The sequence below is a fragment of the Arachis hypogaea genome, chromosome 9, assembly GCF_003086295.3.
Source record: "Arachis hypogaea cultivar Tifrunner chromosome 9, arahy.Tifrunner.gnm2.J5K5, whole genome shotgun sequence".
Lineage (NCBI taxonomy): Eukaryota > Viridiplantae > Streptophyta > Magnoliopsida > Fabales > Fabaceae > Arachis > Arachis hypogaea.
The window spans coordinates 46,206,238-46,278,326 of NC_092044.1; the positions used below are offsets into that span (position 1 = coordinate 46,206,238).

At 40.1% G+C, this 72,089-nt stretch overlaps 1 non-coding gene and 1 pseudogene across 1 annotated transcript; both read left to right on the top strand.

The window, feature by feature from the left end:
* Positions 1 to 16,279: 16,279 nt before the first annotated feature.
* LOC112709153 (guanosine deaminase-like) lies at positions 16,280 to 55,567 on the top strand (annotated as a pseudogene).
* LOC112714218 (small nucleolar RNA R71) lies at positions 30,294 to 30,401 on the top strand. Its single transcript, XR_003159173.1, has one exon. It is a non-coding gene; the product is annotated as a small nucleolar RNA R71 (small nucleolar RNA).
* Positions 55,568 to 72,089: the final 16,522 nt, after the last annotated feature.

Here is a 72,089-nt window from a genome sequence, read left to right on the forward strand (position 1 = left end):
AGTAATAAGTTTATGGACAGTTGGACACTATCGGTCTAAAAAATTTCTCTATTGCATGCCATGCTCAATTGAGATAGTTTGCTTCGATGAAAATATATGAATTTTTTGTCATTTTTCTAATTAATGTTGAATTTGTATTATTGATATTTCAAACGTGTTTATTTATTATTTTTATTTGTTCTTTGATTTTTGTGTGTCAATTCTAGGGAAGAAAAATATATGCATTAGTTAAGAAGGCTCTTGTATCTCGATTTATCAATTTGCTAAGAGAAGGAATAGTTTTGTGAGTTTAAACCAATGGAGTTTTGTGAGTTTTGACACTTTCAATACTCTTGAGTTTGATTATACCTATTTAGTTGGTAAGTTTGTTGTTTTAAAAAAATATTCAATGATAAATTTATTTAATTCATTGATAATTTCTATATATCATTTTTTTTAACAAATTTATTGACAATAAATATTTTTTATTTTAATTTATTTTAAATGTTATTGGATATCTTGTTAGAATTGAAAGTGAGAGTACTCTTAAAAAAATGGCAAATTTATCACGTACAATGTTATTGAATTAGAAGTTAATAATAGATAATTAATTATTATTTTTTGAATATAAACACTTACACATAATATAGATGAATAAATCTAAATCTAAAAATTTTAATATTAACTTCAATGTAAATTTATTTATTTGAATTTGTTTCAAAATTTTATTTTATATATTCAAATTTATTTGTTTTATTTATTATTTTATATTTAAATTGTTATTTCAATCTTATTTTATTATAAATATTTTTATAATATTAAACCTTTTTTGTGGTAGAAGGATTTCAATTTGTTAAAAAAGTTTGTATATTTTCGGTGAATAAATACTTTTTTTATTTCTTTATTTAAAATGTTATTATTGGTATATTAATATTAAAAATATAAAAATAAGCATACTTTAAAAATTGATCTTTATAAAATTAATTAATTAATTCTTAATTTTTAAATTGTAACTATTTTTTAATGAAAAATAATTTATAAATTGTGTTTAATTAAAATTTTATGAATTTGTTAATTTTTAAATCTTAAAAAATAAAATATATATGTGTAAAGTTTGGTACAATTTTTTTGTTATTATTTTTTAAATTTTAATATAAACACTTAGAAATATTAGATGAGTAAAACGAAATCTACGAATTTTAATATTGACTTCAATGTAAATTTATTTACTTGGGTTTGTTTCAAGATTTTATTCTATAAATTCAAATTTATTTGTTTTAGTATTTTAATTTTTATTTAGATTGTTATTTTAACTTTATTTTATTATAAATATTTTTGTAATATTAAACTTTTTTTGTGCCTGAAGAATTTTAATTTGTTGAAAAAAATTGTTTCTGGTGAATAGATATTTTTCTATTTTTTTATTTAAAATGTTATTATAGGTATGTTAATATTAAGAATATAAAAGATAAGCTTACTTAAAAAAACGTATTATGAGATCAAACAATTTTATAATTGCAGATATTTATCTACACAGAAAGCTATATGGAGAACTTTGGCTTATGATATTCATCGGAGATGGCCTTCAGTGATGAGATTAATCTTTTAGTTTCCTTGAAAGTAAAATATCATCTTTAAAGACGTTGGCAATCTTAAGAAAATCATAGATTAAGAGTAAGGATAAGGTACGATATTCTTAGTATGGATGGAGGCCAATAAAGAATTTGAAGTAAGTCAAACTTTAACGTATGCTGAGTTTCCAAATCAATTTGTTTATGATAGAGAAGAAAGGGAATAACATCCACGCAAAAGAGATCGAGTATTCTATGAGGAGGTTAAACTATGTTTTACCGGGTACAGATGATATCTGCTATATTATCTACTATATGAGAATTTTGTTAACTGTTCAAAAAGGTTGCACAATATATGAGTCTATTAAAACAGTTAATGGGATTATGTATCCTAACTTCCAAGATACTTTCTATTTTATGGTACTGTTGTTTGATGATAGAAAATTCATTGCAGCTATTAATGAGGTCTGGTCATCAATTGAGAAAACTGTTTGTGATGTTGTCGATGATATCTAATAGTGTTAGCAAACTAAATCGTATTTAGAATGCAACTTGGACATTGTTGGCTGACGAGATACTATATACGAGGAGAAAAACATTAAAAAATCAAGGTATTTTACTATGTGGTAAATTATTATCACATGTAGGATTTTACTTGCCAAAATTAGTGTTCACCTGTGGACAACTTTACGTTGCTTTGTCAAGAGTTAAGAGTTGTAATGGCCTGAATATTCTAATTCTAGATGAAGACAGTAATCCAAAGTCATCAACAACAAATGTCGTGCTCAAAGAAGTTTTTAATAATATTTAGGTAAGAAAAATAGTATTTTCATTTTACTAATATGTTATGATTTATACTTTTATACAAATATTTATCGTAGATATAACTAATTTATTAACTATACTTTCAGACTTGAAATAAAATGTGTAACATGGAGCATAACATCATATGCCAATTACTTTTTTAATGAGGTTAATAAAATACTAGATTGTCGATAAATTTTCATTAGCCTTATGATATAAAGTTTAGTATAAAATTGACATGCTACTATTACAGTTATATATGTTCTTATTTTTTCAGGTCTTTTTCCTTATGGTTCAAGAATATTATAAACTTTAAACTATTTTATTTGTATTTTACTTTAAATAAAGATAAAACAATATATTCAGTACGTTTATTATATAATGACGATGAAAATATTATATCTAACCTGAGAAATTTATGATTATAAAATAGTATTTTCGATTTATCATGTCAAATTAAAATGTAAACTCGTGCATTACACGAATTTAACTGTGGTATTATTTAAATAAGAAACCAATAAAAATTTATCATCTTATAAGGATTATTTATGAAATAATTAAAAATAATATAAAATTTAAATTGAACGTAATTTTAAATCACTGTTTATTAATGAAAAATATTTTAAATTAAAAAATTATAGAATTTTTAAAATCTAATATAAAAATATATTTTATTTTTAATATTTTTTAAAAATTTTAAAAATACCCGTATTGATAGAATCACCAACTATTAAAATATTAAAAATATTTTAAATTTTTTCTAAAAATATTAAAAATAAAAAATATACTTTGTCAATTGCCATAGTTTCATCGGCTTAATTTAAGGATCATTAATATTTCTCAGGCCAGGTAAGGTCAGAGGAGTTTGATCTATTTATCACATGTATTCTCGTAAAATAATTAAATTGAAATGAAAGGTTGGAGATGTTCTAATCTTTCTCCCAAGTTGCTTTTAGAGGGTGATAATACTAATCGAATTTGCGGCTTATTCTGTCTTATTCGTTCGAGGTGAGTAATTACCAATCTTGATGTGAGATGAGTTTTTTGCGAGATGAAATTTTGGATGAGACCGGATGAAGTCGGATTTAGGTAATATCTGCCCAAGTATATGTATAAAATAATTAGTAAAATGATTAATAATATTATATTATATTCAAATTTTTATCTTAACTTATGTTATCTATGTGATAATGGTTATATAAATTTTAAAATTTAATTTTATTTATTATATTTTAATACTTATAGGGGGCAGGTAGGAGAGAAGCGCGTAAGGGCGAGAGCGAGTTAGAATTTAATTTTTTTCTACCTGTGAGTAGAAATAGAGCGCATTCTATACAAATTATTGTAGGGTAGGACAGGGTCCAATAGGACAAAAACCCGCCCTTATCCCCATTGTCACACTACTTGCTTTCAACTACTGTTTTTTAAATTTTCTTATTGTTGCTTTTCATTTCATCTCATCATGGAGGAGAACGTTGTAATTACTGCCGCCATTCCTCTTTCTACGAATGGTATAGTCCATCATAATTCATGGCTTTTCGCCATATTAGAGATTTGAGGACATCGTATAATTGTATATGGAAGGAATACTGAGATTGAGAGACAGGAATCGAGATACAAAAATTAAGAGACAGGAATTAAATTAAATATTTATATATGTTTGACGTAAAATATAAATGACAGAATTATATTTTAGATCTTGTTTGACTTAAAATAAATATAAAGACTAAAACAAATATAATTATTTAAATACTCATATTAATTAAAGTTAGAATATATTAGAATCAATTAGCTTTCATTATAATTATTTATCATATCTGAAAATAGGATATTATGTTTTTATTATTTCGATTTTCTTAACACTTATAAATACTTTATTTTTTATATTGTATCATTCATATCTACACAATTTGAATAGACATAAATCTTTTCTCTATTGCTCTCTCTTACCTTTCTAACATGATACCAGAACTATGGTATCCTCCTTGAAGATAATATATAAGTTGTTTTTCTTCTGGTTAAATCATCATATTTTTCACACTTTTTCTATGTCATTTTTCTTTGTCTTTTATCACTTTTTTTTATGATTTTTCATCTCACCGATTAACCTATTCTCTCCGTCTTGTATATTTCGAGTCTAATGAATCAAATATCACTGTCATTTGCTGCTTACCTATTATCATGAAGAAACCCTATATTTTTCATCACCTTCTGGCAGTTCGTCATCCTTCGAAATTTTACCATCTCTTCACAATTTGTCACCTTTTCGGGAGTTCTCGGGCAATTTGCCATCTTATTGGCAGTTTCGTTTATGATTTTTTTAGGTAGTTTCATTTGTATTTTCGTTGCGGCAGTTTTGTCTACGCTTCCTTGCGACATTTTTGTCTACACTTTTTTTGCGGTAGTTTCATTTGCGCTTCCCCCTGTGGCAGTTTCATATGTGCTTCCTTCCGACAGTTTTATCTGCACTTTTTTTCTGTCAGTTCCGTTTGCAACCGTTTCATCAATTTATGCATTTTTTCTTTAATTTGTTATTTTAAAAAATTTCAAACTCAAGTTGTCACTTGAATTTAAGGGAGATATTAGATTGAATTAGGATCAATTAGCTTTCATTAGAATTATTTAGCATATATGAATATTTATTATAAGATATTACGTCTTTATTATTTTGATTCTTTTAATACGTATAAATATCCTTCGATGTTGTATCATTTAAAACAAGTTGAATACACACAAATCTTTTTTTATAGTTCTATTTTACCTGTCTAACAATTAAAAAAATAAAAATAAAATAACTCATAATCGCTCTCCTTCTTATCGTCATCCTCATGAGAATCAACTTCATAAACCTCTTCCTTTGTCAGGTAACACATAAACTCCCCCTTTTCAGCCAAAAGATCCACATAAAGCAACTAAACACAAAACCAGAACATAAAACATGTTAATAAAATTTAACTATATATCATGTAGATCCAAAGTTCTAGACTTAACCATAAAATACTTCCATATTCAATACCAAAAATAAATAAACAACATGTAACATAGTATGAAGAATCTTCCCTCAAAGATGAACTCAAATTCCCACCACTTTCAACTGTTTCTTCCCCATCACTATTCAGAAACTGCAAGTGCTGGATCCTTCTTTTTCTATAATCAACGCAAACTCAAACCATGTGAAACATGCACTGCACAGTAACCTTATAATCCAAAGTCTCCGAGGCATATCTAGCGCTTCTTTCTTAATTATCACTGTCATTATCACCCCCGACGAACGCAAAATTCCAAACCATATCGAAGATTACCATCGACTTTGAGTACGTCCAATCGCTCTGCCTCTCCTCCAATTGCTCCAACATCGAATCCCGCTTGGGATAGAGGGAGGCAATGCCGCGTTAGCAAGGATGTAGGAGAAGGAGGTGCGGCTGCTGGCCACAATGAGAAGATGTTTAGGCGGCGAGGATGCTCTAATATGAGTCTTTACGGTAAACTTGAAAAATTTAAAAACTAAGAAAGGCATTTGAGGAAGAAAAAGTTATTAACGTCCCTGTGTTTCCACTCTTTTAAAGGAATTAAAATTTTGTGTTTTGAGACTGAAATTTTAATTTTAGTTTCTAGCCACCAAACACTAAGTTCGAGTCTCCCAGTTTCAGACCCAGTACTCCATACCAAACGCAGCCTATGTGTTCATACCCTGGACCACTTTATATGGTCCGGGTTGGACAAAGAAAAAAATGACTGACTTCTTGTAAGGTTGGCTCGTCACTGACCTCTTCTTAAAGAGCTCGGCCAAATCGCTACAGAGGCCCAAGAAGGCCCAAAGCAAAGGGTCACAGCCCACATGAAGGCGGCTGGCCAAAAGATAAGTGATCTCACCCACAAAAGATAAGATAAGATAACTAAACTTATCTCAAGGAAGGTCACTCCATACTACTATAAATACACTGGAGCACCCAAGTATAACTCATATTGCAATTCTACAAAAAACCTGCTTAAAGGCCGTGCTAATTTAAGCTTCGGAGTCTCTTGAAGGTACCAACCCCCTCCGCTGATCAAAGATTAGCAGCATCTCAAGCTCTAACACGTCGGACACAGCAGCTCCGACCACACCAGAAGATCTCATCCGAGATCAACCTCACCGTTTCATGTAACCTTCGGAACATTGGCGCCGTTGTTGGGGAACCTGGAAGTCATTCCATTGACATGGAAAGCAACCCTGTCAATGACCATAACTCGGGATTGGAAGACGAAACGCCGTTCAAGAACACGAATGCCACACCAAACTCCCCAAAGGACACATACTAGTCCAAGGGAGACAAGCAAACTCCTAACACTTAAATTTTAGAGGCCATTCGTGAACAGCAGGATCACCTTAAACAGCTCGAACAAGAAGCCGAACGTCAACGCGAAACCGAGTAAGATCTCTGGAGGGAAACAAGACAGCGTCGAGAGCTGGAGGACAAACTCTCGAAGCCAGAAGCTGATCTCAAAGCAAGAACTACTCGGTCCAACAGTGAAGATAGCCCCCACAAGAATCAATACCCATTCATGAAAGAAATCACGAAGGCTAAAGTCCCAAAAGACTTTAAAAACCCCAGACATGACCCCATACGATGGTACGTCTGAGCTAAGTCATCACCTCAATAACTTTAGGAGCTGGATGTACCTCACAGATGCTTCAAACGTGACCCGTTGCAAAGCCTTCCCAACCACCTTGACCAAAACGGCAATAAAGTGGTTCGACAGCCTGCCGCCAAGGTCAATCACAAGCTTCGATGACCTTGCCAAGAAGTTTCTAGCCAGGTTCTCCATCTAGAAGGACAAAACCAAGCACGCCCCAAGCTTGCTAGGGATTAAACAAGAAGATCGGGAAAGCCTCCGCAGTTACATGAAAAGATTCAATAAAGCATGCCTTGACATAAAGAACCTTTCTACAGAAGCAGCGATTATAGGACTCATCAACGGTCTAAGGGAAGGACCCTTTAGCCACTCCATATCTAAAAAACATCCAACATCTTTGAATGAAGTATAAGAATGGGTGGAAAAGTACATCAACATGGAGGAGAACTCCCGATTAGGAGAAACCTCAAAGGCTAGATTCTCCTACCCACCTCGGGACAAGGATAAAGAGTCCAGGAAAAAAGAAGTCCAACCTACAGAGAAACCCAGAAAGTACCACAACTACACCCCTCTTTGGGTGTCCCTTGTGGATGTTTACCGAGAGATATGCAACACTGAGAAGATCTCACCGCCTCGCCCAATTAAACACAAGAGAGGAGGAAGTCAGACAGAGTATTGTGAGTACCACCGAATCTACGGGCATTCTACCAATGAGTGCTACGACCTAAAGAATGTCATAGAAAAATTAGCTCAGGAAGGGAGAATAGATTGGTTCTTAGCCAATAGAGTGGATGAATCAAAGAAGAGAAGAAGGGATGAAGAGGTCGGACGAGTTGAACGTCCCCCTCACACCCCTAAGAGACATATTCACATAATAAACAGAGGATTCGCCGGAGGAGGGATCTCTAAGTCATTCTGCAAAAGACACCTGAAAGAGGTGTACCATGTAGGAGAAGGGGATAGGTCACCCGACCTCCCCACTATTACCTTCACTCAAGAGGACGCCGCAGGCATCATCCCGAGGCATGATGACCCCGTAGTCATTACCATCATACTCGCCAATGCCTATCTCCGCCGAACATTGGTAGACCAAGGAAGCTCTGCGGATATCCTGTTCAAATCTGGTTTCGACAAGCTCGGCCTACATGAGAAAGAGCTCAGAGCATATCCAAGTAGTTTGTTCGGGCTCGGAGACACCCCAATCCAGCCACTTGGGTACATCCCACTGCACACAACATTTGGAAAAAGAACACGGTCTAGAACGCTGAGCATAGACTACATCATAGTCGACGTGAGGTCCGCATACAATGCCCTCATAGGTCAGACAATGCTAAATCAACTCGCCATGGTAGTCTCCACTCCACACCTATGCATGAAGTTCCCAACTACAGAAGGGATCGCTACCGTAAAGGAAGACCAAAAACTCGCACGACGCTGCTACAACGAAAGTCTGAACCTTAAAGGTGATCTTAGAGGAAAATAAACCAATACTATAGAACTTGAGGGAATCTGAGCTCGCGAAGAAATCCGCCCTCAACCGAAAATAGAGACCGAAGAAGTTCAAATCGGAGAAACTCAAGACAAAACAACAAACATAGGGGCGAATCTAAAAAGAGACTTAAAGGAGCTGCTAACTAAGCTCCTAAGGGATAACTCCGACCTCTTTGCATGGAAGGCTGTGGACATGTCTGGCATTGATCCCAGACTAATGTGCCAAAAGCTGGCAGTATACCCTGGATCTCAGCCAGTACAATAGAAGCATAGAAAGCTCGGTTCAGAGAGGTTGCAAGCTGTGGAGGAGCAGGTACAGGCCTTGCTGGAGACAGGGTTCATAAGGGAGGTAAAGTACCCATTATGGCTAGCCAATGTAGTATTGGTTAAAAAGTCAAATGGGAAGTGGCGGATGTGCACTGATTACAGCGACCTCAACAAAGCCTGCCCGAAAGTCCCCTACCCACTCCCGAATATAGACACACTAGTCGACGCTTCATCATGATACAAATACCTCTCTTTCATGGACACTTACGCGGATACAACCAAATCCCGATGTATCAACCTGACCATGAGAAAACCTCATTCCTAACCCCAAGAGCGAATTACTACTACATAGTCATCCCCTTCGAACTCAAGAATGCATGGGATACATACCAAAGATTGATGAAAAAGTCTTCACCAATCACATCGGGAAGCTGATGGAGGTTTATGTAGACGATATGCTGGTAAAGACACAAAGAGAGGAAACGTTGTTATCCGACCTCACTGAAGTGTTCAGCACCATAAGAAAGCATGTGATGAGACTTAATCCCGCAAAATGCACTTTTGCATTAGAAGTTGGCAAATTCTTGGGCTTCATGCTCACCCAAAGGGGGATCGAAGCAAACCCGGATAAATGCCAGGCTATACTTAGCATGAAAAGTCTGACCTGTGTCAAAGAGGTCCAGCAGATCAACAGAAGACTCGCAGCTTTGTCTAGATTCCTAGCTGGATTGGCCTTAAGATCTCTCCCTTTCTACGCAACATTAAGAAAAGAAAAAATATTTGAATGGACCCTAGAATGTGAACAAGCTTTCCAAGACTTCAAGACATTCTTCGTGTGACCACCTATATTAACCCGACCCAGGGAAGGTGAAGAACTAATCCTAATCCTCGCTGTAGGAGGTTAGGTGATTAGCCTCAACACTAATCAGAGAAGACAAAAATGGGCAACAACCAATCTACTTCATCAGTAAGGCCCTGCAAGGCACTGAACTAAACTATCAAAAGATAGAAAGGTTCGCCTACACCCTTATACTTACTTCTCGACGACTCCGGCCATACTTTCAGGTGCATATCATCAGAATACGGACCAACTAACCCATAAAAGGTATCTTGCAGAAAACTGACTTAGCAGGAAGAATCCTACAGTGGGCAATTGAGTTGTCCGAATATGAACCTTAAGTATGAGGCTCAAACGGCCATCAAGTCTCAATACATGGCCGATTTCGTCGCAGAGTACATCGACACCCCAGGTACCCCTATAGAATGGAACCTTTACGTTGACGGCTCCTCAAAAAAAGCTGGGAGTGGAGCAGGCGTAATCCTAGAAAGTGATCAGGGAACCCAACTCGACTGATTAAAGTTTGAGTTCCCTGCCTCAAATAACCAAGCCGAGTACGAAGCCCTACTGGCTAGTTTGAAGCTGGCAAGGGAAGTGGGAGCACAAAAGCTTACTATCTTCAGCGACTCATAAGTAGTCACCTCGCAAATAGAAGGGAGTTACTAGGCCAAAGATCTCACCATGAAGTAGTACCTAGACACGACCAAAGAACAGCTCAGACAATTCATGGGATATGAGATGTGACTTATACCTCGAGAACAAAATGCCCGAGCTGATGCACTTTCGAAACTAGCCAGTCCAAACCAGGGGGCAACAATAGAAGGCTCATCCAAAAAACACTACAAAGTCTGTCAACCTCGGAAGAAAAGAAGGTCTTAAGCATATCATACCAGGACCAAGGGTGGATGACTCCCATAATTAGTTACCTCAAGTCTGAAACACTCCCCGCAGATAAAAAGGAGGCAAAAAGGTTAGTACGAGAAGCACAATACTACACCATAGTGCATGACGTCCTATATAGGAGAGGAATCTCTACACCCCTCCTAAAATGCGTCCCAACCTCCACTACGAGGGAAGTCTTAGAGGAAGTCCACAGTGGCATGTGCGGCAACCACCTTGGGGTGCGGGATCTTTCCAAAAAGGTACTTCGAGCTGGTTTTTATTGGCCAACTTTGCAAAAGGAAGCAACAGAGTTCATCAAAACATGCCTCCCATACTAGAAGCACGCCAACTTTCATATTGCACCACCCGAGAAACTCATCTGCGTCACTTCACCCTGGCCATTTGCAAAGTGGGGGCTCGACCTCCTCAGACCATTCCCCCAGGGATGAAGCCAAGTTAAGTTCCTCATTGTAGGAATAGACTATTTCACAAAATGGATCGAGGCTGAACCTTTAGCCACTACCACCACTCAAAGTAGTCGGAAGTTCCTGTACAGAAACATTGTCATAAGGTTTGGTGTCCCATGCTCAATCACCACAGACAATGGTACTCAGTTCACCGATACGGGTTTCAGAAACCTGGTAGCCGATTTGAAAATCAAGCACCAGTTCACCTCTGTAGAACACCCACAAGCCAACGGATAGCCGGAAGCCACCAACAAAGTCATACTGACTGGGTTAAAATGGAGACTACATGATGCTAAGGAAGCTTGGGCCGAAGAGCTCCCACAAGTCCTATGGGCATACCGGATAACACCACACTCCACCACCGGCGAATCACCCTTCTGACTTGCTTATGGAATGGAAGATATGATTCCCGTAGAAGTAGAAGAAGGATCTCCCAGAGTGATCCTCTATAGCGAAGATACAAATCCCCAAGCTTAAAGGGAAGAGCTCGACCTACTTCCAGAAGTCCGAGAAAGAGTTCGGATTAGAGAGGAAGCACTAAAGCGTCGAATGGCTTTAAGGTATAATCAGAAGGTAATCCAGCGAAGCTTCGCCACCAATGATCTCATCTTAATCCGAAATGATATCGGAGTAGGTCGGTCTGGAGTAGGGAAGCTAGCAGCCAACTGGAAAGGGCCATATCGAGTTACATAAGTACTAGGGAAAGGTTACTACAGGGTGGCCGACCTCGAAGGGTGAGAGCTACCAAGGTCATGGCATGCTTGTAACCTAAGAAGGTACTATAGCTAGAAATAGTAAAGATCTTAGGTCAAGGCACACTCTTTTTCCTAGAAAGATTTTTTAATGAGGCTCTAGGCCGAGATCTAAAGAACTGCCTAACCTAGAAGGGTAAGTACTCACATGTACACACTTTTTATTCATTTTATTATTTTATTATTACTTAAATGAAAGTTATCGATTTCCTAAAAAATTTTCTACCAAGACGTATTAATCTACGCTCGTAAAACGCAAAATTCATCGCCTGATTAAAAGAGGTCGGCAAGGTGAAGCGATAAAAGCAAGTTAATGTAAGAAGTTATAAAAAGTAACCCAGAAAAGTGACCTGACAAGGTCTAACTAAAAATGGGATTACTAAAAATAACTTAAGAAGGCCCGACAGAGAAGTCGGACCAATGAAAGGATCACTAAAAAGGGACAAAAACATCTCGCGAAGGCCAAAAGTGCTCAGCTAAAAAGGTACAAGCCCTGAAAAAGATTTTACTTAAAACAAGAGCACAATCTCAAAACGGAGCTAAAAAGTCATCCAAACAAACTATATAGAAAAGGTTTCCCATCAGAACACTACCTAAAAAGTTGTTGGAATACGACTAAAAAGCCCGGATGATGTAGTCATATAGGTCGACGTCAGCTAAAGAAGGGGTGCGACCTCCAAAAAGGTCCAAAAGATTGAAAAGCCTAGGACCGAAGTGCCTAGCTAAGACGGGTACAAAACTCTTGAAAGGAGATATTACTCAAAAAGGCAAAAGCATAATCCCAAAACAAGGTTAAAAAGTCATCTAAACAAACTAAAAAGGTTCCACACGAGAAGGCTACCCAAAAAGTTGTTTGGAATTTGACTAAGAAGCGCGGACGGCAAGTCGCAAAGACGATATAGCCAGCTAAAGAAAGGGTGTCAAGGTAGCCAAAGAAAAGGCATAGTTTTAAAGGCCAAAAAGGAAAACCTGTGAGGAAAATGCCACCTCAAAGGGTGTCGAACCAAGGAAATCCAAAACACCAACATAAAGGTTAAAGAGCAACCCCCTCTAAATAAGGGTTGAAGAGCAACCCTCCTCCAAACAAAGGTTGAAAAACAACCTCCAAATACAAGCATATCGACACAAGTAAAGTAAATGCATCGTCCAACATAAATTAAAGCATTAAAGACTCAAAGGCTGCCTAAATGGCAGCCCAAGAGTTTAAAGTGTTTATTTTTCAAAATAAAGGTTGCTGGGGAGCAACCAAATGTGAAAGAGTTATCCACAGTTCGCTTCAGAAGCCACATCTTTAGGAGAAAAAGGCCTGGTCAAGATCGGGGTAGCATTGACGACTCCATCTGGCCCATTCAGAATCTCCAGGTCAGGCTCGGGATCAAGAGGGACTGCCTCGGCAGAAGGAGGACCCTCATCGTCATCATCTGGGGTAGGGACAATCTTGCCATCCTCCACCACGTTGTCCATGCTAAAAAGAGAGAGGTCGACGTTGGGAGCAAGAACCCGGACCTAGGACTTTAGATTCTCATACATATCAGTCATACTGCTCACCATATGACCTTGAAGCTCGGTGTAATTGTCCTGAGCAGATTGAAGCCTCTCCCTCATTTCCAACAGCTCGGCATAGGTCTCGGTGTAGCTCTCCTTAACTTTCTTGGCCATGTCCTCGGCCAGGTTAGCAGCCGCCTCCGCTGTAGTAGCTCAAGACTTCTCCCTCTCAACATCAATTTCTAACTTAGCAACCTTGGCATCCAGCTCATCCTTCAAAGCCTTGAACCTTTCATATTCAGACTTGGCATCCTCTAGAAAGGCCTTCGTAGCACGGATCATAGACTCCCGGACAACCCGAGATAAGGCCGCGCTAATATTGGCCATCCGAATACTACTGCTCCATATAAAATCAAGATGGTGGAGGATCGACACATCGTCCAGAGGAACTCTCCCATAAGGAGCAATCAACTCTGTGGCAACCCACACCATCAAACTCTTGGCCATTCAGATCATAAGACCCAATAGTTTTTTGCTTCTTGGGAGGAGGACCTGCCGTAATAGGAGAGGAGGTTGCACAAGAGGTTGTTTGAGGCAGATCAGAAGAAGCCACCTGAACTCGCCAGGTCAGGATGATCTTCCTCAGACCCTGAGAGTCAGCTACCGGCTTCTTCGGAGGCAACTATGCTGAAGAACCCTCCCCCAAAGTCTTTTGTGACAAATTTTGGGCAGCCACGACCTTCTTGGCTTTTCAGAAAGCCTTCATCGAATATGAGGATGCAACCATCTCTGAAAGGAAGCCAGGCAAAAGAAGAGCTCGGGCACTACCTAACTTGGAACGGAGGATAGTGGGATCCCCCAAAAACTTCTTAGTATCCAGGTGAGGAGGTTCCCCCTAGTGCTCCTCCAAAACACCCACAAAGGCCTGTTCTACTTCGTCTAAACTCTCACAATGGTATTTTAGGGCTACAGGGCCTTTTTGCCACCATAAAGGAAAGTTGACTCATTATTTTCATCCAAAAAGAAAGTGCGAACACCCTCAATAGCTCGGACTTTAAAATAGTATTTTTCAAAGTTACGAAAAGATTCATCAAACATTGAGAAAACCTTCCTCCCTTGGATAGCCCTAAAGGAGATCCAAGAAGTCTTCTTCTTGGCCACTCCAGGCTTGGTCAGCACAAACAAGTAGAGAAAAAGGGACTGAGAAGGACAGACACCTAGTTCTTGACATAACAGCTGGAAAATCTTTATAAAGGCCTAAGAGTTTGGATGAAGCTGTGAAGGGGCCACATTACAGTTCCATAAGAGTTCGGTTTCAAAGGCGGTAAAAGGAAGGATAATACCTAGCTGGCTAAAGAAATAGTCATAGGCATAAAATAAAGGTCGCTCTGTCCGAACTAAAGGAGAAAAACTAACTCTCTCCTCAGGATCAGGCAATACCAGTTCATAATTCTTCTCATCCTCCCTATGCTCACAGATCCTATGAAACTGCCTAAGTTTCTCACAATACTCCGGGTCGGCCACAGTAACACACATCAACACTATAGAGTCTAACCAATTGGCCATACCAGCAGGGATCTTTGTGGACATCTCGACAATGTTCTTATGAGAAGACATAAAGCAACTACATCTACAGCAAGAAAATAAAAAGGGTTCACTACTGAAACAACTCAGACAGAAACAGCAAAGGAAGAAACAACCAACAAGCAACAACTAGGGCAGCAAAAGGGCACCCCAAAATTCACACAAAGCAAAAGAGATCAACACCAGAAGCCCAGAAGCACCCTTTGGAGGCAACAGTATAAAAAAGAATGCAGAAAAAATAACGCAAAGCCAAATCCTTAACCCTCTCAAACAAAAGAAAAACACAAGAAAGCAAATAGAAACCCAGATATCAACAACGGAGAAGTAAAAAGGTTGCAACTTTGAAGAAACAAAGGCATACAAAATTGCTAAGAAAGATTCAACCTTTTAACCTTCAGACTCAGTAAAGATCAAAACTTTTTACAAAAGGAAAGCATGTAAGAGTAAAGCGCAAAGAATGATGACAATTAAAGCATGTAAAAATGAGAAAGGATACGAAGTAAAGCACCAACCTGCGAAAGAAGACGAATAAGCTAGCAGTAAGCCACGAACAATCTTCACCAAGAGATGGAAACTTCGAAAATCCATGAAAGGAGCAATCTTGGAGTGCTGGGGCAAGCAGAAGATGAATGAAAGGAAGTTTTTCTCATTGAGCAAATGAAACAAGAAACTGAAGACAAAGTCTAACCCTTTTTTCTTTCAATTTCAAATTAAGCGGGGAATGAAATGGCAACGGGAATTAAAAGCCCTATTAAGAGGCTTTAAAAGCGCTCGTTTTAACCCAAACTGATGCACTTGGAAAATGACGCTACATTTAAAGTGCTTCACATTTTAAAAATCATTAAAGACGCGAAACTTGCTCGAGAAAGAGATGGACCAAATACGACTAAGAAGATGCTTGAGCATGACTTCCCCAAAAGAGGTCAAAGCTCAGAAACAAGCACAACCTCACAGAAATATCGAAGCTCAAGCAGGGGCACTATTTATACCCTGGACTGAGCTATATGGTCCGGGTTGGACAAAGACAAAAATGGCCGACCTCTTGTAAGGTTGGCTCGTCACCGACCTCTTCTTAAAGAGCTTGGCCAAATCGCTACAGAGGCCCAAGAAGGCCCAAAGTAAAGGGTCACAGCCCACCTGAAGACGGCTGACCAAAAGATAAGTGATCTCAGCCACAAAAGATAAGATAAGATAACTAAACTTATCTCAAGGAAGGTCACTCCACACTACTATAAATACACTGGAGCACCCAGGTATAACTCATATTCCAATTCTACAAAAAATTTGCTTAAAGCCCGTGCTAATTTAAGGTTCGGAGTCTCTTGCAGGTACCACCCCCTCCGATAATCAAAGATTAGCAGCATCTCAAGCTCCAACATGTCAGACACGGCAGCTCCGACCACACCAGAAGATCTCATCCAAGATCGACCTCACTGTTTCAGGTAACCCTCGGAACACTATGTGTTCATTGATTACCATGTTCAAATAGCAAATCTTGGCATTCCTTTTGCTTCTCTTTATTTTTTTTCTTTTTTTTTTCTAATGGTTAATGACGACATCATTGCAAACATTAATCCTCTTCAGTTATTTGTCAACTTCAAGTCAAGTGTGCTGTGTTGGATTGTAACACTATCTCTTAGTTGGATTAGAGAGTCAAACTCAGAACAGTTCATGACTTTTTCTGTCAAGAGATACCAGAGAGGATTTAAAAATGACGTGTATTTTTTCTGTCAAGAATAGTTGCATACTGATTACCATACATTGGTGTTATTTTCTCTGTTTTACATCAACTTTACAGCATAGAGATAACAAGTTCCAAACAAAAGCAGTTGAAGAACCATATATAGCTGTTGAATGTGGCGATGGACATCCATTTGGTGCTGTTGTTAGAAATGACGCAGTAGTTGTGAGCTGTGATAACACCATTTTAAGGAACACTAATCTCATAGCTCATGCTAAAATTAATGCTATCAGTGAGGTTTAATTGATAGTTTATTCTTCCGTTCAAATCCGAGGACTATAACGTGCATCTAGAGTTATATTAACAAACAAGCCTTAAAGTTATATTAAGGAAATGTTTTTTGAACTCAGTTTTGTTTCGTACATTGAACCGACAAACGTTTGATGTGTTAGAAACAGAATTAATACTAAAATTGGTTCGTGAAGTAACACTTGCACTTCAATATGATCTTTAAAGTTTTAATTTATTTAATTTAATTTTTTAAATTTGTATCTATGACTCCTGTTAGTTAATTTTTGATCTTATTTTCATCACAGAATTGTTAATGATGTACTGAGATAGATTGACCACCATTATACACGCCAATTAAAATTTTTTACTTTAATTTGCTCTCCTTTCTAAGAAACTGACAAAACCCTTATGTGAAATTAGAATTATATTTTTAGTATTTTGTAGGGAGTAAATTAAAGTAAAAAAATATTCAATTCCTACTTCAGATAGTCATTAAAAAGTCTAACGAAGTAGCTGTCAGTCCCTCTCAGCACACCATTAATGAATTCTGTGAAAAAAACAAAATCAAGAACTAATTGAGTTATGAATGCTAAATTGACGAGACCAAATTGAGTAAATTAAAATTTTAGAGACTAAGTTGAAGAGTGACCATGACTTTAAAGACCAATTTGAATATTAACCCGTTAAAAATAACACAACTGGGTTATATGTAATCAAACATTTATGACATCTTCATTCATATAATATAACAAAATGGCATGTTAAGCATATTAAAATTGGTAGGTTTATTATTATTATTTGATCCGACCGTTATAAAACTATCATCATAACTTGGAATTATGTGTCATAACTCGGCAAAACACGCTATAAGCTCGGCATTACGCACAGACTTAACGGACCATGTACTAGAATCAAAACATCCAAACTCATTAAGACCTGTTTATTGCTCTTTAACAACCGAAGATAATACAAAAACGTAACCGATCTTCTCCACTTCACATATAAAGGTACAACGTTCTATTCTAAAGGAACACATTGATTTCTCAATACTAGCTTAAGCTTCGGAGTGCCTTTGCAGGTACACTCCCCTTTATTTTTTGCTCGCGCTTTGAATGATCGGACATCTCTCCAGGAGTGAAGCTCGAACTTTCTCAAGGCTCATAGATCGACACTGAAGATAACAACTCGGCGCCAACTCCCAGAAGCCGAGCCCCCTTCAGGCATCTACACAGGAACAATTGGCACCCACTGTGGGGCCAAAAATATAATTTTTTTCTCTATATCATTGGCCTCGAGATTATCACCTGGAGCCATGGCTGAGCAACTTTCACCCACACCATCTGAACTTCTTCAAATGGTGACCGAGTTACGGCAAGCCAACCAGCGCATGGCTGAAGAACTAAAGAATGGAAAATCAGATTGCTAATTTGAATAATACCCAGATAAAAAATAACAATGATCGACAAGAACGAACAGAAGAAGCCGAGCATCAGTCAGGGCCGACGTATGTCTCCGAAACTACTCGGCACGAAGAAGAGCAACCCGAGCACAATGAGGAAGCTCAGCCAGTAGACGAGGATGACAACCTAGAAAGCTCCCCTGGGCCATTCACGGCCAAGGTAATGAATTTCGTGTTGCCCAGGAGGTTCATTCTGCTGACCACACTAACCCCCTATGATAGGTTAGGTGATCCGAAGAAATACATCAAAAAGTTCACCTCTATAATGATAGTAAATAGTGCATCTAATAAAGTTTTATGTCATTTTCTAGATGGTCCTGCACTTGATTGGTTTTGCTCTTTGCCTGTAGGTTTGATGAGCGGATAATTTATACGCTTTTTGGCATTGTTTTTATATAGTTTTTAGTGAGTTTGAGCTACTTTTAGGGATGTTTTCATTAGTTTTTATGTTAAATTCACATTTCTGGACTTTAATATGAGTTTGTGTGTTTTTCTGTGATTTCAGGTAAATTCTGGCTGAAATTGAGGGACTTGAGCAAAACTCTGAAGAAGGCTGACAAAAGGACTGCTGATGCTGTTGGAATCTGACCTCCCTGCACTCGAAATGGATTTTCTGGAGCTACAGAACTCCAAATGGCGCGCTCTCAACGGCGTTGGAAAGTACACATCCAGAGCTTTCCAGCAATATATAATAGTCCATACTTTATTCGGAGATTGACGACGTAACTTGGCGTTGAACGCCAAGTACATGTTGTTGTCTGGAGTTAAACGCCAGAAAAACGTCATGATCCGGAGTTGAACGCCCAAAACACGTCATAACTCGAAGTTCAACTCCAAGAGGAGCCTCAGCTCGTGGATTGATCAAGCTCAGCCCAAACATACACCAAGTGGGCCCCGGAAGTGAATTTATGCATCAATTACCTACTCATGTAAACCCTAGGAGCTAATTTATTATAAATAGAACATTTAACTATTGTATTAGATGTCTTTTGACCACGTTTCATCTTTGGTCTCAGTTTTGTATTATTCTTCATCTTAGGAGGCCATTGAGCACGTTTTGGGGGCTGGCCATTCGGCCATGCCTGAACCTTTTACTTATGTATTTTCAACGGTGGAGTTTCTGCACACCATAGATTAAGGGTGTGGAGCTCTGCTGTACCTCAAGTATTAATGCAATTCTATTGTCTTTTATTCAAATCTCTCTTATTCTTATTCCAAGATATTCATTCGTACCCAAGAACATGATGAATGTGATGATAAGTAACCCTCATTATCATTCTCACTTATGAACGCACGTGATTGACAACCACTTCCGTTCTAAATGCAACAGAGCTTGAATGTGTATCTCTTGGATTCCCCAACAGAATCTTCGTGGTATAAGTTAGATAGATGGCAGCATTCATGAGGATCCGGAAAGTCTAAACCTTGTCTGTGGTATTCCGAGTAGGATCCTGGGATTGAATGACTGTGACGAGCTTCAAACTCCTGAAGGCTGGGTGTGATGACAAGCGCAAAAGAATCAAGGGATTCTATTCCAACCTGATTGAGAACCGACAGATGATTAGCCGTGCTGTGACAGAGCATAGGAACGTTTTCACTGAGAGGATGGGATGTAGCCATTGACAACGGTGATGCCCTACATACAGCTTGCCATGGAAAGGAGTAAGAAGGATTGAGTCAAAGCAGTGGGAGAGCAGGCGTCCTTGAGCCATACAGTATCTTCATTCGCTTATCTGAAATTCCCACCAATGAAGCTGCATGAGTACTCTATCCCTTTTATTATTTATTTTCTTATTTCTATTTTCGAAAACCCATAAACCAATTTAATCTGCCTAACTGAGATTTACAAGGAGACCATAGCTTGCTTCATACCAACAATCTCTGTGGGATCGACCCTTACTCACGTAAGGTTTATTACTTGGACGACCCAGTACACTTGCTGGTTAGTTGAATGGAGTTGTGAGCTTCTCTAACAGTGCCTGAAATTCTTTTATCACAATTTCGTCCACCAAGGTTCTATTTCTCTATTTCGAGACCTATCAAAGCCCTTCGAGGAGAATTTCGCTAGATCGACCATCTATCTACATGACTCCGATTACCTAAACACAATCAAATAGGGCCAGCATGAAAGCCTTAGAGACTACATGATGCGCTTCGCAAAGATAGCCATGAGTATACCCGATCTCCATCCCGAGGTGGAACTGCACGCAATAAAAAGCGGACTCTGACCAGAAAAATTCCAGGAGACTGATAAACCCCATTTTTAGGATTTTTCTTGTATAGATTTTGAGGGTTTTATCAATGATCTTTCACACTTATTCATATAAAAATGCATGATTTTGTGTTCCTCTCCCAATTTTGCCTCATGAATGAAAACATGCTTCTTTTGCATTGCATTAGATATATTTTAATCCTCCTCTATTACCATTCGATGCCGTGATCCATGCTTTGAGTGATTTCAGAGATTATAGGGCTAGGGTGGCTTGGAGGAGAGGATGGAAGCATGCATAAAGGGAAGGATCATGAAAATTGGATCTTTGGAATTTTCAGCAAGGATGCGCACGCGCACCTGGGGTGTATGCACATGATTTTTAAGAAGAAAACGTAACCAGCGATTTCAGGCAGTTACTAACCCTGTTTTGGGGCAGAGTTCTGGCGGGAGAAGCATAAGAAGACCAAGGATTGAAGGGCTTGGGATCCATTCACTCATTCTTACATTTTTCTAGATATTTTCATTAGTTGGTTACATTGGGTAGAGAGAGAAACTCCCACTTTTCTCTAGAATTTCATTCTCCATTGCAATTCTCCTTTGATTTCTTGGTGAAATCATTTGCTAATTCACTTTTGCTTAGTTACAAGTTATAGATCTACTCTTCTCCCACTCTCAATTTGTGTTCTTTTGATTCATTTACTCTAGATCTATAAATACTTTGTTACTTGATTTGGATTAGTGAATTGAGGTATTTTCACGTTCATTGATTCTAATTGTTGATTGTTGATGATTGTTTGAGATAGATAGTTTGAATTCAATTTCTTTTCCTCAAATTCATAATGTCTCTTATGAATGCTCACCAAATGTTTGATGAAATGATAACCCTAGCTATGGAGTAGAATTCCCTTACTTGGCTTAGGAGTTGAGTTATTGGAGACACTTGAGTAAGGGATATCAATTATTGATGAGAATTGAGAATTGCTAATTGGCTTGGAGTGCACTAAAGCTAGACTTCCCAAAGGTTAGGCTAGGACTTGTGACTCAAGTTAGTTACTTTCACTTAACTTTTCTCCATAATTAGGGGTTAACTAAGTGAAACAACACTCAATTGTTATCACAATTGAAGGAAACTATAATGATGGAATTTCCAATGCTCACCCGTGGCCAAGCTTTTATCTTGATTGATTGTTGTTTACTTTTTGTTAGCATACATTCTCATACCAACTCTCAAAAATCACAAAAGACTTCCTAATCAATATTGTGCATTCTAAGGCAATTCCTAGGGAGGACGACTCAGGACTAATACTCTCGATTATAGATTGTAGAATTGTTTGATGCCGAATTTGCGTGTTGGTTAGACTATACTCACGATTGGACTTACTACCATTTCTATATCGACATAAAAATAACGTTCATCAAAATGGCGCCGTTGTCAGGGAGTTGCTTATGTGTGCCATGTTATTGTTTAGGGTGAATATGTGTATATGTACATACTTGCAATTTCTCTTGATTGTTTGTTTGTTTGATTGCTAGTTAGGATTGATATTTGCTTAATTCCATTTGTTGTCATGAGCTTTATATTCCATTCATTGTATGACGCGTTCACTACCGAATCCGAGCTTAGCTCCATTTGATCCAGAAATTGAAAGAACTTTGCTTCACATAAGGCAAGCTCAAAGGTGGTTAGCCTTTGAGAGGGGTGAAAAGGTTTTTACCAATTCGCTAACCATATCCGAAGTGGACTCCGAACCGTCACTCAAAGAAGGCACTAGCTATTCTTCCTTTGATACTACTAATAGTTCCTCTTTTAATATAGGTGCCGACACTATGGCCGCTCCAAGGAGGGTTACTCTCAAGGAAGCGGGTGCACCAAACTTTGTTCTACAACCTCTTCATGTGATTCATCCAAACTTGAATGCGAATTTTGAACTCAAGACTGAATTGATTCATCTCCTACCTAAGTTTCACAGACTTCCCGCACAAGATCCTATTAGACACCTCAAGGACTTTCATGGTGTATGCTCAACAACTAGGCGGGAAGGATCGGATGAAGTTGTTATATGGTTGTTTGCCTTCCCATTCTCTCTTGAGAGAAGAGCCAAAGAGTGGTTTTACACTTGCCTAGTGATGTTGTTACCAGTTGGGACTTGCTTAGAAGAGAATTTCTAGATAAATTCTTACCCGTGGAAATGACGGACAAGTTAAGAAAAGAGATCTCATGCATTGTACAAGGTGAAATGGAGACTCAATATGAGTATTGGGAGCGGTTTCACAAACTCCTTGACTCATGTCCCAACCACATGAGTGATACTCAAGTGTTGCTTAGCTATGTGTGCCAAGGAATAAGTGAACAAGACAAGAATTTATTGGATGCTTCAAGCAACGGTTCTTTGTCAAAGTATAGGACGACGGAGGAGGTATGACAACTCATTACTGGCTTGGCCGAATCCACTCAACATGCTAGACGGAGAATCAATCGCCCAAAGGCCGTAAACGAAGTTTCCACTAATAGTGAGACCGCTGCTCTTGCTAAATCCTTGGGTGAGATGACAAACATTCTAAAGCAACTCCAACTTGGTCAACAATAACCTCAACAACAACATCAACCTCCACCACCTCCTCAACAACATAGTCAACAATTGGTCCCCCAAAAAGTGTGTGGCATTTGTTCTTGCTATTCCCACTATACGGACGAATGTCCGAGCCTTCAAGAAGATAACACCTTGGCAGCCACCCACAACTTTTATGACCGTTTGAATCAAGGATACTACCAATGAGGCGGCAATTTCAATCAAGGGTATCCCCAACAAGGAGATAACTACAATCAAGTGGGTAGCAATTATAATCAAGGTTGGAAAGACAATTCCAACCAATGGAGGGACAATTATCAACAAGGAGGTAGGGAACAATGGAGGCAATCAAAGATGGAACAACAACTCACAAAACCGATACTCACAAAATCAACCATATCCTCAACAAAACCAAGGAAGAAATTACCAAACCTACCAAGCCCCACACCAAAGACAACCACCTCAACCCAATCAACCACAAGCCCCTCAAATCACATACCCTTCCATTTCTCCTAATCAAGACGATACACTCCGAACCATTCTCCAAGGCCAAAAAGAACTTCAAACTACACTTGCCTTTGGTCTTATCGGTCTCACATCTACACTGCAAGCTTTTCTTGTACGCATAGAACCACCTTCCACCTCCACTCCTCAAGCCTCAAGTTCTAGTGTTATTCCTTCACAACCTCTACCTAATCCCAAGGGTAGCATCAATGCCATCACCTTGAGATCTGAAACACAATTACAAGAGAAGAAGCAAAAGAAACTAAGTCCTAATAGTCACTCAAGATGAGGAGGGAATTGAGATAGAAGAAGTTGAAGAGGAAGAAGATGCACAAGTGGTAGTTGAAGATGAAATCTCTCAACCAACAAATGAAGTCTCCAAAGATGAGAAGGCCTTGGAAGAAGAAATTGCTCAACAATCCCATTTCTAACATTAGCAAGGAAAGCTAGGAAGCGTGTAGAACTTGACCCCAAAATGGTAGAGATGTTCAAGAAAGTTGAGGTAACTATTCCTCTCTTTGATGCTATCCATAAAGTACCTAAGAATGCAAAGTTTTTCAAGGATTTATGTATGAACAGATAAAATTCATGAGTTAGAAACTATTCCATTGGGGAGTTCTATTTCGGCTTTGATGGGAGCATTGCCCGAGAAGTGTGATGATCCGCGCCCATTGGTGGACGAAATTGTGATCACTACAACTTCGCACAACTAACCAGCAAGTGTACTAGGTCGTCCAAGTAATAAACCTTACGCGAGTAAGGGTCGATCCCACAGAGATTGTTGGTATGAAGCAAGCTATGGTCACCTTGTAAATCTTAGTCAGGCAAACTCAAATGGATATGAATGATGAATAAAAATAAAGATAAAGATAGAGATACTTATGTAATTCATTGGTGGGAATTTCAGATAAGCGTATGAAGATGCTGGGTCCCTTCCGTCTTTCTGCTTTCCTACTGTCTTCATCCAATCCTTCTTACTCCTTTCCATGGCAAGCTTATGCAAGGGTTTCACCGTTGTCAGTGGCTACCTCCCATCCTCTCAGTGGAAATGTTCAACGCACCCTGTCACGGCACGGCTATCCATCTGTCGGTTCTCAATCAGGCCGGAATAGAATCCAGTGATTCTTTTGCGTCTGTCACTAATGCCCCGCCCTCAGGAGTTTGAAGCTCATCACAGTCATTCAATCATCGAATCCTACTCAGAATACCACAGACAAGGTTAGACCTTCCGGATTCTCTTGAATGCCGCCATCAGTTCTAGCCTATACCACGAAGATGCTGATCTCACGGAATGGCTGGCTCGGTTGTCAGGCGAGCACTCGGTTGTCAGGCGATCAACCATGCATCGTGTATCAGGAATCCAAGAGATATTCACCCAATCTAAGGTAGAACGGAGGTGGTTGTCAGTCACACGTTCATAGGTGAGAATGATGATGAGTGTCACGGATCATCACATTTATCAAGTTGAAGGACAAGTGATATCTTGGTACAAGAACAAGCGGAATTGAATAGAAGAACAATAGTAATTGCATTAATACTCGAGGTACAGCAGAGCTCCACACCTTAATCTATGGTGTGTAGAAACTCCACCGTTGAAAAAACAAAAGAACAAGGTCTAGGCATGGTCGAATGGCCAGCCTCCCAATGATCAAAAGATCTAAAGATCAAAAGATTCCAAAGATCAGAAGATCAAAATACAATAGTAAAAGGTCCTATATATAGAGAACTAGTAGCCTAGGGTTTACAGAGATGAGTAAATGACATAAAAATCCACTTCCGGGCCCACTTGGTGTGTGCTTGGGCTGAGCATTGAAGCATTTTCGTGTAGAGACTCTTCTTGGAGTTAAACGCCAGCTTTGGTGCCAGTTTGGGCGTTTAACTCCCATCCTTGTGCCAGTTCCGGCGTTTAACGCTGGGAATTCTGAAGGTGACTTTGAACGCCGGTTTGGGCCATCAAATCTTGGGCAAAGTATGGACTATCATATATTGCTGGAAAGCCCAGGATGTCTACTTTCCAACAGTGTCATTTTTAGTCTCTGAATTAGATTTTTGCTCAGGTCCCTCAATTTCAGCCAGAAAATACCTGAAATCACAGAAAAACACACAAACTCATAGTAAAGTCCAGAAAAGTGAATTTTAACTAAAAACTAATAAAAATATACTAAAAACTAACTAGATCATACTAAAAACATACTAAAAACAATGCCAAAAAGCGTATAAATTATCCGCTCATCACAACACCAAACTTAAATTATTGCTTGTCCTCAAGCAACTGAAAATCAAATAAGATAAAAAGAAGAGAATATACAATGAATTCCAAAAACATCTATGAAGATCAGTGTTAATTAGATGACCGGGCCTTTTAGCTTTTTGCCTCTAAACAGTTTTGGCATCTCACTCTATCCTTTGAAATTCAGAATGATTGGCTTCTTTAGGAATTCAGAATCCAGATAGTGTCATTGATTCTCCTAGTTAAGTATGATGATTCTTGAACACAGCTACTTATTGAGTCTTGGTCGTGGCCCAAAGCACTTTGTCTTCCAGTATTACCACCGGATACATACATGCCACAGACACATAATTGGGTGAACCTTTTCAGATTGTGACTCAGCTTTGCTAGAGTCTCCAATTAGAGGTGTCCAGGGTTCTTAAGCACACTCTTTTTGCCTTGGATCACAACTTTATTTCTTTCTTTCTCTTTCTTTTTCTCTTTCTTTTTCTTTCTCTCTTTTTTTTTCCGAAATTTTTTCCCCTTTTTTTTGTATTCACTGCTTTTTCTTGCTTCAAGAATCATTTTTATGATTTTTCAGATCCTCAGTAACATGTCTCCTTTTTCATCATTCTTTCAAGAGCCAACATTCATGAACCATAAATTCAAAAGACATATGCACTGTTTAAGCATACATTCAGAAAACAAAAGTATTGCCACCACATCAAAATAATTAAACTGTTATAAAATTCAAAATTCATGCAATTCTTCTCTTTTTCAATTAAGAACATTTTTCATTTAAGAGAGGTGATGGATTCAGAGGACATTCATAACTTTAAGGCATAGACACTAAGACACTAATGATCACAAGACACAAACATAGATAAACATAAGCACTAAAATTTGAAAAACAGAAAAATAAAGAACAAGAAAATTAAAGAACGGGTCCACCTTAGTGATGGCGGCTTGTTCTTCCTCTTGAAGATCCTATGGAGTGCTTGAGCTCCTCAATTTCTCTTCCTTGTCTTTGTTGCTCCTCTCTCATGATTCTTTGATCTTCTATAATTTCATGGAGGAGGATGGAATGTTCTTGGTGCTCCACCCTTAGTTGTCCCATGTTGGAACTTAATTCTCCTAGGGAGGTGTTTAGTTGCTCCCAATAGTTTTGTGGAGGAAAGTGCATCCCTTGAGGCATCTCAGGGATTTGATGATGAGAGGGATCTCTTGTTTGCTCCATCCTCTTCTTAGTGATGGGCTTGTCCTCATCAATGGGGATGTCTCCCTCTATGTCAACTCCAACTGAATAACAGAGGTGACAAATGAGATGAGGAAAGGCTAACCTTGCCAAGGTAGAGGACTTGTCCGCCACCTTATAAAGTTCTTGGGATATCACCTCATGAACTTCTATTTCTTCTCCAATCATGATGCTATGAATCATGATAGCCCGGTCTATAGTAACTTCGGACCGGTTGCTAGTGGGAATGATTGAGCGTTGGATAAACTCCAACCATCCCCTAGCCACGGGTTTGAGGTCATGCCTTCTCAATTGAACCGGCTTTCCTCTTGAATTTCTCTTCCATTGGGCGCCCTCTTCACAAATGTCTATGAGGACTTGGTCCAACCTTTGATCAAAGTTGACCTTTCTAGTGTAAGGGTGTTCATCTCCTTGCATCATGGACAAGTTGAATGCCAACCTTACATTTTCCGGACTAAAATCCAAGTATTTTCCCCGAACCATAGTAAGCCAATTCTTTGGATCCGGGTTCACACTTTGATCATGGTTCTTGGTGATCCATGCATTGGCATAGAACTCTTGAACCATTAAGATTCCGACTTGTTGAATGGGGTTGGTAAGAACTTCCCAACCTCTTCTTCGGATCTCATGTCGGATCTCCGGATATTCACTCTTTTTGAGTTTGAAAGGGACCTCGGGGATCACCTTCTTCAAGGCCACAACTTCATAGAAGTGGTCTTGATGCACCCTTGAGATGAATCTCTCCATCTCCCATGACTCGGAGGTGGAAGCTTTTGCCTTCCCTTTCCTCTTTCTAGAGGTTTCTCCGGCCTTGGATGCCATAAATGGTTATGGAAAAACAAAAAGCAATGCTTTTACCACACCAAACTTAAAAAGTTTGCTCGTCCTCGAGCAAAAGAAGAAAGAAGAGATAGAAGAAGAAGAAATGAGGAGATTGAGATGGCTTTGTGGTTCGGCCAAAGGAGGAGAAAGAGTGTTTATGTTGTGGGAAAATGAAGGAGTGAAGATGGGTTTATATAGGAGTGGGGGGAGGGTGATGGTTCAGTCATCTATGGGAGGGTTTGGGTGGGAAAGTGGTTTGAATTTGAATGGTGAGGTAGGTGGGGTTTTATGAAGGATGGATGTGAGTGGTGAAGAGAAAGATGGGATTTGATAGGTGAAGGGTTTTTGGGGAAGAGGAGTTGAGGTGATTGGTGAATGGGTGAAGAAGAGAGAGAGTGGTGGGGTAGGTGGGGATCCTGTGGGGTCCACAGATCCTGAGGTGTCAAGGAAAAGTCATCCCTGCACCAAGTGGCGAGCAAATTTGCTCTTTGTGCCAAATCTGGCGTTAAACGCCGGGCTGGTGCCCATTTCTGGCGTTTAACGCCAAGTTCTTGCCCTTTACTGGCGTTTAACGCCAGTCTGGTGCCCCTTTCTGGCATTAAACGCTTAGAATGGTGCCAGACTGGGTGTTAAACGCCCATCTGCTAACCTTACTGGCGTTTAAACGCCAGCAGGATCTTCCTCCAGGGTGTGCTATTTTTCTTTCTATTTTTGCTTTTTCAATTGATTTTGTGACTTCTCATGATCATCAACCTACAGAAAACATAAAATAACAAAAGAAAATAAATAAAATATAACATTGGGTTGCCTCCCAACAAGCGCTTCTTTAATGTCAGTAGCTTGACAGAGGGCTCTCATGGAGCCTCACAGATGCTCAGAGCAATGTTGGAACCTCCCTACACCAAACTTAGAGTTTGAATGTGGGGGTTCAACACCAAACTTAGAAGTTGGTTGTGGCCTCCCAACACCAAACTTAAAGTTTGACTGTGGGGGCTCTGTTTGACTCTGTTTTGAGAGAAGCTCTTCATGCTTCCTCTCCATGGTGACAGAGGGATATCCTTGAGCCTTAAACACAAAGGATTCTTCATTCATTTGAATGATCATTTCTCCTCTATCAACATCAATTACAGCCCTTGCTGTGGCTAGGAAGGGTCTGCCAAGGATGATGGATTCATCCATGCACTTCCCAGTCTCTAGGACTATGAAATCAGCAGGGATGTAATGGTCTTCAACTTTTACCAAAACATCCTCTACAAGTCCATAAGCCTGTTTTCTTGAGTTGTCTGCCATCTCTAGTGAGATTTTCGCAGCTTGCACCTCAAAGATCCCTAGCTTCTCCATTACAGAGAGAGGCATGAGATTTACACTTGACCCTAAGTCACACAAGGCCTTCTTGAAGGTCATGGTGCCTATGGTACAAGGTATTGAAAACATCCCAGGATCCTGTCTCTTTTGAGGTAATTTCTGCCTAGACAAGTCATCCAGTTCTTTGGTGAGCAAAGGGAGTTCATCCTCCCAAGTCTCATTTCCAAATAACTTGTCATTTAGCTTCATGATTACTCCAAGGTATTTAGCAACTTGCTCTTCCGTGACATACTCATCCTCTTCAAAGGAAGAATACTCATCAGAGCTCATGAATGGCAGAAGTAAGTCCAATGGAATCTCTATGGTCTCATTTTGAGCCTCAGATTCCCATGGTTCCTCATTGGGGAACTCATTGGAAGTCAGTGGACGTCCATTGAGGTCTTCCTCAGTGGCGTTCACTGCCTCTTCCTCCTCTCCTAATTCGGCCATGTTGATGGCTTTGCACTCTCCTTTTGGATTTTCTTCTGTATTGCTTGGAAGAGTACTAGGAGGGAGTTCAGTAATTTTCTTACTCAGCTGACCCACTTGTCCCTCCAAATTTCTAATGGAGGACCTTGTTTCAGTCATGAAACTTTGAGTGGTTTTGATTAGATTAGAGACCATGGTTGCTAAGTCAGAGGTGTTCTGCTTAGAACTCTCTGTCTGTTGCTGAGAAGATGATGGAAAAGGCTTGCCATTGCTAAACCTGTTTCTTCCACCATTATTATTGTTGAAACCTTGTTGAGGTCTCTGTTGATCCTTCCATGAGAGATTTGGATGATTTCTCCATGAAGGATTATAGGTGTTTCCATAGGGTTCTCCCATGTAATTCACCTCTTCCATTGAAGGGTTCTCAGAATCATAAGCTTCTTTTTCATATGAAGCTTCCTTAGTACTGCTTGGTGCATTTTGCATTCCAGACAGACTTTGAGAAATCATATTGACTTGCTGAGTCAATATTTTGTTCTGAGCCAGTATGGCATTCAGAGTGTCAATCTCAAGAACTCCTTTCTTCTGATTTGTCCCATTGTTCACAGGATTCCTTTCAGAAGTGTACATGAATTGGTTATTTGCAACCATTTCAATTAGTTCTTGAGCTTCTGTAGGCGTCTTCTTCAGATGAAGAGATCCTCCAGCAGAGCTATCCAAAGACATCTTGGATAGTTCAGAGAGACCATCATAGAAAATACCTATGATGCTCCATTCAGAAAGCATATCAAAGGGACACTTTCTGATTAATTGTTTGTATCTTTCCCAAGCTTCATAGAGGGATTCTCCTTCCTTCTGTCTGAAGGTTTGGACTTCCACTCTAAGCTTACTCAATTTTTGAGGTGGAAAGAACTTTGCCAAGAAGGCATTGACTAGCTTTTCCCAAGAGTTCAGGCTTTCTTTAGGTTGAGAATCCAACCATGTCCTAGCTCTGTCTCTTACAGCAAAAGGGAATAGCATAAGTCTGTAGACCTCAGGGTCAACCCCATTAGTCTTGACAGTGTCACAGATTTGCAAGAACTCAGCTAAGAACTGATGAGGATCTTCCAATGGAAGTCCATGGAACTTGCAATTCTGTTGCATTAGAGAAACTAATTGAGGCTTAAGCTCAAAGTTGTTTGCTCCAATGGCAGGGATAGAGATGCTTCTCCCATAGAAGTCGGGAGTAGGTGCAGTAAAGTCACCTAGCACCTTCCTTGCATTATTGGCATTGTTGTTGTTTTCGGCTGCCATAGGTTCTTCTTCCTTGAAGATTTCTGTTAGGTCCTCTACAGAGAATTGTGCCTTAGCTTCTCTTAGCTTTCGCTTCAAGGTCCTTTCAGGTTCAGGGTCAGCCTCAACAAGAATGCTTTTGTCTTTGCTCCTGCTCATATGAAAGAGAAGAGAACAAGAAAATGTGGAATCCTCTATGTCACAGTATAGAGATTCCTTGAGGTGTCAGAGGAAAAGAAAAATAGAAGGCAGAAGTAGAAAATTCGAACTTATCAAAGAAGATGGAGTTCGAATTTTGCATTAAGGAATAGTGTTAGTCCATAAATAGAAGGATGTGAGAAGAGGGGAAGAAAGTTTCGAAAATTAAGTAAAATATTTTAAAAACATTTTGAAAAACACTAATTGATTTTCGAAAACCATGATTGAGAAAGAAGTAAAGTGATTTTTTTTTGAAAAAGATTTTGAAATTAGAAATTAAAAAGATTTGATTGAAAACTATTTTGAAAAAGATGTGGTTAAGAAGATATGATTGATTTTAAAAAGATGTGATTGAGAAGATATGATTTGAAAAACATTTAAAAAAAAAGATTTGATTTTAAAAATTAATGACTTGGCTATCAAGAAAAGATATGATTCAAACATTAAACCTTTCTCAACAGAGAAGGCAACATACTTGAAATGTTGAATCAAATCATTAATTGATATCAAGTATTTTTGAAAATAGAAAGAAATTGATTTTGAAAAAGATTTGATTGAAAAGATATGATTTGAAAAAGATTTGATTTTGAAAAATTTTGAAAACTTGAAAAAAAATCTGAATTAAAAACAGAATCTTCCCTCCTGTGCCATCCTGACATTAAACGCCCAGAATGGTGCACATTCTGGCGTTTAACGCCCAAAACTCTACCCTTTTGGGCCTGGCTGGGCGTTTAAATGCCAGTCTGCCCTTCTTCACTGGGCATTTTGAACGCCCAGCCTTTTTTTCTGTGCAATTCCTCTGCTGTATGTTCTGAATTTTCAATTCTCTGTATTATTGACTTGAAAAGACACAAATTAAAAATATTTTTGGATTTTTAATAATCAAAATGTAACTAAAATTAAATAACAATGCATGCAAGACACCAAACTTAGCAGTTTGTATACTACTGACACTAACAAAATGAGAATGCATATGAGACACAAAAACACTCAAGTCAATAGAATTCAAAGATCAGAGCAATAAAATTTTCAAGAACAACTTGAAGATTAATGAAGACACATGCATGAATGCAAGAGGAACAAAAACATGCAATTGACACCAAACTTAACATGAGACGCTAGACTCAAACAAGAAATATTTTTGGATTTTATGATTTTGTAATTTTTTTGTGTTTTTTGAAAATTAAGTGGAAAAGAAAATAAAGATATCAAAATTCTTAATGAGAATTCCAGGAATCATGCAATGTTAGTCTAAAGCTTCAATCTAAAGAAATTAGACATGGCTGAACAAGCTTCAGCAGGACATTGCATTCAAGAGCTAAATTGATGAAAATCAATCAGCTTTGGTGATGATAAGAACATCACCTTGAAACACTAGAATTCATTCTTAAGAACTCTGAAGAAAAATACCTAATCTAAGCAACAAGATGAACCGTCAGTTGTCCATACTCGAACAATCCCCGGCAACGGCGCCAAAAACTTGGTGGACGAAATTGTGATCACTACAACTTCGCACAACTAACCAGCAAGTGTACTGGGTCGTCTAAGTAATAAACCTTACGCGAGTAAGGGTCGATCCCACAGAGATTGTTGGTATGAAGCAAGCTATGGTCACCTTGTAAATCTTAGTCAGGCAAACTCAAATGGATATGAATGATGAATAAACATAAAGATAAAGATAGAGATACTTATGTAATTCATTGGTGGGAATTTCAAATAAGCGTATGAAGATGCTGGGTCCCTTCCGTCTCTCTGCTTTCCTACTGTCTTCATCCAATCCTTCTTACTCCTTTCCATGGCAAGCTTATGCAAGGGTTTCACCGTTGTCAGTGGCTACCTCCCATCCTCTCAGTGGAAATGTTCAATGCACCCTGTCACGGCATGGCTATCCATCTGTCGGTTCTCAATCAGGCCGGAATAGAATCCAGTGATTCTTTTGCGTCTGTCACTAACGCCCCGCCCTCAGGAGTTTGAAGCTCGTCACAGTCATTCAATCATCGAATCCTACTCAGAATACCACAGACAAGGTTAGACCTTCCGGATTCTCTTGAATGCCGCCATCAGTTCTAGCCTATACCACGAAGATGTTGATCTCACGGAATGGCTGGCTCGGTTGTCAGGCGAGCGCTCGGTTGTCTGGCGATCAACCATGCATCGTGTATCAGGAATCCAAGAGATATTCACCCAATCTAAGGTAGAATGGAGGTGGTTGTCAGTCACACGTTCATAGGTGAGAATGATGATGAGTGTCACGGATCATCACATTCATCAAGTTGAAGGACAAGTTATATCTTGGAACAAGAACAAGCGGAATTGAATAGAAGAACAATAGTAATTGCATTAATACTCGAGGTACAGTAGAGCTCCACACCTTAATCTATGGTGTGTAGAAACTCCACCGTTGAATATACATAAGAACAAGGTCTAGGCATGGCCGAATGGCCAGCCTCCCAATGATCAAAAGATCTAAAGATCAAAAGATTCCAAAGATCAGAAGATCAAAATACAATAGTAAAAGGTCCTATATATAGAGAACTAGTAGCCTAGGGTTTACAGAGATGAGTAAATGACATAAAAATCCACTTCCGGGCCCACTTGGTGTGTGCTTGGGCTGAGCATTGAAGCATTTTCGTGTAGAGACTCTTCTTGGAGTTAAACGCCAGCTTTGGTGCCAGTTTGGGCGTTTAACTCCCATCCTTGTGCCAGTTCCGGCGTTTAACGCTGGGAATTCTGAAGGTGACTTTGAACGCCGGATTGGGCCATCAAATCTTGGGCAAAGTATGGACTATCATATATTGATGGAAAGCCCAGGATGTCTACTTTCCAACGCCGTTGAGAGCGCGCCAATTGGGCTTCTGTAGCTCTAGAAAATCCACTTCGAGTGCAGAGAGGTCAGAATCTAACAGCATCTGCAGTCCTTTTTAGTCTCTGAATCAGATTTTTGCTCAGGTCCCTCAATTTCAGCCAGAAAATACCTGAAATCACAGAAAAACACACAAACTCATAGTAAAGTCCAGAAAAGTGAATTTTAACTAAAAACTAATAAAAATATACTAAAAACTAACTAGATCATACTAAAAACATACTAAAAACAATGCCAAAAAGCGTATAAATTATCCGCTCATCACCCATGCATGGTTACTTGTACCATAGATGGAGTTCAATTCCATGATTGTATATGTGATCTCGGTGCATGCGTTAGTATTATGCCTCTTTCCGTTTACCATTTATTGAAGCTACCACCATTGAGGCGGTCGGCGGCTAGGTTTGTCTTAGCGGATAAGAGCATAATAACCGTGACGGGTGTTGCGGAGGATGTGTTAGTAAATATAAAAGGGTTGGTGTTTCCAATTGATTTTTATGTCCTTGAGATGCCATCAAGTGGATCCGAGAAGACATCATCTATCCTACTTGGGAGACCATCTTTGAGGACCTATAGATTCAAGTTGGATGCCCATTCGGGAACCTACTCATTTGAGATAGATGGGAGAGTCGTGAGTTTTAGCCTAGAAGAAGCCATGAAGCACCCACCAGAGAACCATTCCATATTCCGGTGTGACCTAATTGACAACATTGTGGCCGAAGTGCATTATGCAAAGTTAGATGAGAAGCATATGATTGAAGAAATAAGTGAAGACCCAAGTGAAGTGAACACACTACCCCATCCGGATCCTCTGGAAGTTCAAGTGTCAAGTCAAGACTAAAAGCTAGAATTTTTGAAGCCACTACTGCCCCACCTAAAGTACTCATACCTTGATGAAGCCCACAAGTTTCTGGTAATTATTGTAAGGGAACTCATTGCTCCACAAGAAGAAAAGTTGCTATGTGTTTTGAGAAAGAATAAAAGGGCAATAGGGTGGAGTTTGCGGATCTAGTGGGAATAAGCCCCAAGTATGCGAGCACCGAATATTCCTAGAGGAAGGAGCTAGACCCGTTCGACAACCTCAAAGGCGACTAAATCCTACCATTCTAGAGGTTATGAAAAAAGATGTCACCCGGTTATTAGAAGCGGACATCATCTACCCCATTTCGGATAGTGAATGGGTGAGTCCCGTTCAAGTTGTGCCAAAGAAGTCTGGGGTGACCACGATCAAGAATGAGAGCGGGGAGCTTATAGCAATAAGAGTGCAAAATTCTTGGAGGGTGTGCATTGACTACCAAAGGTTGAACACGGCCACTAGAAAGAATAATTTTTCACTACCGTTTATTGATTAAATGCTTGATCGACTATCCGGTAAATCTCATTATTATTTTCTAGATGGCTATTCGGGGTACTTCAAAATAAATATTGCTCTAGAGGACTAAGAAAAAACAACTTTTACTTGCCCCTTTGGAACTTATGCCTACAAGCGTATGGCATTCGGCTTATGCAATTGCACCAGCAACTTTCCAAAGGTGCATGATGAGCATATTTACAGATTTTCTAGAGCAATGTATGGAAGTGTTCATGGATGACTTCAGTGTATATGGTGATTCTTTTGATCATTGTTTGGATAACCTTGAAAAAATTTTGGAAAGATGTACTAAATCAAACCTTGTCTTAAATTTGGAAAAGTGTCATTTTATAGTTAGGCAAGGCATTGTTTTAGGACATATTGTTTCCAAAGATGGTATTTCCATAGATCCTGCAAAGATCAATGTTATATCTAGCTTGCCTTACCCCTCCTCCGAGAGGGAAGTCCGTTCGTTCCTTGGACATGCAGAATTTTACCGGAGATTTATCAAGGACTTTAGTAAGGTAGCATTGCCACTATCTCGATTGTTGCAAAAGGACATTGAGTTTGATCTAAGCAAGGAGTGCATGGAGGCTTTTGACAAGTTCAAGGTAGCATTGACCCAAGCTCCCATCGTGAGAGGGCCGGATTGGAGTCGGCCATTTGAAATAATGTGTGATGCTTCAAACTATGTGGTGGGAGCCGCGTTAGCTCAACGCGAGGGTAAGAATCCATATGTCATAGCCTATGCATCAAAAACACTAGATGGAGCCCAATCCAACTACACTACTACCGAGAAAGAACTCTTGGCTATTGTTTTTACTTTGGATAAATTTTGAGCTTATCTTCTTGGTTCTAAGGTAGTAGTGTATTCGGATCATGCGTCATTAAAATACTTGTTGGCTAAAACGGAATCCAAACCGAGATTGATTAGATGGGTTTTATTGTTGCAAGAATTTGATTTGGAAATCAAAGATAGGAGTGGTTCGCAAAACCTAGTGGCGGATCACTTAAGTCATCTTGAACACACTAAAGGCAATGCCACTCCTATTAATGATTCTTTTCCCTTTGAGGGCTTGCATGCAATCTCGGAAGTCATCCCTTGGTATGCACCAATAGCCAATTACTTGGTACCCCGCACCTTTCCTCCTAATCTCTCCAAGCATCAAAATGATAAGCTAAAAAGCGAATCCAAATACTATGTATGAGATGATCCATACCTTTGGAGATGTGGAGCGGACAAAGTAATTCGAAGATGCGTTCCACAAACCAAATTCCAATCAATCTTGGAAGCTTGCCATTCCTCCGAGGGAGGTGGACATTATGGACCTCAAAGGACGGCAAGAAAGATCCTTAATTGTGGATTTTGGTGGCCAACTCTTTTCAAGGGCTCTTCTTTCCTTTGTAAATATTGTTCTCATTGCCTTAGATTTGGTAACATCTCCAAAAATGATGAAATACCCCCAACAAACCATGCTATTTTGTGAAATCTTTGATGTATGGGGTATTGATTTCATGGGGCCATTCCCAAATTCTAATGGTTTTCTCTACATTCTACTTGCCGTTGATTATGTGTCCAAATGGGTGGAAGCGAAACCCACCCGTACGGACAATGCTAATGTTGTCCTTTCTTTTGTGAGAAACAACATAATTTGTCACTTTAGGTCACCACGAGCAATCGTGAGTGACCAAGGTTCACATTTTTGCAACAAAAGAATGGAGGGACTAATGAAGAAATACGGCATCATACATAAAGTAGCCACGACCTATCACCCACAAACAAATGGCCAAGCTGAAGTTTTCAATCGGAAGATCAAGCGTGTATTGGAAAGGATTGTGAAGCCTAATAGAAAGGATTGGAGTGCCAAGCTTACTGATGCACTTTGGGCCTACCGAACGGCATACAAGATGCCGATTGGTATGAGCCCCTTTCGGTTGGTATATGGCAAAGCTTGCCACTTACTGGTAGAAGTGGAGCATAGAGCATATTGGGCCGTCAAAGAGTGCAATCCAAGTTTGGGTGGGGCCGGAATAAAGAGAAAGCTTCAATTGGCGGAATTAGAGTGTTTGAGACTAGAAGCCTATGAGAACTCTTGACTTTACAAGGAGAAAATGAAAGTCGTGCATGACAAGAACATTAGAAGGAGAGAGTTTAAAGCCGACGATCTAGTCCTCTTTTACAACTCAAGATTGAGATTGTTGCCCGGAAAACTAAGATCAAGATGTGAAGGACCATATCAAGTAGAGAAAGCGGAACCCTATAGGGTCAACCACTTGCACCATCCCTCAAGTTCGGATATCTTCAAGGTTAATGGGCACCATCTCAAGTTGTATCATGGTGAGAAAATGAAAAGCAACAAGGAGATTGAGGTATTCCTCTTGGAAGATCCTCCTCTTAGCAAAGCAAATTGAGCTAGTGAAGGTCCAACTTAAGGACATTAAACAAAAGTGCTAGGTGGGAGACACCCCACTATGGTGAGATCTATCCTTTTGACCCTTTTGTATATAATTTTTGAACTCTCTATTGATTTGTGATTGCTTAGCTATTGAATTGTTTAGTTAGATTTAATTGAAGTTACCTTGGTTAAATTGTTCATGAGAATTTGCACTAATTCTAAATAGATGGGTTGATGGTATGGTAGAAAACACCCCATTTTTAGGTTTTACATGGAGTTTTGGGTGTTTTTGGCCCCTTTGGCTAGCTACCTACAAAACTTGTGATAAATGTGCATTTTTCATGTCCATGTCAAAAAAAGGGGGTGGGGGAGGGGGGCAGGGGCGCGCCCGCACACCGTATGCGTGCGTGCCCATATGCGGATGCAGCCTCTGGTACAAAATTCTAGAGAGTTAGGTGAGCACTGAGCCAGCACTATGCCCTACGAATAAACTCCTTCGCACGTGTGTGCACCTGGAGCATACGCACCCTTATGCTGTTTCGCGAATCGACGCGCGAGCACACATGCCGGGTGTGCGTCGATCGTCCCACCTGCGACCCCAGTACATTTTTCCGAGAGTTGCGCCAACACTGAGCCTACACCAGGCTGGGGGCACAACCCCACTGGGGCGCTGGCGTACCTGACGCCTGCGTGCCCATTTGCTTCATGCTACCTCCGCACGAACGCGCACTATGCGCGCGCGCCGATCCTCTTGCAACCAAATTCTGATACTTGGACCCGAGAGTTGCGCCAGCCTTGGGCCAATGTTATGCCATCAGCACAACCACCTGCACGTGTGTGCGGACCTGGCACGTGCGCGCACTTGGCGCGTGTGCGCACCTCTCTATCCCCTGTCGCATCCGCGCGTGCGAGCACCATGCGCGCGCGCATCGATCCTGCGACACAGAAATGCTGTAACGTGCCTAAATTTCAAACTCTCATCCCCTCTTCTCTCATTTCCACCTTCTTTCTCTAGTATCCTCTTCTTTACATCTTCAACCATTTCTCCCAACTCTTCCACCACCCCCACCCCCACCGGCGGCACTTACCTCCGGCGACCACCACCTCTGGCGGTCCTACTTTTTCTTTCTCTCCTCTCTTTCCCTAAATTTCTTCTCCTCTTTTCTCACTTACATTCTCCACTACTTACCTCTTCTTCTCAAGGTACTTTTACTTTCCCTTCTCTTTGTTCTACTTCTCTTTTCTCCCTTCTTTAGTTGCATATCTTTCTTTTTCTTCTTAAGTAGCTTCTTTCTCATGCCTTCTTATTTGTTTGCCTTTCTCTTTATTTTTCTAATTTTTGTGGGTGTTGTGGATAAAGATTCCTTTTACATTGGTGGGATAGTTTATTACACTCGATTTCCTTGAAAAATATGGTTCTCTAAGATGATTGATGTTGCTTTGTGGGGTGCTACATTGCCGCATTTCCTCCATTTGTTCATTACTTAAGGGGTGCACACCAAGTGTTTGATGAAAGACATACATGACCTTTTTGAGTCAAATTTGACTTAGTGCTTTCTACTTAGTGTTCTTTCTCACTCACTTGCTTACTCCTATGTGCATTGAGCGTGTCATTCTTCATGTTTCATATTTTACATGTTCACCCCTTGTAACTTGCTTCTTGATTTTGATGCTTAAGTGTATGCTTCTCATGCATCTCATTCGCATGCCTATATCGCTCTTGCATCACATGCTAGTGACTTGCCATTATTTCCAATGTTGTCTTAATTACATGTTGCAGCTGTCGTGTATTTAAGACGCCTATCCTCTTATGGACTATTTTATCACTTGCATGACTACTATTTTTTAGTGTTTTCTTGAATTTAATGTCTCATCCTTTTTTACTTTTATAGGGTGGTGCTCAAGAAGGATAAGGAAAAGGCGCCGGCAACTAAGAGGGCACCTCAAGGGTCTGCCAATAGGGCGCACCAAGCACCTAAGGTCAAGTCCCTCTTCAAGAAGCCAAGAAGCATAGTCAACATTGATGTTCTGGAGAAGGATAACCCTCCATGGGACCCGAACAAGTTTTCCAACCGATACTGTGAGCTTGTCTACCCCATGATTATTGAAAGAAACTATCACGCGGAGCCTCTTCTGGCCCCCCGGCTCATGTTGTTCCGTTTGTGATGCCCCACATTGAGTGGAGGCAATGGAGATTTCTCATGAGGCAACCCAAGGAGGCCAACCTATCTTGGGTGGTAGAGTTTTACTCCAACTACCACTCGGCTTCTCTCACATCAGTCTTCGTACATAGAAAGCAAGTTCCCATCACAGAGGAAGCCATCCAAGGAGTGCTTAAAACCGGACTATTAGCGGATGGAATTGACGCTTACAAGAGATGTTGTCGGCACGTTGCGAATATGGGTTTGATTGAGGTGCCGTTCTCTGAGTCATTGCCATACCCGAATCAATTTGGATTCAAGGGAGAATAAGACAGAGGTCCAAAGGCATTGACGCACATTTTCTGACTCAAGAAGCCGGTGCATGGCCCTAAATCTTACCCACTATGTCATTCCTAGCACGCATGGGTCACCGCCGAGCTTGCTTTATTAGTTTGGTGCATCCTAACCGAGAAGCCGGTCAATATCCCATTTATCATCCGACAAGCCATGGTGCGTATTCATGCTAAGGGTAACTTGCCCTTCCCTGCCTTGGTTATCGAGCTAGTTGCGGCCACCGGTGTCTCCCGTGAGACTAGGGATCGGAGGGACACAATCCCGGTTGATGGTGATGTTGTTCCAACCGGGAAATATCTCAAGCCCCTGGCAGGCACCGAGGATCTTGGCATGGCTGTTCCCGTAAGCATCCTCGTTACTTCATTCGCACCACCCAAGTCTTCCCACCAACGCATTGAGGATCTTCACAAGAAGGTAGATCGTTATGAACGGTGCAACCAACGCCGGTATGCTTATGTGAAGAAGCTTCTAAGTGTTGTCATCCCACATATGGAGGAACCGGATATCTCCACATCTACCGCAACATCAAGTGAAGATAGCGGTGATGAGGGAGATGATGGACATTCCGGAGCCGGTCTCCCATTGCGCATCACGTATAGCACGGAGGACCATGCTAAGTTTTAAGTGTGGGGAGGTCGGTCAACCGATCTCCATAGGTAACACCCAAATAAATTTTGAATCTCTTTTGTTGATTAGGATAGGTTGCATGATTAGGTTTTGTTCTTTTCACACCATTTGCATGATAGTATTTCTTGTTAGGTCTACTTGGTAGAGTAATGACTTCTTTCCCAAGAGACTAAGAATCTTACGGCAATCCTACTAATTTTAAAAATTTTCTTGATACTAAACTTTTTTGAAGGTTGTAAATTGGAATATGGACTTTGAGTTGAGAACACAAGCAAGTGAGTTTTGAGTTTAATTGCGTGGCTACATCTTATAGCCACTTATATCCCTTCTTGTCTGCATGTTGTTCTCTCTCTATGATTGTGATCCTTAATTTGTTTGACTCTATATGTCCATTGTTGTATGTATGAATGCATGTATATGATTGAGGTCATCAATTCACTTAGCCACTTGCCCAGATGGCCTTACCTTATAAACAACCTTTGCAACCAACTTTGAGCCTGCGTTTAACCCACTCGTTCTTAATTTTAGCACATTACAAGCCAAAAGCGAAAAACCATGAATGTCCCTAGTTGAATATTTGATTAGCTTAGGCTAGAGTGTGTGTGTCATTCAAGTGTGGGGAAACCGAGGGAGGGGACATTTGTTGAGGTAAGAGCGTGTTGTTGTGTGTGTTGAAATATTGGAAAGTGGATACAAACTCATGTGTTGATTAAAAATGTGGACTGTATGCATTGACAAGAAAAACAAAAAGAAGAGAAAAACAATGAATAATGAAGAAGAAAGAAAAAATTTTTTAGTAGAAAATAAAAAGAAAAAAGAAAAAAAGGGAGAAAAGAAAAAAAGAAAAAAAAAGGGACAAAAATGCCCCAAAGCAAGACTCAATAATAATCAATGCATATGTGTAGTATTCAAAAGTGAATGCATGAGTATGTGAAAGAGTGAGAAATGGGCAGTTAGGCTAGTACATAATTGTATAGGACGTTATATAGGTTAGGTGTGAAGCTCAAGTTAATCAAAGGATTCAAATTTTAGTCCACTTAGCCAAATATATAACCTACCTTGACCTTAGCCCCATTACAACCTAAGGAAAGACATCATGATATGTGTATGCATGCATAGAACCATTGTTGATTGTTAGAGGAAGAACAAATTTTGGAAAAGCATGAAGTAGAGGAGAATTAAGTGATTAACCCTGTACACCGAGCGAATAGAGTGCAACACTTCCGGTGAGGGTTCGAAGCCCAATTCCTTGTTCCCAGCTCTCGCGAGCGTCCTTCATGCAAGGTGCGCACATTTTACTTTGATGATTAAAAATTGGTAGAGTCCATGCATTGCCAATCATCTTGCCCTATGTGCTTCTCTATACGTTCTAGGAAGATTCAATTACTTTTGGCCAAGTAGATAGTAGCGTCCATCTTAGTTGCATTCACGTAAGTAGATTGCATCTCATGAATCTCATTCTCTTAGGATTCTTTGGTCTTTTGCTTTCCCTTAGCATGAAGACATGCTATAGTTTAAGTGTGGGGAGGTTGATAAACCCCATTTTTAGGGTTTCTCTTGTATAGATTTTGAGGGTTTTATCAATGATCTTTCACACTTATTCATATAAAAATGCATGATTTTGTGTTCCTCTCCCAATTTTGCCTCATGAATGAAAACATACTTCTTTTGCATTGCATTAGATATATTTTAATCCTCCTCTATTACCATTTGATACCATGATCCGTGCATTAAGTGATTTGAGAGATTATAGGGCTAGGGTGGCTTGGAGGAGAGGATGGAAGCATGCATAAAGGAAAGGATCATGAAAATTGGATCTTTGGAATTTTGAGCAAGGACGCACACGCGCACTTGGCGCATACGCGCACTTGGCGCATACGCGTGGATGCGCGCCGTTGTGACCAGCGCGAGGGAGCCGAAGCCAAGAGCCGACATATTTAGCGGCTGAGCCAGAACCTCAAGGGACACGCCCGCATACCTTACGCCTGCGCGCGGATTGCTAAAGCCCCAGGGACGCGTACGCGTGCTGTACGCGTACACATCGATAGCCGCACGTGATTTTTAAGAAGAAAACGTGACCAGCGATTTCAGGCAGTTACTAACCCTATTTTGGGGCAGAGTTCTGGCGGGAGAAGCATAAGAAGACCAAGGATTGACGGGCTTGGGATCCATTCACTCATTCTTACATTTTTCTAGATATTTTCATTAGTTGGTTACATTGGGTAGAGAGAGAAACTCCCACTTTTCTCTAGAATTTCATTCTCCATTGCAATTCTCCTTTGATTTCTTGGTGAGATCATTTGCTAATTCACTTTTACTTAGTTACAAGGTATAGATCTACTCTTCTCCCACTCTCAATTTGTGTTCTTTTGATTCATTTACTCTAGATCTATAAATACTTTGTTACTTGATTTGGATTAGTGAATTGAGGTATTTTCATGTTCATTTATTCCAATTATTGATTGTTGATGATTGTTTGAGATAAATAATTTGAATTCAATTTCTTTTCCTCAATTTCACAATGTCTCTTATGAATGCTCACCAAATGTTTGATGAAATGATAACCCTAGCTATGGAGTAGAATTCCCTTACTTGGCTTAGGGGTTGAGTTATTGGAGACACTTGAGTAGTGGATATCAATTATTGATTGAGAATTGAGAATTGCTAATTGGCTTGGAGTGCACTAAAGCTAGGCTTCCCAAAGGTTAGGCTAGGACTTGTGACTCAAGTTAGTTACTTTCACTTGACTTTTCTCTATAATTAGGGGTTAGCTAAGTGAAGCAACACTCAATTGTTATCACAATTGAAGGAAACTATAATGATGGAATTTCCAATGCTCACCTGTGGCCAAGGCTTTTATCTTGATTGATTGTTGTTTACTTTTTGTTAGCTTACATTCTCATACCAACTCTCAAAAATCACAAAAGACTTCCTAATCAATATTGTGCATTCTAAGGCAATTCCTAGGGAGGACGACTCAGGACTAATACTCTCGATTATAGATTGTAGAATTGTTTGATGTGGAATTTGTGTGTTGGTTAGACTATACTCACGATTGGACTTACTACCATTTCTATACCGACATAAAAATAACGTTCATCAGAGACCATTATCGTAGCCAAACTTAAAACTATGGCCGAGTTTTGTGAAAAGGCGAAAGGTCAGATTGACATCGAAGAACTCCGACAAGCTCGAAAAACAGAGAAACCACAATATAGAGACGATGACAAAACACGAGATAATAAGAAAAACTTCAAACCAACTCCTCGTTATGATTCTCATACTCAGTTCAACACCAAACACAACGACATCATCAAGGAGATCTTGAATTCAAAGTTGATCAAGCCACCAAGAAAAGATGGCAGCTACCCAGATTTAAAAAGCATAGACAGATCAAAATACTGTTCTTTTCATCAAAAGCACAGACACACTACTAACGAGTGTGTCATCGCCAATGACCTTCTGGAGCAGTTAGCTTTACAAGGTCATCTCGACAAGTATATCAATGGCCATATAAAATGATGCGCACCTCCCCCTGGTGACCAAAACTCGGCAACACAACATGGCCGAGATAAAGATCGACCAAACACCAATCTGCATGACCAACCAAGACGTATTATTAACTGTATTTCTGGAGGTTTTGCAGGTGGAGGAGCAACAAGCTCGGCAAGAAAGCGGTCTTACCAAGCTATGCTTTCCATAGAATCCGATCAACATCCACAGCAAACACTTCCACACTTTCCTCAGATAACATTCAAGACATCCGACTATAACACCAATGTGACAAATCTAAACGACACGGTCGTGATTTCCCTGGAGCTCGGAGATCTCCTAGTCAAAAAGGTTTTACTGGTCCCTGGGAGCAGTGCTGATGTTCTCTTTTACTCCACATTTCAGAAGATGAAACTGAGTAGCAACAACCTACAACCTTCCACTGGAGACCTGGTTGGTTTCTCAGGTGAGAGAGTCTCAGTTATGGGCTCTATGTGGTTACAAATCACACCTGGTGAGGTTCCCTTATCAAAAACTTTAGATATTCAATACTTAGTTGTTGACTGTTTTAGTCCTTACAATTTGATACTTGGCCGACCTTTCTTAAAAAGGTTGGCGCCATAGTTACTACAATTCATCTCTGTGTTAAGTTTCCTTTGCAGGATAACACAATTGTAACTATTCATAGTGATGCCCGAGAGGCCAGAGAATGCTACAACAATAGTTTTAAAAGACATAACCAAAACATACAAATAATGTACACAACATCAGCAACCAGGACGACCTAACAGCCCTGGATGACCTTGATCCCAGAGCAGGAACCCTTGAACGCCTAACCCTGACAGAAGACTTGCATAACATCTTTTTCACAGATAGCTCAAATAAGTTTACTTACGTCGGTTCGACATTAATCTTAGAAAAGAAGGTCTTATCCCGAGCATTTCTACAACAAAACGCCGACTTGTTTGCTTGGACCCCAGCTGACATGCCAGGCATTGACCAGTCCATTATATCCCACAAGCTGGCACTAGATTCATCTGTCCGACCTGTTTCATAGATAAAGCAAAACCTCGGCCACGACTGAAAACAAGCATCTCTAGAGGAAACCAAGAAGCTCATCAATGCCAGCTTCATTCAGGAAATCAGGTTCACTACATGGTTAGCGAATGTCGTCATGGTGAAAAAACATAACATTAAATGGCGCATGTGTGTTGATTTCACTGATCTCAACAAAGCATGCCCAAAAGACTCATATCTCATACCATATATTGATTGCTTAGTTGATAATGACCCTGGTTATGAAAAACTTAGCTTTATGGATGCATACTTGATGAGCGGATAATTTATACGCTTTTTGGCATTGTTTTTAGTATGTTTTAGTTAGTTTTTAGTATATTTTTATTAGTTTTTAGTTAAAATTCACTTTTCTGGACTTTACTATGAGTTTTTGTGTTTTTTTGTGATTTCAGGTATTTTCTGGCTGAAATTGAGGGACTTGAGCAAAAATCTGTTTCAGAGACTAAAAAGGACTGCAGATGCTGTTGGATTCTGACCTCCCTGCACTCGAAGTAAATTTTCTGGAGCTATAGAAACCCAATTGGCGCGCCCTCAATGGCGTTGGAAAGTAGACATCCTGGGCTTTCCAGCAATATATAATAGTCCATACTTTGCCCGAGATTTGATGGCCCAAACCGGCGTTCCAAATCAGCTCAAAACTGCCCAGCGTTAAACGCCGGAACTGGCGCAAGAATGGGATTTAAACGCCCAAACTGGAACAAAAGCTGGCGTTTAACTCCAAGAGAAGTCTCTACACGAAAATGCTTCAATGCTCAGCCCAAGCACACACCAAGTGGGCCCGGAAGTGGATTTTTATGTCATTTACTCATCTTTGTAAACCTTAGGCTACTAGTTCTTTATAAATAGGACCTTTTGCTATTGTATTTTAATCTGGGTAGCTATCCTTGATCTTATGCTATCTTAGATCATTGGGAGGCTGGCCTCACGGCCATGCCTGAACCTTGTTCTTATGTATTTTCAACGGTGGAGTTTCTACACACCATAGATTAAGGTGTGGAGCTCTGCTGTACCTCGAGTATTAATGCAATTACTATTGTTCTTCTATTCAATTCAGCTTGTTCTTGTTCTAAGATATCACTTGTTCTTCAACTTGATGATTGTGATTATCCGTGACACTCATCATCATTCTCACCTATGAACGTGTGACTGTCAATCACCTCCATTCTACCTTAGATTGGGTGGATATCTCTTGGATTCTTTAATCGGAATCTTCGTGGTATAAGCTAGAATTGATGGCTGCATTCAAGAGAATCCGGAAGGTCTAAACCTTGTCTGTGGTATTTTGAGTAGGATTCAATGATTGAATGACTGTGACGAGCTTCAACCTCCTAAAGGCTGGGCGTTAGTGACAGACGCAAAAGAATCACTAGATTCTATTCCAACCTGATTGAGAACCGACAGATGATTAGCCGTGCCGTGACAGGGTGCATTGAACATTTTCACTGAGAGGACGGGATTGTAGCCACTGACAACGGTGATGCCCAACATACAGCTTGCCATGGAAAGGACTAAGAAGGATTGGATGAAGACAGTAGGAAAGCAGAGAGACGGAAGGGACAAAGCATCTTCATACGCTTATCTGAAATTCCCACCAATGAATTACATAAGTATCTCTATCTTTATCTTTATGTTTTATTCATCATTCATAACCAATTGAATTTGCCTGACTAAGATTTACAAGATGACCATAGCTTGCTTCATACCAACAATCTCTGTGGGATCGACCCTTACTCGCGTAAGGTTTATTACTTGGACGACCCAGTACACTTGCTGGTTAGTTGTGCGAAGTTGTGATAAAAGAGTTGAGATTACAATTGTGCGTACCATGTTGATGGCGCAATTGATGATCACAATTTCGCCCACCAATACTTTGGCTATAACCAGATCCAAATGTATCCATCCGATCAAAATAAGACAGCTTTTATTACTGAATATGGAAATTACTGTTATAAAGTCATGCCGTTTGGCCTTAAGAATGCAGGTGCAACATATCAACGCCTAGTGGACAATGTATTTGCCCAACAGATTGACAGGAACATTGAATTCTATGTCGACGACATGGTCGCCAAAATGAAGATCGGCAACAACCACCTTGATGACCTCGTAGAAATCTTCGGCCAAATTAGAAAATACAACATGCGGCTAAGCCCCAAGAAGTGCGCATTTGGCGTACAAAGTGGCAAATTCCTCGGCTTTATGCTCACTAGCCAAGGTATTAAAGCGAATCCAGAAAAGTGCCGAGCTGTCTTGGATATGACAAGTCCACAAACTATCAAAGAAGTCCAACGGTTGACAGGGAAACTTGCTGCACTTTCTAGATTCTTAGCTTGCCTAGCTTCTAAGTCTTTATGTTTCTTCCAAACTTTAAAAAAGAAAAAGGCGTTCCAATGGACCAATGAATGTGAACAAGCATTCACAACCATCAAAGAAACTCTTTCAAAACCACCAATTTTACAAACCCCCCTTCAAAACCACCAATTTTATGAACCCCCTTTCAAGGGAAACCATTATTCTTATATTTATCTTTGACTAACTGGGCAGTAAGCTCCGCTCTTATTGCAGAAAGGCAAAAGCAGCGGTTGCCGATCTTTTTCATTAGCAAAACACTACAAAATGCTAAAATTTGCTATCCAAGCATTGAGAAGCTGGCTTTAGCTCTTGTCTTCTCAGCCAGAAGACTACGGCCATATTTCCAGAGTCATGTCATCCATGTTCGGACAGATCAACCTTTGCGACAAGTCCTCCAGAAACCAAAACTGGCTGGCCGACTAGTGAAATGGTCGGTAGAACTTTCAGAATTTGATATCAGATACCAGGGCCGATCATCTATCAAGTCCCAGTTCTTGGCTAACTTCATCACCGAATTCACAGTACTAGAAACAGCCGAAGATTACGTCAAATGGTCTTTGTACGTCGACGGGTCTTCCAACCCACAAGGATGTGGAGCAGGAATCATACTTGACAATAGCTACAGTAATGTCATCGAACATTTTCTCCACTTTTATTTTAAAGCAAGTAATAATCAAACTGAGTACGAAGCCCTCATTGCCGGCATTAGACTCGCTGCCGACCTAAACATCACCGAACTCAAGGTATATCGCGATTTCTTACTCATCATGCAGCAGGTAAACAACCTATACCAGGTGACAGACCCTTTGCTATCTAAATACCTTGAAATTGTCCCAAATTTACTTTCAAAATTTTCTAAATATGACATACAACATATACCTTGGGAGAGTAACGGCCGAGCTGATATCCTGTTTAAACTCACCAGTATTCAACCAAACGGGACATTTCTTTATCAATCAACATTACTTAAACCAAGCATTAAACTCACAGAAATTTTAAGTGTTACACAGGATATTGATTGGAGAACACCTTACATAACTTATCTCAGAACTGGAGTGGTGCACGAAATTGTGATCATCAATGGCGCCATCAACATGCTACGCTCAATTGCAATCTCAACTCTTTATCACAACTTCGCACAACTAACCAGCAAGTGCACTGGGTCGTCCAAGTAATAAACCTTACGCGAGTAAGGGTCGATCCCACGGAGATTGTTGGTATGAAGCAAGCTATGGTCATCTTGTAAATCTCAGTCAGGCGGATTCAAATGGTAATGGAGGATTAATGATTAAAAGATGAATAAAATATAAAGTAAAGATAGAGATACTTATGCAATTCATTGGTGAGAATTTCAGATAAGCGTATGGAGATGTTGTGTCCCTTTCGTCTCTCTGCTTTCCTACTGTCTTCATCCAATCCTTCTTACTCCTTTCCATGGCAAGCTGTATGTTGGGCATCACCGTTGTCAATGGCTACAGTCCCGTCCTCTCAGTGAAAATGGTCAACACGCTCTGTCACAGCACGGCTAATCATCTGTCGGTTCTCAATCAGGTTGGAATAGAATCCAGTGATTCTTTTGCATCTGTCACTAACGCCCAGCCTTCAGGAGTTTGAAGCTCGTCACAGTCATTCAATCCTCGAATCCTACTCAGAATACCACAGACAAGGTTTAGACCTTTCGGATTCTCTTGAATGCCGCCATCAATTCTAGCTTATACCACGAAGATTCTGATTAAGGAATCTAAGAGATAAACATTCAAGCCTTGTTTGCTTGTAGAACGGAAGTGGTTGTCAAGCACGCGTTCATAAGTGAGAATGATGATGAGCGTCACATAATCATCACATTCATCATGTTCTTGGGTGCGAATGAATATCTTAGAACAAGAATGAGCTGAATTGAATAGAAGAACAATAGTAATTGCATTAACACCCGAGGTACAGCAGAGCTCCACACCTTAATCTATGGTGTGTAGAAACTCCACCGTTGAAAATACATAAGAACAAGGTCTAGGAATGGCCGAATGGCCAGCCTCCTATAATATAAGAACTAGACGTCCAAAGATGATCCTCAGATCTAAAGTGATCAAAAGATTCCAGGATGTCAAATATAATAGTAAAAGGTCCTATTTGTAGATAACTAGTAGCTTAGGGTTTACAAAAATGAGTAAATGACATAAAAAACCACTTCCGGGCCCACTTGGTGTGTGCTTGGACTGAGCATTGAAGCTTTCATGCGTAGAAACTTTTCTTGGAGTTAAACGCCAGCTTTTGTGCCAGTTTGGGCGTTTAACTCCCATTCTTGTGCCAGTTCCGGCGTTTAACGCCGGGCAGTCTAAAGCTGATTTGGAACGCCGGTTTGAGCCATCAAATCCCAGGCAAAGTATGGACTATTATATATTGCTGGAAAGCCCAGGATGTCTACTTTCCAACGCAGTTGAGAGCGCGCTAATTGGGCTTCCGTAGCTCCAGAAAATCCACTTCAAGTGAAGGGAGGTCAGAATCCAACAGCATCTGCAGTCCTTTTTAGCCTCTGAATCAGATTTTTGCTCAGGTCCCTCAATTTTAGCCAGAAAATACCTGAAATCACAGAAAAACACACAAACTCATAGTAAAGTCTAGAAAAGTGAATTTTAAATAAAAACTAATAAAAATATAATAAAAACTAATTAAAACATACTAAAAACATACTAAAAACAATGCCAAAAAGCGTATAAATTATCCGCTCATCATGGAGCATTGCCAGACAATATTGAAAATCTCTGGCATTTTTGCCGACAAGCTTCGTTTTTTACAATATATGACAACTGCCTGTACAAACGAGGCTTTGCTTGTCCTCTACTCAATGCCTTAACATGTCTGAAGCCAATATTGCATTATCTGAAGCACACGAAGGAATCTGTGGTACACACCTCGGTGCCCAAAGCCTCTGTTCAAAGATCCTACATGTTGGCTTCTATTGGCTGACATTACAAAAAGACTGCAAAACAAAGGTCAGAAACTGTGATAAATGCCAAAGACATAGCCCGATAACGCACTTGCTAGCCAAATTATTGCATAACTTCGAGGTAACTTGGCCCTTCATCCAATGGGGTCTAGATATCCTCGGCCCTTTTCCGACAGCAGCAGGGCAGGTAAAATTCCTGGTTGTAGGAATTGATTATTTTTCAAAATGGATAGAGACCCAGCCTCTAGCCAAGATTACCTCACAACACATGCTTTCTTTTGTATGGAAATATATTATTTTTCGATTTGGCATACCTCGGTACATTATCACAGATAATGGTCACCAGTTTGCCGATCATAAGTTCACATCCTTTCTGCAGGATTTGAAAATCAAACAACATTTTTCATCAGTAGAGCACCCGCAGACGAACGGGTTAGCAGAGGCTGCAAATAAATTAATACTCCATGCTCTAAGAAAGAAACTGGACGATGCAAAAGGCCTTTGGGCCGAGCTTATACCAGAAATCATATGGGGGTATAATACCACGGTCCATTTAACGATAGAAGAAACATCATTTTATGATACAAGTGGAGATCTCCCAAGCCTTATTGCGAACTCAATTGGCTGACCATACAACAGCACACACAGCTCGGCAATCTGACCTAGACCTTGTCGAAGAAATCAGATTCTCAGCAGCAATCATACACCGAGCTATGCAACAGCATATAGCTAGGCGCTATAATAAAAAACTACACCCAAGGTCCTTTCAAGTGAACGACTTGGTGCTAAGAAGAACAGAACAAGCTAGAAAGCTAGGAAACAATTACAAGCTAGCAGCTAATTGGGAAGGTCCTTTTCGGATAATAGAAGTTATCGGCAACAGAGCATACCGATTACAAACCCTACATGGTAACACTTTGCCTAATACTTGGAATGTATCATCTTTAAAGTTATATTACAGTTAAAAGTCAGGGACAGGCGAGTACTCTTTTTCCTACTACCAAGATTTTTCCCAAAAAGGGTTTTGCTTGGAAAGGTTTTAACGAGGCTTGCCTACCTGCACCTTTGAGATCAAAGGTTTTCCAATGTATATAAGTTTTTTAACTCATCAGCTTATATTTTTACATCAAAGAATCTTTCTTGTCTACGAATTCATAATGTTTTCCTGCCGATCTTTTTTCAAAGCCGACCATTCGGCCTTTATCATTATACCGATCTTTCTTATGATCCCATTATTCGGAATCTACCAGTCAAACAAATAGCCAATCTACAATCCCGATGCCATTACTCAAACTTAACGAAAAACAAATAGCCAATCAGTAATCCGAATCCTTACTCGGAATTTACCGAACAACCGATCAATAATCCGAATCCAATTACTCGGACTTTACCAAAAATAGATAACCGAATCCGATTACCCAGACTTTGCCGATCAAACCAATAGCCAATCTTTACTTCGATCCTACTGGTCAAATAGAAAGTTGACACCTATTCCGACTACTCAGAAGGGGCCTAAACGCTTGCCCCGCACATCACATCAGGTAACACGAATTTATCCAACACAGTCAACCACATCAGAACAATCTGCTCATCTTTATCTTATTCATATATAATTAACCAACATTATACGCAAACATGTTTCTATTTTGCAAAACAGAATGCAAATCATCAAACAATTCAAACTAGTCAACTAAGATTCAGAAGGCATATGCCAATCAAAAAGCCAACAAGATCAAATGCCCAAAGAAGAGCAAAAACAGTCCACAAAACATTAACAAAAATTTTTTTATCAAAAATAAGCTATCCCAGATTATCATCACCTTGCTCAGCATCACCGTCATCTTCCACCAAAATCCCATCCTACACTATCTTCCCTGGATCCATTTGTGAAAAATCCACCTCGGGAGCTAAGAATTTTGCCTAAAGGGAAGCCCTCTCAAATCCTTCAATGAAGGAATCAAGAATTTCTCCTTGCTTGTTTTTCTTTACCTCCTTCAATTGAGCAATGACCTCAATCACACGAGTACTCAGAGCAGAAAAATCAGATTCTTTCTTTTTTAAATCCTCAACATCCGTGGCATAGTTATCTTTCACCTCTTTCAAATGCTTTTCAACATCATCTAACTTCACCTCAAGCTCTGAAATTTTAGCACTCTTTAAAGCCAACTCCTCCCTCAAACTTGGATCCTCTTTTTTCTCAACAACCTTTCGATGTATCTTTTCAGGCTACACCCTAAACTCGCAGCCGGAGCCCCACCACCTGCAACATAAACACTATCACATGTGTATTCCAAAAAGAGGTAAATTAAAAGCAACACTCACAAAATAAAATTACCTGCACATACTGGTCAATAGCAACATCACCAACCTCGTCGGCCAGATTCATATTCGTCGATGATTGACGACACTCATCAGCAACAACCATGTATGGGTAATCCCTCCCCCATAAAGATGAAGAATCAGTTTGATCAGTGATACCGTGTAACCTCTTTTGATTGTCAAAAAACTTATGAACTTTTTCAATCAGCACCTCATCTCTTTCATCATTAGAAACGTCGGACAAGCCCACCACGTCACCCTTTCTCTTCATCAGAACAACCTTTCTCCTCCTCGGCTTTGGCTGATCAACCTCACCAGTGCCGACAACCTTCTCAACTTTCGACGTCAAACCTTCCTTATCTAGATTCTTACTCTTCACACGTGCCCTCAGGTTCGCCGCGGATACGCTAAGATACTTTCCACTTGAAAACAGACGAAAACCGATTATTCAGCCTCATATTTCAAATCTTAGTTACAAAATAATATTCCAACAAGCTCACCTAAATACTCTACCACAGCCTGCTTATTTTCCTCCCACTGCAACAAATCGAACACCGAGATCAAATCCTTCCAATCAATCACATCTACCAGAAATTCAATAATACACTCATCTCTAGGTTTAATGAACTCTGGACTGAGTATATTATTATCCTCTGAACACCACCAAATCATGAATCTCTCCCCTAAATGCTCATCCACATAAAAAGGAAAATCCCCTTCAACATTTCTCACTTTTAGATATATCTCCTTAAACTCCTTAAATGACGACTTATACAGCTTAAATACTACAAACCTCGGCAAACTATTCAGGTTCACTCATCCACCTTTCCACACACCCTTAGCTTGAAACAGTGAGAAAAATAACTCTACAGATGGAACTTCCTCCAAAAACTCCATCAGCACCTCAAATGCACAAAGAAAAGCCCATCCATTTGGATGTAGCTGAGATAGTGCGCAATTCATCTGCTTCAAAATCTGACACTGAAACTCGCTAAATGGAAGCTTAACCTTCAACTCCTCAAGAACAGAACTATACATAAGAAAGTATTCAAAATCCTCACCCCTATGAAAAATCCTATCACTTTCAAAACATGGAAGTAACTCCAGTCGAACTCCAGAACCAGTCCTAACAACTTTACTCTTATCTACTTCATATACAGCACCCAGATCCAAGAACAATGACACACGACTCCTCACTTCATCGTTCATCCAGTCATAGAACCAGTCTATCTTCCCCTTTTTATCTCTCTCAAACCCCATGTGAAAATAGAACAAGTCGCAGAAGAAGAAGAACAGAATCCAACAGACACAAAGTAAAAAAGACAGAAACAAATTAAGACATACCTCTCTTGCTCATTTTTTGACAGCAAAAGCTCCAAATAACAAAACAAAGTAATACAACAAAATGAAACCCTTATGATTCCAAAAACAGTTTTAATAATCTGTTTCGATTCCACTCTCCAATCCCATCAGTTACATCGATTCAAGGGACATTGGAAACATGCACCACCATCAAACGTGCAATTAATTACTTTCTCTATCCTAGTCATCTCACTTTTTAACATTAATAATTGTTTAATAAAGCAAATTAAACTGGGGGCTCCAACACCAAACCAACCGCAGACTTATCCATTAGCCGAATTATGAATCACTAAAAGCTCAACCTGCTTCATTAAACACATTCTCAGGCCAAACTTGGGGTTATGATCCGACCGTTACAAAACTATCATCATAACACGGCATTATGTGTCATAACTCGGCAAAACACGCTATAAGCTCGGCGTTACACACAGACTCAACGGACCATGTACTAGAATCAAAACGTCTGAACTCATTAAGATCTGTTTATTGCTCTTTAACAACCGACGATAATACAGAAATATAACCGATCTTCTCCACTTCACATATAAAGGTACGTCATTCTATTCTAAAGGGACACATTGAATTCTCAATACTAACTTAAGTTTCGGAGTGCCTTTGCAGGTACACTCCCCCTTGTTTCTTGCTCGCGCTCTGCACGATTTGACATCTCCCTAGGAGTGAAGCTCAGACTTTCTCAAGGCTTATAGATCGGCATCGAAGATAACAACTTGACGCCGACTCCCAAAAGCCGAGCTGAATTTTGCAAACTTCATTTGATTCTCTTAATGCTTCTATACATTGCTTAGTTTATATGTGAGCACTACATTGAGTTAGTCTAATATCTTTATATTTTTTTATTTACTTTTTCTATTAACTTATTGAGAATGTATCATTTGGGAACTCACATTATGATCTGTAGGCATGTCAAAAACTAAATCAAAATTATCTTGCTGACTGTGAAATCTATGCTTCTTGTGAACCTTGTCTAATGTGCCTTGGTGCAATTCAACTTTAAAAAATTAAGGTGGACCTTCCTCTCCCTCGTTTCTTATTGTATCTCCCTTTATATTGGGTTAACATTATATATTTGTCATATTGGTTTCTAAGCAGAGATTGGTTTACGGAGCAAAAGCAGAGGCAGCACTAGCAATCGGATTCGATCCCTCCATTGCCGATGCGCCGAACCAGAAGTCCGAATTGGAGATTAATAAGGCGGATGGTGCTGTCGCTGTAATGGCAGAACAAGTGTTTGAGAACGCAAAGGGAAAGTTCCTTATGTCCTGATGTTTGATTACTTTATTATTTTCAAAACTGAATGCAAATAATGTAATAAAATTTTCATCCTCATCATGTGCTGTTCTTCAGGTTATATTCTTGAAACAAAAGATGACTGCAGATGCATTTAGTTTATGACTTGTGGGAAAAGCAATTCCAAGCCAGAATTTTAGTTACCAAACTCTAAACTCACTCTCTTTTTTTCTGCATTAAAAAAGTTATAATCTTTTCTTTCTTTCTTTTTTCTCCAGAATTTACCAACTAAAATTTGTTGGGCCTAGACAACTTAAGTAAGTTGTTAAAATAATATTTATCAGACAAAATCCGAATAAAAAATTTCATGAATGAATTTTAAATTTTTATCCCAACCAAACATACCCTAATCGAAACTACAAATGTAAAACTTATTATGAAGAAGCATGGAGCTTCCATTTTCATAAATTTAGATTACATATCTACTACAAAATATGTCAGAATTGCTAGAACTAAGTGTCTTCTATTTCATTCTTCTACTTATTGCAACACATGCACATACATACAGTAAACTATAGTTACATGAATTCACTAATTAGGTAGCATATCGTGTGCGTGATGCACACCGTCTGCCGACCAAAATGTCATATGTATATTTTTCATAGAAAATATTTTACATATGGCATTCAGCATACCTGTTTTCATACCATAACGTATTATGTTCCATGTAATTATGCATTGAACAAACCACAAAGTAGCTTTTAATGTACATTCAAGGAAGTGGAAAGAAATCAAAACTCCCATAGTCAATTCCTTGAACCTGACCTAAGCTCTTCTAATTTAGCCTTGATCTGATCCTGTAACAACTCTAACCGATTCAAATACACTTCGAGCTCTGAAATCCTCTGCTTCCTCCATTGCTCATCACCCTCATCTCCAAGGGAAGGGGAAAACTCTACCGGCTTCGGTCCTCCTTCATCATCCAACAATTCCTTTATCAATGGTGAGAAACAAGACCTCATGGTTTCCTCAATGAAGCTCTGGATCTGCATGTCAGCAGCCGTTGCTGTCTCGTCGCGATTTTTGCTTAGTCGCGGCCGCTTCGGCGCCCTTTTCTCAATCTCATCACAACTCACAACCTTTTCAACTTTCAGCTTAACCTTGCCATGATCATCATCAACCCCACCACCATCCATATACAATGCTTCTTCTTCTTCTTCTTGTTCTAATTGGTCAGTATCAATGTCTTTGCCCCAAATCTTGTGCGAAATCTCGAAAATCGTCTCGTCCTGAGGGTTTCTGAAGGACACTTTTCCCAAATTGCCCTTATCCAGAGTCACCTTGTGTTTCCTTTTTAGCCTCCTCAGTTTCTCAACAAGCTGGTTCTTGTTGAAATCCACGTTTAGCTTGTGGCACACGTCACCGTAGAACAAAGCTACGTCGTTTTGGAGGGACTTTCTTACGCCTCTGTTTCGTCTAACGCATTCAAGGTACCCTCTCAATAGTTCTATCTCGTCCTGCTTTGTCCAAAGCCTCTGGTATTGCCTAATCATGCCTGCGTAGTTCGTGGCACGCTGCCGTTTCGACTGTGTCATGATGGTGGTGGCTGCGGCTGTGGTTGCGACGGGGATTCTATCATCAGCAGCGGTAAAGGCCACCGTGACGGCGGGGCTCGGGGAGGGTTCGGTGGCGGGAACGGCAAGAGCAACGGGAATTGCGTCGTCCCCGTCGCATGAACTAAGAAAATGCTCATCATTTTCGTCCCCGTTTGTTTGGTGATTGTTGTCGTTTTGGTCGTTGACAATGTCGTTTTCAGGGTCTATTTGGTCGGTTGAAGTGTCGTCTATGTCAATGCTTTGTTCTTGTTCATCAGAAGATGAAGAGGAAGAGGAGGAGGTGGTGGAAGACAAGAGCCACGAAACAAACGGGGAAAGCATTGCTTTTTTGACGTAGGAAACAAAAAACTATGCAATGTTATCATGTTTGAGAGTATATTCAAACCAACCGTTGTTTGTTGATGGCTGTTAATGTATTTACTATGAATAGTTTTCTAATCAATCTCTTTCTGGTATATCCATAATTTTAGTAGAAGTAGATGACTTTTAAACTCGTCACTACTTATCAGCAATGCTAAATAGCTATAATGTTGTTATCCGATATTTTTGAATTCGGCTGATAAGAGCCACTAACTCATGCCACACCGTTCTGGAATTTGTATTAGCGATAATCACTTTTGGGAAGAACTCTACCTCTTCACAAGACTTCACTTAGATGAGACTGAATCAACTTCGGTGATTTCTAGCCAATCTCTTTATAAATAAGGGGTTAGGTATTTTTTATGACTTATTCAATTATTATTAGAAAAATTAATTCGTGCTATCATAATTAATGCGAATCACATTTTAATCTTAGATAATTAAATCAAATTATAAAATTATAGTGAAATTATTTTGCAAATTACAATAGCTTTTAAAAAAATTAGGATTTTATAATTTTTTCAATTTCTTAACGAATTAAGTCTTCTGATACGTCACCCTTATCCTCGGTTGCACCGTAAGCTCGGCACGCAAATATCTGAGGCTGACATCACATTAAACAAGCTCGGAACAAAAGCAGATAAGCTCGGCCTCACCCGATCAAATAAAATGACACGTGCATCATAAAGCTCGGTCCCGTATCAGCCGTTCGAAAATCTCGGCACATGATCAGGACCGAAGCAGCATCACCCAACTGAGAATAAGAAACGTGCTCAACCGGTTTATAGCACCAAAACAGCATATCGTAACCAACCTACAAACTAGGACTGATCCACATGAAAACGGTAAAACAATCCCTATAAAGTCGAATCAATATCCTCAGCTAAAGAAGGTTCAACTATCAGTTTTCATATTAACTTATCTCACTCTCACTTAATTATTCTCTCTCATTTTTTACTAAGAATCACTGCTGACTTGAGCGTCGGAGTATCTTGTGCAGGTATTCCCGCCGCGGTGTTTGATCTTGGCCGACGTAAAGCTCTTCCCCTTCATCAGAGATTCGCTTGGAAGTGCTTAAGCTCGGCCTACCCAGTGTTCAGACGAATCACTTGGCGCCCACCATGGGGCCGAATACTTCTAACCCCACTTTTTCCTTTGTTTAGTCTTCTACCCTATTTTGCAGGATTCCCGATCCTCGAACATGGCTGACAAGGAAAGTCCACAACTTTCACAGGATGACCTCCTGGCTCGAATCACTGAGCTGCAGGCGGAGGTACGAAGAATAGCCGAGTTGTCTACTCAGAACAATGGAGAAAGCTCCAAAAACTCGGCTCAAGGCGCTACAGACCCTTTGAACATCGCCCCGCCAAAGGAGAAGCTCACCCTTGACAACCCCTTCTCCGAGGAGATCACAAATTATCAAATGCCAAAAAACTTTACTCTCCCAACCGCACTGGAGCCATACAAAGGGTTCGGCGACCCCCGAGCCCACATAAAGAAGTTCCAATCGATGATGTTTTTCAACGGCCCTAAGAACGAGCCCGTCCTTTGCCGAGCATTCTCTACCTACCTCGATGGTGCTGCATTACTCTGGTTCTCTAAACTCCCTGAAGGGTCAATTTCCTCCTTCGAAGACCTTGCCAGATCATTCATCGATTACTTTGCCGCGTCGAGAATCTATGTACACGGATCGGACTATCTCGGCACCATCAAACAAGGCCAGCACGAGAGCCTGAAAGACTACATGACCAGATTCGCTGACGCTACCATGGAGATCCAAGACTTGGACCCAGCTATTCACCTGCACGCCCTCAAAGCCGGCCTCAGGCCTGGTAAATTCCGGGAGACCATCGCCATATCAAAGCCAAAGACGCTGGAGGAGTTCCGAGAAAGGGCGGCAGGTCAAATGGAAATCGATGAACTCCGAGAAGCCCAAAAATTGGACAAACAACCAAGTCGGAGAGACGAAGAAAGAACTTTTAGATCGCCAGTCAACAGGGACAGTAAGAAACCTTCCAAGCCCGCTTCAAAGTACAACACATACACCAGATTCAATACCAGAAGAGAAAACATTATCAGAGAAATCCTCAATGCCAAAATCATAAAGCCACCACCCCGAGCAGGAAACTACCAGGATCAAAGGTTCATGGATAAAAAAAAGCATTGCGCTTTCCACCGAAAGTTCGGTCACACTACGGATGACTACATCGTCGCGAAGGACCTCCTGGAAAGACTAGCACGCCAAGGGCTCTTGGACAAATATATCGAGACCCGGAAGGGCAGAGGAGGAAACTCGGATAGGATAGAGCATAAGCAAGCAAAGACCGACGACAAAAAAGAGAGGACGACTCCTGATCCACCAAGGGGAGTCATTAACCACATATCAGGAGGATTCGCAGGCGGCGGAGAAACAAGCTCGGCCAGGAAACGAAGCTACAGGGCAATGCTGGCAATCGAAGGAACCATACAACCAAGGAAGGACAAAGAGTCAGACGTCACAATATCCTTCAACCAAGCAGACTTCAAATCGGCAAGCCCTAACCTCGACGACCCCGTGGTAATTTCGATCCAAGTCGGAGAACTGTTGGTAAGAAAGACATTATTAGATCCAGGTAGTAGTGCTGATGTTTTATTTTACTCTACCTTCACAAAAATGAAATTATCTGAAAAATTAATACGACCTTCCTCTGGAGAGCTAATCGGGTTCTCCGGAGAGAGAGTCCCCATCATGGGACACATATGGCTAAAGACCACGATGGGAGAAATCCCTATGTCGAAGTCCATCGATATTCATACCTAATAGTAGACTGTTATAGCCCTTATAATATTATACTCGGGAGACCCGCCTTGAATATATTCAAAGCGGTGGTGTCCACATTACATCTATGTGTTAAGTTTCCAGTGCAGGGAAACAAGATAGCTACAGTTCACGCCGACCACCAAGAAGCTCGGCAGTGTTACAATGCTTGTCTAAAGAAGGACCAGGCGAGAAAGATAACTCGGCCCCAGGTCCAATCCATACATAGCTCGGCTGACACCACCGTGCTAGCCGATTTCGACCCAAGAGAAGACCTCGGCGAAAGACCTCGCCCAATGGACAACCTCCAACGAATAACACTAACAACAGATGACAATCAATGCACATACATCGGAGAAGCATTAGAAGGGGAAGACCGAGCAAAACTCATACAGATACTGCGCAAAAACGCCGATCTTTTTGCGTGGACACCAGATGATATGCCCGGAATAAGCCCAGAAGTCATCTGCCATAAACTGGCAATTGACAGAACAGTCCGACCAGTAGCACAGAAGAAAAGGAACATCGGAGAGGAGAAAAAACAAGCAGCACTAGAAGAAACCAAAAAGCTCCTCAACGCAGGTTTCATCCGAGAAATTCGTTTCACCACATGGTTGTCCAACGTGGTAATGGTAAGAAAGAACTCAGGTAAATGGCGCATGTGCGTCGACTTTACAAACTTAAATAAAGCTTCTCCCAAAGATGCATATCCACTACCTTGTATTGATAAATTAGTTGATAACGCCTCTGGTTTTAAAGCTTTGAGTTTTATGGATGCATACTCTGGCTATAACCAGATTCTAATGCACCCAGAAGACCAAAGCAAAACAGCTTTTATAACAGAACATGGGAATTTTTGTTACAAGGTAATGCCCTTTGGCCTAAAGAATGCATGTGCGACATATCAAAGGCTGATGGACAAAGTATTCCAGCATCAGATAGGCCGCAATATGGAGGTCTATGTAGATGACATGGTAGCCAAAACACCCATGCAGGGGTCACACTGTGACGACCTATTAGAAATCTTCAAACAACTCCGAGTATACAACATGAGACTCAATCCGGACAAATGTGCTTTCGGAGTCCAAGGAGGGAAATTCCTCGGATTCATGCTAACCTCACGAGGCATCGAAGCCAACCCAGAAAAATGCAAAGCTGTACTGAATATGGTGAGCCCAAAGACGATAAAAGAGGTCCAACAACTAGCAGGACGAATAGCCGCCTTATCTCGTTTCCTACCTGCAGTGGCAAACCGATCTTATCATTTTTTCCAAACATTCTCCAAAGGCAAGAAATTTGCATGGACAGACCAATGTGAGAACTCTTTTACCGAACTCAAACAAAGCCTAACATCACCACCAATCCTCCAAAGACCAGAGACAGGTAAACCATTGTACTTATATTTATCAGTATCTAACCATGCTATAAGCTCGGTCCTAGTAACAAAAACAGGGAAGAAGCAAAACCCAGTATACTTCATCAGTAGGGTACTGCAACCAACAGAAACAAGGTACCCGAAGATAGAACAATTGGCACTGGCACTAATCACAACAGCAAGAAGACTGCGGCACTATTTCCAGAGCCACACAATCATAGTACGAACGGACCAACCATTAAGGCAGATACTAACCAGACCCGAGCTCGCCGGCAGATTAATAAAACGGTCGGTCGAGCTCTCCGAGTTCGACATTCATTACGAATCAAGGAAAACACTGAAGTCACAGGTGCTAGCCGACTTTATATCAGAGATGACCAATGATACATATAATACAGAAGTCAGTTGGACCATACATGTAGATGGAGCATCCAACAAAGAAGGCAGTGGGGCTGGGATACTACTCAAAGAAGGAGACAAAGTGGTGGCCGAGCAGTCACTACAGTTCCGCTTCAACGCAAGCAACAATCAAGCAGAATATGAGGCCATACTCGCTGGACTAAAGCTCGCCCTACAACTGCAAATACCTCGAATAACAGCCTACTGCGACTCCTCGTTAGTGGTACACCAAATAAAGGGCGAATTCCAGGTAAAAGATCCTTTGTTAGAGAAATATTGGCTCATAACAAAGGATCTAATTTCAAAATTTAAAGAATTTGATATTATTCATGTAAACCAAGAACAAAACACCAGGGCCGACGTGTTATCTAAACTAGCCACAACTCGGCAGGCCGAAAACACGTCGGCACTGTCCCAGCTAACACTTGACAAACCGAGTTTTGAGCAGGATACAATTCTGAGTATTACACAGGTCCCAGACTGGCGAATACCTTTTCTCAATTACATCAACACAGGCACTATACCAAATAACGAGCCAAACTTGTCGCTCTTCCGACGAAGAGCAAGCTTTTATACAGTGCTAGGAAACACTTTGTACAGACGAGGGCATTCACAACCACTACTCAAGTGCATTAGCAATGAGGAGGCCGAAGATGTCATGGCCAAAACACATGAAGGAGTCTGCGGCAACCATATCGGTGGCCGAGCTTTAGCAGCAAAGATCCTGCGAACAGGATATTATTGGCCGACGATAAAGCGAGATTGCATCTCAAAAGTCAAAGTGTGTGATAATTGTCAAAAAAACGCCACACTCTCAGAGACCCCGGCCGAAGAACTCCATACCATAGAGGTAAGCTGGCCTTTCGATAGGTGGGGATTAGATATCCTCGGACCTCTCCCGAAAGCGCTAGGCCAGGTAAAGTTCCTTTTGGTTTCAATAGATTATTTCTCTAAGTGGATAGAGGCACAACCACTAGCACACATAACGGCAGAAAAAGTGCGATCTTTTTTATGGAAAAATATCATATGCAGATACGGTATCCCAAGAGAGATAATCTCAGATAACGGGAGACAATTTACAGATCATAAGCTCGCTGCCTTTCTAACAAACTTTAACATCAAACATCATTTCAGCTCAGTAGAGCACCCGCAAACTAACGGACAAGTTGAATCAGCTAACAGAATTATCTTGCAGGGATTAAAGAGAAAGCTCGGCGACGCTAAGGGAGAATGGGCTGACCTCATTCCAGAAATTCTATGGAGTTACAATACCAGCATTCAATCTGCCACAGGAGAGACTCCTTTCAAACTGGTATATGGCGCAGAAGCACTTATCCCAGTAGAGGTCAGCGTCCCAACGTTAAGGACCGAGCTCTATGATAAAACGAATAACCTACAAGCTCGGACAGCCGAATTGGACCTCGTAGAAGAAGAAAGAGACATTTCTGCCATAAAGCAGCGAGCCAGAAAACAATACCTAGAGCAAAGACACAGCAGAAAAGTGGTTCACAGGTCTTTCAACAATGGAGACCTCGTACTTAGGCGCACAGAGGAAGCCCGGAAACCTCCAGCACACGGCAAATTGGCGGCGAACTGGGAAGGGCCTTTCCGAGTACTCCAAAATCTGGAAAGGGGGCTTACAAGCTCGAAACCCTTCAAGGAGATCAACTTCCCGGGACATGGAACGTCTCCTCCCTAAGGAAATATCAGTCATGATGTAGTCTGTAATCTGCGAATGATGGTACTCTTTTTCCCATCCGAAGGTTTTCTCCCAAAATACATGGGTTTTACTCGGAGAGGGTTTTAACGAGGCCGGACGCAACAAATCATTGTACCCATACAACTTAATGTGCAATCAAAACGGTTCTCATTTTGACAGTTAGCATACATTTCAATTAGTAAACACTTCAAATAATCCGGGCATAATCCTCGGAACCCTAACATCACAAGCCGAGGTTCTTCCTCGGAAAACTTCCACCACAAAAAGCTCTTCCCAACGAGCATACTAATCCGAGCTTCATACTCGGAATTCAACATGCGCATGCCGAGCATAATACTCAGACAAGTACATACTAACATTTTCTACATCGATCACTACCACGCATTCTAACAAATGAACATTTAAAATTAATCCGAGCTTCATACTCGGAAAACAACGCGCACATTCCGATAATAATATTCGGAGAATCACATGTAAATACAACAAATGAGTTATCTCGAGCGAATCCTAAGGGATCATCAAAACAGCACATTAAAGCCTCTACTATCCTAATCAACAGGTCAACCAAACAAAGAGTGGCGTCAACCACCGTCAGTAAACACAAAACAGTCGTTTTCCCATAACGGCACACCACTTTAGTCTAACCAAAATACATATCACATTAATCAAACCTATTTTGTTTCAAACCGAGCTATATACTCGGAACACAAAACATCACCGTCAAACATTCAGAATAAAAGTTCAAAAACAAAACAAGTTTCAAAGATACTACAAAAGAACTACTCTATTTTATCACCTATGCTGGATCCTTCGCTCCCATTTCCAGCAGCACCCTCATCTTCCATAATTTTCCATTAACAACAACCTTCATAACATCGAACTTTGAAGGATCAGCCTCGGGATACAACACCTTGACTTGAGAAACAGCGCGGTCAAACCCCTGAGCAAAGGCCTCATAAACCCCGCCTTCCAACTCTTTGACCCGAGCAGACAACCGCTCGACCTCAGGTTTCGTATTCTTCAAAGAAGCCTCGTGCAGTTTCCGCTCCTCAGCAAATTCAAGCTCTCTCTTCTCAATGGAGGACGACAGCTCAGCAATTTTATCATCTTTTTTCTGGATGATTTCAGTCAACTCCTCCAGATGTGTAGCTTCCTTTTTCTCCCGCTCTAAGGCAAGCTCCTGAGATCGACCAATGGCGACGACCCGAGCACCAATAACCTAGAGGAAAAATAGCTCAGTAAGCAAATAACATCATAAAGGAACACTCAGCAAACACATACAGTTAAGTCACACCTGAAGAAATCGACTGACGCCAGCACGGCCCACCTCGTCAATCATTTTCATATCGCCCGGAAAGCAGCAAAGTTCATCAGCCATAACACCAAAAGGATAGAGCTTCGCCCATAAGGATCGACCATGCTCATTCTCATCATACCCATGAAGTCTCTTCTGCGATTCATACGCAGACTCAACCGCTTCAAGTATCACCGATGACTCTCCCTTACCATCCAACACCTCGGCGAGACTACCCTTAGCTTGACCTCTCTTTCGTTTAGACCTCGGTCCTGGACCATACTGGGCTACCACAGCAGCAGGCCCTTTCTCCACGTTAGATGAAACTTCTCTCTCGCTTTTCCTACGCTGGTTGAAATAATATTTCAACCCGGCAGTGGTAATCGTAGAAGCCCTCTCAGCTGCAAAGCATTGCAAACAACCAGCTCAGATAAAACAAAGAAGGATAGAGACACAAAAACAAACATAACAAAACACAATTACCTATATGATCATAAACAGCCTGCCTATTGGTATCCCACTTCAACATCTCGGCAACTGACAACAGACCCTTTGGACCCAGAGACTTAAACAAGAAATCCATAACAATATCATCTTCCAGTAACCTATCATCTACATCCAGGGCCTGGTAAGGCTCGGCACACCAAAACAAAGGAAACCTTTCAACTAAATGCTCGTTCAGGTAAAAAGGAAACTCCTCAGGCACACTCCTAACTTTAACAAACATCGATTTGAAGTCCTTAAAAGAAGATTTGTACAGACCAAACACTGCTCGCCGAGGATAACTACTCAGATTCACCCACAGACCCCTATTCACCCCTTTCGCTTGAAATAAAGAAAAAAACAGCCTAAGAGATGGCGGACGGTCTAACAGCTCCATCAATACCTCAAATGCCCGAACAAAGCCCCAAGAGTTAGGGTGAAGTTGCGTTGGGGCACAATTCAGCCAGTACAGAACCCCACACTCAAACTCAGTGAAAGGAAGCTTCACCCCCAGTTCAGTAAAAAGACAACTATACATATAAAAATAAGACCAATCATCTAGTCGGTCACAAACACGATCCTCACTACCACAAGGTAACAACTCAACCCTAATATTACTACCAGGCCTAACCCATAAACCCGACCCCAATAGCTTCACAGATTCTTCATCATCAAATTGGGACTTGCGTTCTCTTACTCTACCGTCAACCCAGTCATACAAACTACCCACATCACATTTCTCCATCAGAAACAAGGAAAGAAAAAAGGCAAGAAGATAAAGATAAAAGCAGAAAAGAGTCAACACTGACCTTACTTGCTCATTTTTCAGACACAGAGAAGAAAAGGACTTTAATCCCACAATACAGCAGTTGGAAAAGTGAAAGAATGTACAAGTAACATAAGTCACAAACGGTTACTCACCCTATACATTTAATTCAGAATGGCAAAAAAGAGGGAGACATTAAATCCACTGCAGAATCCAATGGACAGGGGTGCCTAGAGAAGCGGAGCGGTTTTCACATCAATCACATCGATAGCGCAAAATTCGAAGCCATTTAAAAACGTTCTGCATTCTCACCAGAACTAAGCCGAGCTTGGGGGCTACAAGGACCATAGGCGACAAACGAAACTCGGCAACCGAGGATTGCGGTATTCCTGTTCCAAAAGCTCGCCTTAGTCCTGTCCGCACCAAGGCAAGCTTGGGGGCTATGATACGTCACCCTTATCCTCAGTTGCACCGTAAGCTTGGAACGCAAATATCTGAGGCTGACATCACATTAAACAAGCTCGGAACAAAAGCAGATAAGCTCGGCCTCACCCGATCAAATAAAATGACACGTGCATCATAAAGCTCGGTCCCGTATCAGCCGTCCGAAAATCTCGGCACATGATCAGGACCGAAGCAGCATCACCCAACTGAGAATAAGAAATGTGCTCAACCGGTTTATAGCACCAAAACAGCATATCGTAACCAACCTACAAACTAGGACTGATCCACATGAAAACGGTAAAACAATCCCTATAAAGTCGAATCAATATCCTCAGCTAAAGAAGGTTCAACTATCAGTTTTCATATTAACTTATCTCACTATCACTTAATTATTCTCTCTCATTTTTTACTAAGAATCACTGCTGACTTGAGCGTCGGAGTATCTTGTGCAGGTATTCCCACCGCGGTGTTTGATCTTGGCCGACGTAAAGCTCTTCCCCTTCATCAGAGATTCGCTCGGAAGTGCTTAAGCTCGGCCTACCCAGTGTTCAGACGAATCATCTTCTTAACGTGTTCTAACCCGAAAAATAAAGTAATAAAACAAATAAAATTAAATTAAAAGCTAAAAATAAAAATTAAAAAAATTAAAACAAAATAAAATCGAAGATTAAAACGAAGAACATAAACAAAAAAATTAGGGGTGGATGATACGGAACTAGAAGCAATGGAATTAACAAATATATGAAAGGAAACAATGGTATAATATTTGTCTATATTGAGTAAAAAAAAGAAATGATAGACTTTCAGCCAAGTACAATTAGCGCATCACCTATATTAGGAATAATATACCAGTATAAGACCAAGAATTGAAGAAGGAGTTTGAGAATAAGAGAAAAAGAGGGTCAGAGGCATGCGACTCACAGTGCATCAAGATGATCTCCGATAATTCTCCTTCAGCTATTTCATACCTCTCCTCTTTCGTGCAAGTTAATTAGAGTTCTTATTTTGTAAATTTTCTTTTCGTTAAGCCCTTTTTCAGTTGTACTCGTTTTTTAGCTTGTATTATTACCACCTCCATTGAAAGTAACCTTGTCCTCAAAGTTAAAAGCGGGTAGTAATCTTTCATATGTCCTTATAGAGTTCTTAAATGGCCTCCTCACTAGATGAATTCTACCAATAAATTAGAATTTTCTCAGTCCACTTGCCATCCCTTTTAATCATGAGGTGTCCTAAAATCGCATGTGGTTGTAGTTGGCACCCTCTCTCGTCAAACAGCAGTGGTGATGGAATGGTTGATGGAGTGGAGACCCCTGCATACTTCTTCAGCAGAGAGATATAGAAGACCAGGTGAATTCTAGCTGTGTTAGGTAGTTCCAACCTGTGTGCTACCTTCCCGACCCGAGCAATTATTGAAAAAGGTCCAAAATAACTCATGGACAATTTCTGATGCTTTCTCAGTGCCACAGAACACTGCTGATAAGGTTATAATTTCACATAAACAAAATCTCCAACACTTAACTCTAACTCTCTTCATTTGCTATCTGCCTAAGCTTTCATTCTCGCTTGTGCCTTGTATAAATTTTGTTTTAAGGTCGTCAACACCACACCCGTTAACTGTAATTGCTCCTGAAACACTGGAGGGTCATTCAGGTGTGGGTCATAATGTAGTAGGGGTGGAGGATCTTTTCCAAATACTTCCTTATAAGGCATCATACCGATAGCTGAGCGGAAGGATGTGTTATAACTATAAGCCACTCATGGAAAAAGATTATACCATGCCTTAGGATTTTCCTGAGTATAGCACTGCAAATATATCTCAAGACACCTATTTAGTACCTCCATCTGGCCATTGGATTCTGGGTGATATGCCGAACTTCGGGCCAATAGTATACCTTACTGCTTGCAGCATTGCTCCCAAAATCTGCTTGTGAAGACCTTACAACAGTCTAAAACAATTCATTGAGGCATGCCATGGACGCTAACCACATTCCTTACAAAGACCTTTGCAATTTTGGGAGCGATGAAATCTTTTGGGAGGGAAAAGAAATGTGTGAATTTAGACAAACGGTCCACTACCACCAGGATTACAAAACAACCATGTGCCACGGGCAAACCAGGGATAAAATTCATCAAAAAATCCTGCCAAATCTGCGATAGAATGGGAAGAGGTTCTAACAAGGCAGCAGGTGGTTGCATGTTATACTTAGCTTGCTGGCAAATGCAGTAAATTCGAACGTAGTCTTTAACTGATTTAGCCTTGTCTTTCCAATAAAATTGGGTGATGAGTCCATATTTTTTGATATATTTTGGCATTGATTTGAATAGATTCCATCACATGAACTCACACTTAAGCACCAAAATAGCATACTTTTGTGTTTTGTCCCTAATTTGATCTTAAATGTGAAAACATGCAATTTTGTACTTGAAATGAGCAATTTAATTCCACTTTTATTCCATTTGATGCCGTGACATGTTTGTTGAGTGATTTCAGGCGTTAGAGGCAAGAATAGAAAGGCAAAAGTGGAAGAAAGCATGTACAAAAGAGAAAACATGAAGAAAACATGGAAAAGCACACACAGCGAAGTGTGTGTGCACAAAGATGCGTGCGTGCGCATAAGAAAGAATTTCCATGTGTGCGTGCGCACGAGTACCTGTGCGTATGCACAGGTCCTTGCACGTGGTTGCATTAATGAAACACGTGCTTGGCAAATTCTGAGGCCTCTTGGCCCATTTTGGGAAGCTCCAGGGCTGAATTGAAGTGCTATATAAAGGGAAATTCAACACACATGAAGGCATGAGGTTTTAGCACATTTTAGTTTTAGTACAAGTTTTTCATAGTAATTAGGAGTAGGAGTAGGAGTAGTGTAGCATTGCTCTTTTAGGGTTTCATTTCCATTTCCATTGTATCATTTTATAGAAAGTTTTGATCTTTGATTTTGCTTCTTTAATTGTAAATACTCTCAACTTCCTTTTAATTAAAGCGCTTTCATTTCCTTTGGTTCAAGTTACTTTGTTCATATTTGTAATTTTGTGTTTCTTGAAGTTTTGATAAATGAATTTTATGTTTCATGCTTCCTTTATGTTTGATTGCTTGTTTATATTTGGTTTTGTTGATAGTTGGTTATAGTTTTCTAATTTTCCTTGCAATTTTCTATGTTTTACTTTTATGCACACAAGGTGTTTGTGAAAATGCCAACTTTAGATTTTGAGTAGATTTTTCCACCTTGGCTTATGGGTTGAGTTCCTAAGATACTAGAGTCATAATGTCCGATATTTAGTAGTAATTCTTGGGGAGTTAGTTGATTCTTGTTTCCATTAAAGCTAGCCTTTTATCAACTAGTTTGGTAAGTTGACTAGGATTTATGGATTAAGGTCAATTATGCTTGCTTGACTTACTCCTCGATGTTGGGGGTTAACTAAGTGAGATTAACTCATGATAATTACCATAGTTGTGGTTATGGCAATGATAGGATTCTTAGACTCTCATTCCCAAGTCAAGGTTTTCTATGGATTTATAGCCTTTTCACTAGTTTTGATCTCATCCCCTTTTACTTGCGTGAATTACAATTTTGCTCATCCTTTTGTTCTTTTATTTCTTAAAGTTTCTTCAATCTTTCATTTGTTGCTTGAAAAACCCTTTTTGCCTCCATAACCGAAAGTATAACACTTCATTTGCGTCCTAGGGAGAACGACCCGAGGTTCAATTACTCTTGATCTCGGTTATTATAATTTGAACTAAAAACATTTGATTTGGGAATTAATTGGTTGTTTAGACTATGCTTTCAACGATGAAATTCTACTATGTGAAATCTAGATCGACGATAAATTCCTAACATCATTGGGCTGCTAAGTAGGACATCATTTTTTGCGCACCTCTATGTCCCCTAATAATGGAATCATGGCCCTCTTTTAGCATGTTTTCAATGAAGGAAGAAGAAGCTGGAATCACGAGTCTATCATTCCAAAATGATAAACCAAGTTTGAGTTGTAACTTGTAACCTCTCTGAATGCATTTTAGCCTCTGCAAAATTTGATTTAGGCTAATACGTTTGAAGCTCGTGTTGCAGTAAGTGTAACGGCCTAGCCTCGAAGAAACGATGCTTTTTCAGGATCAAATGGAATTTTTATGGAATTTTTAGGAATTTTAGTATATAAGCACCTCTGGTGCACAGATGCTGTGTCATCAAGCTACTGAGTCCGTAGCTTGACTGCACCAGACACCTCTCCTGACCTAAGCAAGCACGTCTGGTGCGGTATTTTATAACCCACAAACTAACCGGCAAGTGCACCGGGTCGTACCAAATAATACCTTACGTGAGTAAGGGTCGATCCCACGAGAATTGATGGATTAAGCAACAGTTATTGAGTGATAGGCTTAGTTAGGCAAGCAGAAAAGAGTGTTTTGGTATTCAAAGAGCATTAAACAGTAAATTAAGAATTTCAAAAAGCAAGCAGCAATGAGTTGGGAATAAGATATGGAGAAAACAGTTAAGGCTTCAGAGTTATCTATTTTTCCGGATTGATTTTTCTTACTAACTATTTTAATCATGCAAGATTTAATTCATGGCAAACTATATGTGACTAGACCCTAATACCTTAGACCTTCCTAGTCTCCTCTAAAATTCATTAATTGCCAATTCCTTGGTCAATTAATTTCAATTAAAGGGTGATAATCAAGTTCCAGTTTATATGCCACAAAAATCCTAATCATCCAAAAATAAGGGAATTATATGTCACGTATCCCGTTAAATATAAACAATTAGAAATTTAGGATAATATGTTTTCAAGCTGTTGTTCAAGTAAAGAGCTTTTCCAAGTTTTACAAGAACTCAATTAGAACATGGGTCATACTTCCGTTTCACCCAATATTCATAAAATAAAGAGCGAAAACAATTATTGAAAAAGAAATCAAAACATGGATTAAATTAGAAAGATCAAACAAATCAATCCATACAAATAGACAGAGCTCCTAACCTTAACAATAAAGGATTAGTTGCTCATGGTTCAGAGAAGAAAATTAGGATTCTGGTAAAATGTACTGAGTTTCAATCTCATGGAATCCTAAGTTAACTAATGGAATCCCTTTTTATAACTAATCCTAATAAACTTAAAATCTAATTATTTAAAATTAAAAATAATATCTTTTCCTATTTTAAAATCAAATTTGAATTTAAATCAGAATTAACTAACTACTCCGCGTCTTGTAACGTGGGGACCACTTGACTTCACTGGATCCGCACCTAACCTGGGTGCTAAAATGGGGCCCAAAAATCACCCCTCATCGTTTTTTGTGTTTTCTGCTCGTACCGCATGTCACGCATATGCGTCA